Source organism: Callospermophilus lateralis, unplaced genomic scaffold (genome assembly GCF_048772815.1).
Source record: "Callospermophilus lateralis isolate mCalLat2 unplaced genomic scaffold, mCalLat2.hap1 Scaffold_63, whole genome shotgun sequence".
NCBI lineage: Eukaryota > Metazoa > Chordata > Mammalia > Rodentia > Sciuridae > Callospermophilus > Callospermophilus lateralis.
Window position 1 is genome coordinate 14,435,433 of NW_027514713.1, and position 72,089 is coordinate 14,507,521.

At 36.4% G+C, this 72,089-nt stretch overlaps 3 pseudogenes; 1 reads left to right on the plus strand and 2 right to left on the minus strand.

Annotated features, from left to right (window-relative positions):
- Nucleotides 1-6,552: 6,552 nt before the first annotated feature.
- On the minus strand, nucleotides 6,553-32,181 carry LOC143389666 (coiled-coil domain-containing protein 34-like; annotated as a pseudogene).
- A 5,080-nt stretch (nucleotides 32,182-37,261) lies between these two features.
- LOC143389665 (leucine-rich repeat-containing G-protein coupled receptor 4-like) lies at nucleotides 37,262-42,604 on the minus strand (annotated as a pseudogene).
- A 29,357-nt stretch (nucleotides 42,605-71,961) lies between these two features.
- The window catches only part of LOC143640801 (melanoma inhibitory activity protein 2-like), a 2,108-nt pseudogene continuing 1,980 nt past the window's right edge, over nucleotides 71,962-72,089 (plus strand).

Here is a 72,089-nt window from a genome sequence, read left to right on the forward strand (position 1 = left end):
GCAGTAAATAGCAGAAGTTCTCACTCATTCTCCCTGAACCTTAGCTTTACTTGATGCTACAGAACACCTTCTGCTCACCCTTTCTGAAAGTATCCACTCTCACTATAGGAGAACTCTCTTCATGTTCTCCTCCCATCACTTTTGGTGCTCTTCAATGGCTTCTTTCCCTCTGCCTTACCTCTAGCTCCTTCCTCACGTTCCATCCTAATTCGTCATCTTTTTGCCAACACACAGTGGACACTTGATAGTTATGTTGAGTGAATAAATGAAATAATTTCATGCTTCAGACTCCTTGGGATATGCTTCAATAATGATATTAATCTGATTAGGTCTAAATATCTATCACTAAGTGAAATTTCTCAACTCTGGCAACAAACCTCTATCTCCACAAGCATATCTATAGCAATATGTTCAAAATGAAACTTAAGAAGTCCAATTAAAAATAGAAGATTAATCACACACACAGATTAATCTGTCCCATTCCTTAGGAAGATAGCTAAGAAATTTCCTGAAGGAAATATATACAAATTTACAAGGACAAAGAGTACAGAAGAGAATACAGTGGTTAACTAAAAATTTCAACAAACTTTTGTAAGAAAGCAGATAGAGGTGAAATGTCTGAATTAGAAGTAAGTATGAATGCAGTATTTTTTTCTAGTCTTTAAGGACATTACAATAGTTGATTTTTTTTTCTTGATTTTAATTAGTTTTTTCCACAGGGTGCCTTTTTCCTTGCTTTTTGCATTAACCATCTAAAGTTTTCTAAGCATTGATTACTAAAGGAAAGAAGAAAGGAAGATGAGTAAGAGGTGGAGAAGGAGTAGAACAACAACTAACTTGGCCTATAGAACCAAGGAGAGCACAGTTTATGCTCTGGCAAGACAGAAACCCAGATAAACTGACAGTACATAACGTAAAATGAACTCTGAGACACAGAACCACAGTTCATTATATGTTATGGACTGTCAGTTTATCTGGAACCTGGAAGCAGGCCCTGGAACAAGGCCTATGTCCCCCTAGAAAATTAGAAGCTGCTTCTCTAAGAAACTTGACAGCCCCAGGGGAAATGACTTCTCACACTTTGGAGGCACCACAAACAACAAAAATATCCACCACTGACAAGCCCTACCTATGCCCACACTGCTTCTATTCAGCTCTTTAATGACCTGTTGCTAAATACCAACATATAGGGATTTGTATTATGAATATAAAGTCAGACAGAGATTAATAAACAATTGAGGGAAACTTCTGAATATGATAAAATGAAAGGGGAAATAGGTATACAGAGCAAACAGAGCCAATGAAAATAGAAGAAAATTGTAATTAATGTCTTTAGAAATGAGAAGATGTTATATCTATAAATAACTATAGGATGCTATGAAAATGGAATAAGCAAAAGAACGCTTGGAATTTAAAAATAAGGTACCATAAAAAGTTATCTAAGAATTTGAGAGATAATATTAAAGAAATCTCTCAGAAAATAGTCTCCTCACTAGGTAGAGAGTCATGGTGGTAGGAGTAAGATAGAAGAAAAGCAACATTTAAAATACAGAATTAAATCAGAAAGACCGACAACTGCCAAACAGGATTCTAAGGGGGAAATGAACAAAAAATATTATAGAAGACAATTACCACAGAAAAAAAATAATATCCTCCTGAGAGAAGCACTAAGAGATAGTGAGAAGTGAAACAAAATACTGTTTTCCTAACAAAAATAATTTAGTACTATTTGACTTAAAAAGAAAAGCTGGGCACGGTGGTGCACACCTGTAATCCCAGCAGCTGAGGAGTCCCAGACAGGAGAATCAAGAGTTCAAAGCCAGCTTCAACAACACAAAGGCTCTAAGCAACACAGTGAGACCCTGTCTCTAAATAAAATACAAAATAAGGCTGGGGTTGTGCCTCATTGGCCAAGCGCTCCTGAGAGTTCTGTTCCTAGTACCCTCCCAAAAAAAGACCTTTAGTTTTCTCCCCTGAAATCTGTCCTTCATTTCTGTGTTCTCTTTCTCTGCCAATATTATTACCAATTATCTTACCATTTTTTTCTAAAACAGTCCTGCAAGTTATGCTTCTGATGGATCTTTCAAACATCTCTCTCCAACCCTATTGGCCTTGTCTGATCCTCAGTCACCTCTCCCTGAAATAGTCCCACAGTCTTATTACTGGTGGCTCTACCTTTGGTCTCTACTCATCCAAACCATCCTACTACAGGCATGCTTTTGAAAGTTGTTCATGCCTGTAGTAACCTCCTGAAAATACTTTTTCCTCTGAAACTTTGAGGCTTGATACTGGTAGATAGGTGTTTTCCCACCTACCTTGTTTCCAATATTATTTCCAAACAACTTCATCCCCCCTTCTTCCTTTAAAACTGCCAGATATTCTGAAGATTATTTCATCTGACCACACTAGCCCATACTGTTCCTCTTGACTGTCATTTGGCTAAGACATGACCTTGCTTCACTGAAATTCTAGTACCTGGCTTACTGTCTTCCTCTTTTCCACTACTTGTGACACATTCTCAGCAATTTTAGTACCCATCTTTAAAAATAATAATCCTCTTCCTCATACTGTGGCCTCCCAAATTCTTAATTTCCTCAACATACACACACACACACTCTCTCTCTCATATATATATATATATATATATATATATATATATATATATATATAATATATATATATTTATTTATTTATTTTTTTCTATCTGGACCACCCACTGCCATGGTTATACTCTGGATACAGTCACTGGTATTCTCTACCATAAGCTCCTGCCTCTCCAGTCTCCTTCCAGTTCACCCAGCCTTTGTGACATCTTAACAAACACCTTTCTATTAAAGATCTCCTCTTCTTTTTCACCCCTCTTTACCCATCCTTTGTGAAACATCATGTTCCAGAACTATAATCACTCCCTGAAAACTCTTTAACTGCTTTGTTCCTCTTTCTCTCCATCCAACTGTCTACTTGTATAATCCTGAATAAACCTTACTCTGGGCCTAAATCCACATAGCTAAACTCTTCTCCAGAAATGGAGAAAAACATAATAGAACAATGCTAATTGGTTTTACCCCATAACCAAAAATATCAAATGGAAAGCACCATTGCCAATTGGCTCTTCTGATTTCTCTAAAAATTCTGTTTTTCTCTCTCTAAAATGCTTATTTCTCTATTACCTTTTCCTACAACTTATAATAACCTATTCAATTTTTTTGCAGATGATCTTGCCTTTCCTTCATACCTTATATAGAAGCAAGAAACCACATGACAAGAATTACCTACATCAATTTCCTATAATACTCTCAATCCAGCTACATTTGAATCTATGAACAATGTGCTCTATATTAAAATAGAAGAAATTTCCTTACTTCTATATAGGCCACCATTTTTGCTATTTAAGAACTGCATTTCTCAAATCATCCCTAATCTCTCCTAAATCTTCAAGTCATCTTTCAACTATAGCATTACCATCAGCAGAAACACATTTAATATCACTCATCTAATACAAAACAAAGTGACCTTGACCTTATATTTCCTTCCAGCTCATATCCCATTTAGCTTTTCCTTTCACTATAAAACTTTTGCAAAACGTTACCTCCGATTCTCTATGAAGTCTATTTCATTATAGTTTCATTCCAGTTTTTCTTCATATTTATTATATAGAAAAGGAAACAAATCTGATTGTTAAGCTTGAACCTTAACCTCTTGGGCTCTGATTCAATATTGCATTTATTGATAGTAAATCAAATCTAACTTCTCAGTATCTTGGTTTCCTCAAGTATAAAATGAAAATAATCAAAGTAACTATCTCATAAGATTATTGTGAAGATTAAATAGCACACATGAAAGCATAAGAATACCAGGACTGTAGAAACAATTCAATACATGTTCACTATTATGTTCAACAAGAACCTTCTTTCATCTTACCAAATCCAATAATGAAGGCTCTTCCTTGTCTTAGTTCTCAAGAGGCAGTAGACAGAGTTCACAGCTCACTTCTATTCATGTATCCTGTGACATCACACTCTATTGGGTTTCTTATACTCTACTGGATGCTGATTCAGGATTTGATGACTGTTTAATGTCTAAAAATTAGAATATTCAGCCCACCCTTCTTACTATCTAAACTCTTCCTAGGTATTCTGATCAAGTTTCATGTTTTTAAATACCATCTATGTGCTGATGTTGCTCAAATTCATATCTCCAATCCTTGCTTTCTTCTGAGCATCAGACACATATAATTAACTATCATCTCCACTAGGATATTAAGTTGGTACTGAAAAACCTAACAAATCCAGAACTGAATTCTTAAAGACCTCTCTCTTTCTTCATCTTAGCCCATAAATCTGCTTTATTAATCTTTCTATTTCTGTAATAATTATCATTATGTACATAGTTATCAGGCCAAATAACTAGAAGTCATATCCGATTCTTCCTTCTTCTCAAACTGATATCCAGATAATAGCAGGCCTGTTTGCTTCATCTCAAAAATAAAACTCAAATACATCTCTACTTCTTATTACTGCTGCCATCTTAATCCAAGTTATCATGATGTCTTTGCTAGATGATAAAAAAATCTTCTAAACATTTCCCTCCTCCCATTCTCCCCTCCTTCCAATTAAGTAATTTTCTTCAGAGCAGCCAATGTAATCTCAAAGAATAAACCAGACCTTATCAATTCCATGTTTAAAATCGTCAGAGGCAATTACAATTAAATCCAGGCACAGTGGTGCACAGCTATAATTCCAGCATCAAGGGAGGCTGAGGCAGGAGATCACAAGTTTGAGGCTAGCCTCTGCAATTTAATGAGGCCCTAAGCAACTTAGTGAGACAATGTCTCAAAATAAAAAAAATAAAAAGGGCTATGGATGTGTCTTACTAGTAAAGCACCTATAGGTTCAATCCACAGTACTAAAAAAAGAGAACGAATTAAATTAAAACTACTGATATCTATTGAACTCAAGATATACACTAAAATGATTAATGACTGAATGAAAAGTCTTGCTACAATAGTTATAATTAACAGTTAATCTCAGCTGTGAAATAGAATGTTTATTAGATATAACAACTACATGTGAAACCCTCAGAAATTCAGATACTTCAAATACACATCTCTCTCTCTCTCTCTCTCTCTCTCTCTTTCACACACACACACACACACACACACACACACACACACACACACACACACAGAGAGAGTTATATAAAGCCAAAATTGCTTTTATAGGGGAAATGCACATATATTTTTTAACAGAAAAATATTGCTACCCTGAAAAATTCTACATTTTCTCTATAAAGGCAAATTTACTCAAATGGAATGATTATCTGGAAGTATCACTATTTTAGGAGTTCTAAGAAATATGGTCAAGGATCACAAGGGCCAGAAACATAGCTCAGCATAGGTCAGTGAGTGTGAGGCTCTAGGTTCAATCTTTTGTACTGCATAAAAACAAACAAACTAACTTAACCTAAATCTCACCAACATTTTGACTAAACAAACCCTACTGATTGCTAACAAATTGTTCTATGCTTAGAAATGCATTTTTCTAAAGTTGTGATTACATGAATATGCTTAAAAAATTTTGTTGTCCTTGCATTGTTCAACATACTCCCTGATCACCAGAAACTTGGCCGGTGACTAATCTGGCAAATATGGAATATATTCTAAATAGAAATCACTTTCAAATGAATAAATTTTCATTTCTTTCTCAGGCCCTAAAAAAGATAACAGGCTTTTCCTAGAAAGCATATTTAATAAAATTTAATACAAATTGTGTGCTATTTTAGTAATCATTTCAACTTTTATCCTTAAAATGTGTTTATGAATAAGATCTGTGATTTCAACCTCAGCAACATAAGCTTGACAATTAACCTTTCAATATTAAAAAATATTGCAATGGCAATCCCAATTTCAAAGCTAACAAAGAAGTACAATTAATGTATAAGTATTTTTACAAAATAAAGCACAATATTACTAAGGTCTCAAGATTATGACACATCAATCTAAGATGCAGAGCATAAAACAATGTGTTTAGATTTTCCTTTGGAAGTCCCAACTCTTATATCTGTAACAAAATAAACTTTTACTCAGTTATTTTTAAAATACAAAAAATGGAAAAAGTATACTAAAAGATATCAACAAAGACTGTTTTGATTGTTCTTGGTTTCTAACCCATTTAGAAAAGCATGCAGTTTAGAAATACATATTTAGACAAATTAATCTTAATGTTATGTTCTTGAACATAAACATCAGCAAACAATATAGAGTATGAAACAATACAGGAAAAAATTTTGGTTTTATGGGTATTACAGTGTGGTTTTAATACAAGCTAAACATAAGGAAAATTGTTAGATTTATCATGCAAAACAATATGCCAAGATCAATCTTAAAAGAAAAACCAAAATGTAAAAAATACCTTTCTCAATTAATCATTTAGACTCCATATAAAATACAAAAATAATCACATCAAGTACTAACTTGCTGATTGGGAGATAAAAATTCTTTTTGATTTCAAAATTAAGTAGCTTTAGGTAAAAGCATAGTATTTTCCACATATACTATCTTTCCATTTTGCACAGTGTTCCAAGGCAGAGATTGCTTCTGGCTTTATGAATTACCAGAGATGACCTGTGTGGCTAACCTATCACAGGTCTTTTATTCTTCTTTCCTGATAGATCCTTAGCTTCTTTGGGAGGTGGCATATGAATTGGTTTCCATGGAATTGAATTACAAAAGGCTGGTTCTGGATAGGAAGTTCCACTGTAAAAACCTACAATCATTGAAAAATCAGAACAAAACAAAACAACTAAACTTCTTGAGAACAACTACATATTTTAAAATTCCTAGAAAATGTTAAACTGTCAAAAAGGCTAACTATCACTGACACGCCAATCTAATCTGAATACTTTTAAAAACCTAACACTTTCTAATATAGCAATGTAGTAAAAGATAATTCTGAGAAGCCAACAAATATTTAAAACATATACAAAAATTAATGCTGAGAACCCAAATAATATTGTTAAAATCTATGCAAATAATAATACCTGCAAAGTTTTTAATATGGAATTAATTTCAGAACCATAAAATTGAATAAAACCTTCATTTTCTTAAACCTGTCTAGGAAATGACTTATTTGTGAACTAGTTTCCCCTTGTCAGAGACTAAAATTTACAGAAAAAAATTATTTTGCTTATACAGTTAAAGTGAATCAAGATTTTTTTAGAACAAAAGAATTTTGATTTATTGTTATTCAAGTTAATAAGATTTCACAGAATCAGTACAATTTTAGTACTAATTAGAGAGCATCTTTTGATGAACATACTGTTTAAAAATTGTGATGCCTGACAATAATAACTATGTCAAGGAAGAACATTCTGTAAATTATGTTTAAATCCTTTGGTCATTATAGACACACAAATTCCTTTATTTCATAATTGATAAAAATGATAGGATAAAGAATAAAGACTTAAGGGAAGTACAGCATGCAGACAAATATGATGCTTATTAGAATGAAGGGAAGGGATGGGCATAGGAAAAGAATAGAGTGAAATGAATTTAAAATAATGCTCATATGATGTATATAATTGAACCATCGTGTACATCCATAAGAATGGTATGTCCCATATTTGTTTAGTTATATCAAAATGAATTCTACAGTCATGTATAACTAAAGAGAACCAATAAAACAAAAAAGAATTAAACTCATTTAAAAAGCAAAGTAATTTAATAAAATAGTCCATTGTTTTAGCAATTAATTTCTAGTCAATATGTATATTCCCACCTAAAGTCTTAGCTTTACTATCTAATCATTAGGTTAAAATCACTGCTTATTGCCCTTTTTTTAAGCAAGAAAGAAAGATAGAAAGGGAGGGTGGCAGGGAGGAAGGTGGGGGTAAGAGGAGGAGGAGAAGGAGAATGAAGAAGCCATCCTCAGTAGCTAAAATGGATTAATGGGTATAATGGATGACCTCTATGACATATAAGAGAGGCCTAATCCTGACAGCAGGAATGTGTCTTTCAGACCCTGGCAGCCAACTTTGACTGCATAATATGTCAACACACACTTCACCAAGATGGTCAAAACAAAGTCTGGAATATGTTCCATTGTGTGAACAAAACAGAATGGGAGTATTTTTAATAATAAATCATTTAAACAAGTGAAGGCAGCTGTCATCAAGGTATGAACTTTCAACATAAAGCACAACGAAAAATATGCAATGCCATTTATCATCAGACCAAGCCTAAAGGCCAATTGGTTCTGTTTGATCATGTGCTATCTATATCCTACCCTGTAAAAATAATGTGCCAAAGACACTGGAAGCTCTACCTTAGAGAAGGTTAGAAAAAGGGTAGGCAAGATGAACCATTAAAAACATCCTCAGTAAGGCTTTTTCATCCAAGAATGTAAGAGCACTACCAGGGATGTTAGTAATTGAACCCAGGGCTGTATGCATGCTAAGGACCTGCTCTGTGACTGAACTACAATTCCATTCCTGAGAATTTAACTTATTTCCAAATGTTAGAAATCATTGATTAAAAGTGTAAGTTTGCAGTTCTACAACCATTACTTTTATATATCATTTATGCAGAATGAATAAATTCCTACCAACATAGTATAATTTTCTAAAAGATAGTAATTTGAAAGAAAAATAAATTTTATAAGTTTCTATTTCTGTGAAAAAGAAACAAAATGTATAAAATTTGCTTTTGCAAACCATACTTATGTAAGCCACATAACATTAAAACTAACCTGTAAGTTTTCCATTGGCATACCCATAGCTCTTTACAGCTGGACAACGTTTACCTTTTGCATTTTCCAACCATTCCTTAAACTTTTATCTGCTATTTCCTTTTTCTCTTGTAATTTAGCTTGCTGTTGTTTTTCTTTTTCCTTAAAATGACAGGACCAAAGCATTCCCAAGGATATTCTATAACTAAACTTTCCATTCAAATTTTACTGAGTCTTTTCTCCCAGTTCTTTCCTCTCTCGATGGCTTACTGGCCACAATATTGAATTATATTTCTATAATTTGAGAGTAAAATTGAACATAATCAGGGATGTGATATTAATGCATCTTCCTCTAAACAATAAGATATCAAACCCAAGAAAAAGAAAGGAATCCACTTTCTTTTTAAAGTAATTTATTATACAGTAATATGACTAGATAAAAGTACATTGAAAAAATATTTAAAACAACTAACAACAATTTTGAATATGACTGAAAAATGTATAGGCTTATTGAAATTACTCAATGTAAGGAAACCAAAAATACATATTCATTTTGAAGCTTAAAGACAGCATAATATAAGTAAGGATAGTTTCATATCTTTATGCTATGATACGGTCAATTTTCTAATCATATACTTTTTTCTAAAATATAGTTGGCACCTATGAACACCAAAAACATATATTCTAACTGGCTACTTTAATAAAAATACCTTTTCTTTCTTCTTCTTTTCACATTCTTCAGCAATTTTTTTTCTTTAACCATTCTTGATATTTTTCTTTTGCTTTTTCTTGCAAATGTTCTTTCTCTAGTTCTTTTGCTGCTTTCTCCTCCATTTCTTTATTCATTTTTTGTTCTCTTTCTTTCCTTTTCTTAAATAAAAATAGAAATTTTAATTGAAATACCTGTAATTATTCTCACATAAGGAAGGATTGTTATATGCAATAATTTTCTAAACTTCTATTATTCTTAAAATAAGTGGTGTAACAGTGGTTGGCACAATGTGGTTTATGAGAATATATAACATACTGCAATTACCTGTTCAATGTCAATAACAGGTAGTTACTGCTTGGCTGTAAGTTCCATTAGGACACTGACAAAGATCTTGCTCACCAACATATACCTGCAACTGGGATAGTACTTAGTAAATAACAGGTGCTCAATAAAGATTCTTTAAATAAATTAGTGAATAAATATCACTATCTGTTAGACTGCTGAATCCTAGTATTTTTAATGGATGTTTATCCTCATGTATATAAACATTTCCTAGATAGACAATTTGTCAATACAAATACATGGATAAGTATTCACCAAAAGTGTGTTATAGAATTCAAATGAATAATGCCTGCTGAAGATTGCATATAAGGACATAATTGGGCAAATATTTAGGTATACTGTTTTATATAGATCAGAGGTTTGCAAACAAGGCGGAATGTCAAATTCGGCCCACAGGCTATCTGTATTTATAAACAACATTTTATATAAGTATGGCCAACTAATTTTGCTTATACATTTGCATATGGTTTCTTTTATTCTACAATAGCAAAGTTGAATAGTTGCCATAGAGACTGCATGGGCAGAAAACCTGAGATGTTTAAGATCTGGCACTTTTCAGAAAAAAATAATAATAATTTTTGACATAGAATATAACTCAATGATTTTCTTCTCCTTACTCAAATGATAACCTACCAACTGTAGTTAACTTTTAAATAAATAATGACATGGAGAGTTCTCTTTATCAAAGTTTTAGAAATTAACCTGAAAGGTATGAAAGGAATATGGAATACAAATATATATATACATATCAGTTTTCATGGAGCAAAGAAAGATGATCCCAAAAGAGAAATTCCTTCCCTGAAAGTATCTTGTAAAATACTGTAATATAAATTAACACCCAATTAATAAACATCAGTTACATACAATATATGTCCTGTTCAGTGCTGAACAGCACAAGCAAGTCTTGAAAATCAGGGCTTGCACCATTCCTCAAGTTGATATATTTCTTTCTAGCTGTGAAAAGGAATCTTTTCATAACAAAACCTCAATAGCCAATGGAACAATAATGGGTTTTAATTACTCCTCACTGACAGAAAATCTACAAACTGAAAATGGTCTTGGAATATATCTCTCTTAATTTGTGTGATTTATGACTCTCCTGCCTAACCTCACCAGCAAGAAATCATCCAGTCCCTACAATGTTTTCAATGACAGAAACTAACACTTCATTGGTATCTATACCTCACACTATTCTATGTACTTTATTATACATATGGACCATCAGTTAATTCTGACACTCCCAGTATGAGTTAGGTACTATTATTATCCTATTTACAAAGGAGGAAAGGAAGGCACAAGAAGGTAAGTAATTTGTCTAAGATCACACAGTAAGTAGTAGATCACAATAGACGACAAAGACTTCAAAATGGAGGAATGCTAAAAATAATGTTATGCCAAAAAATTTAAACCAAAGTGAAATGTCAAAACTTCTTAAAACATACTACTTCTCAAAATTAATTCAAGAAGAAATAGTATCTGGATATCCATTTATTATAAAAAATTCAAAATTTAAAAATTTACCACAAAGTACTCTAGCTTCTGATAGCTTCATTGGTAGTTTGCAATGTACACTTAAGAAAGAAATAATACAAATGACTACACAAATTAATTTTATGTTACAAGATAATATCAGAAACAAGGCAAGATAACTGCTCTATAGCCCAAAATGTGAAATAATTAGAAATACATATAACAAATGATGCATAATACCATCATTAAAAACTAAGTAAAACTGATGAGAAATAAGACAAATAAATGGAAAGAAAAACATATTCATACATTTTAAATTTGATATTACTAAGAGCCATTTTCTCCAAAATGATCTACACATTTAACAAAATCCCAATAGTGCCAGGCAATATTCAAGCAGGAATAATTAGCAAATCTGATAATCAGATGCTGAATTACATATAGAAAGGTGCAAAGGAACTAAAATAAGTTTGGAAAAGAAGATAAAAGTTGATTTATATATCTATTTTTAAAAAACTATAAGTTCAATAATTATAGAGCTGTAGTAACAATTTATTACTGCTGACACAGGATATAAATCAATAGAAGAGAATAGAATTCAGAAATAGATCTATGTGTGTGTGTGTGTGTGTGTGTGTGTGTGTGTGTGTGTGTTCTATTGATTTTAAACAAAGTGCCAAGGTAATTTGAGAGGGAAAGGATTATCTATTCAATTAACAGTGGAACAATTGAATATATGTATGCAAATGAATGAACCCCAACTTTTAACTCAACCAGATATTAAAATGAACTAAAAATAAACATACAGGTAAAGCTGAAGTTATAACTTCTAGAAGAAAACAATAAATATTTTACACTCTTGAATCACACAATGTTTCTTAAATAAAGACATACAAAACATAACCATAAAAGAAAAAACTGAAATATGGAATATTGTCAAAATTTAAAACTTGTGTTCTTTAAGTTGGTCACAGAGGTGCCCTATAATCCCAGTGAATAGGGAGGCTGAAGCAGGAGGATCGCAAGTTCAAGGCCAGCCTCAGCAACTTAGGGAGGCCCTACACAATTTAGCAAGATTGTGTCTCAAAAAAAAAGGATGGGGATATATCTAAGTGGTAAAGTCTACATGGGTTAAATCCCCAGGGAAGAAAGGAAGGAAGGAAGGAAGGAAGGAAGGAAGGAAGGAAGGAAGGAAGGAAGGAAGGAAGGAAGATCATTCTGCTCTTTAAAATATAGTATTTAGAAAAATTAAATGTGCCATGAGTCGTGGCACACACCTGTAATTACAATGACTCAGCAGACTGAGGCAGGAGGATTTCAATTTCAAAGTCAGCCTCAGCAACTTAGCAAGGCCCTCCTACGCAACTTAGTAAGAAACTGTCTCAAAACAAAAAAAAAATTAAAAAAAAAACTGGCTGGAGATGTGACTCAGTAGTTAAACATCCCTGGATTTAGTCCTTGGCAAAAAAAAAGAAAGAAAAAAAATTAAATGGGAGAAAATATTTGCAATGCATTTATCTGACATTGGACTTGTGGTCTGAATATATAAAGAATCCAAAGATTGGGGATTAGCTCATTGATAGGTGCTAGAGTAGCCTGAGTGAGGCCCTGAGTTCAATCCCCAGCACCACATTAAAAAAAGAAAAGACAAAGTGAAGAGAAATGTACAAAATTCACCCAGTGTCACATGTACCTATATTCCCAGCTACTTGGGAGACACAGACAAGAGGATCACCTGACAAACCCAGGAATTTGAGGTCAACCGGGGTAAAAAAGTGATATCACCAAGATCCCCATCTCAAAAAAAAAAAAAAAGAAAAGAAAAAGAAAGAAAGAAAGAAAAGAAAGAATAATTCCTACATGTCTTTTGACGGAGAAAGGAGACTTGTTGAGGACTGAACCCAGAGCCTGCTAAGAATGCTCTCAGCCACTAAGTTTTACTCAACCGTGAATTCTTACAAATTCTTATATCTTAATAAGAAGTCATATAACCCCTTCAAAAAATGGGCAAAAGACTTAAACTGACACAAAACAAATCAAAAAGAAGCTAACAACAAATGTAGCTCAGTTGTATAATGCTACCTACCATGGTCAACAAGTATAATAAACTAAATTATGTCCCTTCACCTCCTATGTTGAAGGACTATCTCCCAGTGTGAGGAGATAAAACCTTCCAAGGGTAAATCAAACTTAAATGAGGTCTTAATCCAATAAGACTGAAGTCCTTTAAAGAGGAAAATACACCAAAGATATGTGTGCACAGAGAAAAAGCCAGAAGACAAGCCATCTGCAGGCCAGAGGCCTAAATAGAATCCAAACCTGCAGACACTGGGATATGAGAAAATTTCTGTTGTTTAAACCACCAAAGTCTGTGGTATTTGGTTATGGCATCCCTGAAAGACTAATACAATGAGCTTATAAAAAGATGTGAAACAGCATTAGATCTCATGGAAATGAAAATTAAAACAATGGCATATACTATACACACACTGGAAGAATGAAAATGAAAGACTGACATTATAAGGTTTGCCAAAGATGTAAAATATTTGGAACTTTCATAAATAGTCATGGGAATATAAATTGGTAAAGCACCTGAGAAAATACTTTGGTAATTTCTCATAAACACATTCTTACCATATAGCCCAGCAATTCAGCTCCTAAACATTTACCCAAAACAAATGAAAACAAATGTCCACAAAAGACTTGTATATAAATGGTCATAGAATTTTATTCATAATATCTCCTAATGGAAAACAATCCACTGACCATCAACTAGTGAATGGATAAACAATTTGTGCTATTCCATGGGAGACTACTCATCAATAAAAATGAATCAACAATATATGAACTATCAGGATATTTTTAAAAACAAAAGAAGTCCAACACATTCTTTCATTCTGCTTTTAAGAAAGTATAGAATGTACAATCTTATATACAGAATAGAAAGATTACTAAGATATTTGGAGCTGTGGCTGGCTCTGGGAAGGGGAATGGGGGTTGGATGTGAAGGGAACTTTCCGGAGTGATGAAAATGTTGTATTATCTTGACTGTGGTGCTTATTAATTATACAGGTATGTATATCTGTCAAACTCATAAACTTAAAATAGGTGTATTTTATTGCACAGCAGGCAGTCAGAATAGTCACTGCTAATGAGAAAGCAGTCAGCCATTAAGTGGCTTCAGATTTTCTAGCACACTGGTTCTATATCACAGAGGACAATAATTAATCTTCCTTTTCTAAAATGGTGCCCTGAAAGAGCCTTTGTTTCTTACAAGTAAAAGAAATGAACAACTGGCTACTTAAAGTTTTGACTTTCTATTTTAATTCTTCTAATAGGGCCTACTTGGCACATAGAAAAAGCTAAGTAAACACTTGTTGAAGCATGAATGATAAACTGATACCAGTGTTATCAATCATACACCTTGTTGATTTGAATTACGTCTTTCAAATAAAATATCAGTGTGTTTTGAGAATTAAAAACAATTTTATTTTTAAATAACTTTTTAAACATTGAAAGTAGAGGTCTTTTTCAAAATTTGTATTAATGTGTAAAAAACATTAATCTGGAAAATAATTTAGCATAGCAACACAAATACTAAGTGTACTCAATGAGATAAGATATTTGTTTTAAAAGAATTTCACAATTTACAGTCATATTAGAAGAAAGCAAACTTACTAATGTATACATGAATTCTTTTGTCTGATTTTTTTATAAAACACAGTGAAAATGACTCAGAGAAAATAGCAGCCCAAGATACAACTAAAATGAAGCTGGAGGCAGCAGAAGACCACACACCATAAAATGTAAACAGAAAGCTAGATGCCAGACAGGAAGAGAAGAATCAGGAGAACAGTCTTTACAAATACAGGTAAATGTAACTAAGGCTGAATAAGAAATCTGATAGTTTTTAAGAAAAAAAAAAGGAGGGATCAATTATTCTTTAACTTGCACAAGAATGCTGCAGAATAGGTAAATTAATTTTTCAGGGTTCATCTCTGAATCATTTCCTACCTTATGGAATCTTGCTTTCAATAATTAGTGATTTATATCATGGCAAGCCACTTACTCCAAAAGAATTTTTTTCCTCAAAAATAATTGGATTAGATTTACTACCACTAACTAAAACAGTGAATATATATCATATATCCCTCAGCAGCATCTTACATTCTTAGAAAAAACAACAATTATGTTTGATTGGCATGGTAAAATTAGCTTAATGAAGTTAGAAGATAAGAGAAGGTTCTTGAGGAGAGAGCACACCATACATGGATAACTATTTTTATATAAACTTCAAAAAGGTGTCAACCAAAATTTTGTAATGGTCATATAGCCTTATTTTGATTGTGACATTTATTCAAAGTACTCTTTTGGGTATGAAGTAAACAAACACAATCCATAGTAATTGATTTCTAAACAAACACAATCCAAGTAAGAATCAAATACTTTTATGGTTATAATACACACACACGTACACACAGACACCTCTCTAACCAAATTTCCTTCTTCTAATGCCTGAATGATGAAGATTATGTTATCTTCAACTTACTGAAATTATTTGATGCTCATTATAATATCACTTGGCATCAGATTCAACAATAGGTAAGGACAAAAACTATAATTAAAAATTTAAAACTTTGTCCTATAATTTGAGCATTTATCTAAATTCATAGTTATATTTTAATAATAAAATCAATTCAAAACATACAAAATCACAATATAAAACAAAGTGATATCAAAGTATTTTTTTAAATGGGGGTTGGGGGGCAGTATTAGGGATTCCACTCAAGCCCTTGTGCATGCTAGATAAGCAGTCTATCACAGAGCTACACCCTACCCTAGACCTTTTTTCTTTTTTTTTTTATTGGTTATTCAAAACATTACAAAGATTTCAGAATCACATCGGTTACACATCCACATTTTTACATAATACCATAATAGTAACTGTTGTATTCTGCCACCTTTCCTATCCTCTACTATTCCCCCTCCCCTCCCCTCCCATCTTCTCTCTCTACCCCATCTACTGTAATTCATTTCTCTCCTTATTTTTTTCCCATTCCCCTCACAAACTCTTATATGTAATTTTGTATAACAATGAGGGTCTCCTTCCATTTCCAAGCAATTTCCCTTTTCTCTCCCTTTCCCTCCCACTTCATGACTCTGCTTAATGTTAATCTTTTCCTCCTGCTCTTCCTCCCTGCTCTGTTCTTGGTTGCTCTCATTATATCAAAGAAGACATTTGGCATTTGTTTTTTAGGGATTGGCTAGCTTCACTTAGCATAATCTGCTCTAGTGCCATCCATTTCCCTGCAGACAAAAGAAATTAAAGGCATAAAAATAGGAAAAGAAGAACTTAAATTATCACTATTTGCGGATGATATGATCCTATACCTAGAAGACACAAAAGGGTCTACAAAGAAACTACTAGAGCTAATAAATGAATTCAGCAAAGTGGCTGGATATAAAATCAACACGCATAAATCAAAGGCATTCCTGTATATCAGCGACAAATCTTCTGAACTGGAAATGAGGACATCTACCCCATTCACAATATCCTCAAAAAAAATAAAATACTTGGGAATCAATCTAACAAAAGAGGTGAAAGATTTATACAATGAAAACTACAGAACCCTAAAGAGAGAAATAGAAGAAGATCTCAGAAGATGGAAAAATATACCCTGTTCATGGATAGGCAGAACTAACATCATCAAAATGGCAATATTACCAAAAGTTCTCTATAGGTTCAATACAATGCCAATCAAAATCCCAACGGCATTTCTTGTAGAAAAGATAAAGCAATCATGAAATTCATATGGAATAATAAAAGACCCAGAATAGCAAAAGCAATTCTAAGCAGGAAGTGTGAATCAGGAGGTGTAGCGATACCAGATTTCAAACTGTACTACAAAGCAATAGTAACAAAAACAGCATGGTACTGGTACCAAAACAGGCGGGTGGACCAATGGTATAGAATAGAGGACACAGAAACCAATCCACAAAATTACAACTATCTTATATTCGATAAAGGGGCTAAAAGCATGCAATGGAGGAAAGATAGCATCTTCAACAAATGGTGCTGGGAAAACTGGAAATCCATATGCAATAAAATGAAACTGAATCCCCTCCTCTCGCCATGCACAAAAGTTAACTCAAAATGGATCAAGGACCTTGATATCAAATCAGAGACTATGCGTCTGATAGATGAAAAGGTTGGCTCCGATCTACATATTGTGGGGTCAGGCTCCAAATTCCTTAATAGGACACCCATAGCACAAGAGTTAAAAACAAGAATCAACAAATGGGACTTACTTAGACCTTTTTTCATTTCATTTTGAGTCAGGGTCTCAGAAAATTCACCAGACTGGCCTCAACTTTGTGATTCTCCCATCTCAGCTTCTAAAGTAGTTGGAGTCAACAGGCATGTGCCACTATGCCCAGTTATTTTAAAATTTCTAATGTATCAGGATGGGGCAGTGGCTCAGTGGCGGAGCACTTGCCTTGTACATGTAAGGCACTGGGTTCGATCCTCAGCACCATATAGAAATAAATAAACAAAATAAAGACCTTTTTTAAAAAAAATTTCTAATGTGTGATCCAACATAAGAATGTATTAAAATTGAAAGTAGGGATATGAAGGATAGCTAAATGGCTGCATGCTAGCCTAACATGCTTAAGGCAATGGGTTCAATTAGCACCATAAATTAAAAAGTAATAGTAATAATAATAATAATAACAACAAAAATTGAAAGTGAGAATAGGAATATACCTCAGTGGTAAAACCCAGCATGAGTGAAACCCTAGGTTTGATCCCCAGCACTGCAAAAAAGAAAAAGAAAAAAGAAAATTCATTCACTCATTCAATTAACAAATGCTTACTATATACAAAGAATTATAAACTTTGTAATGGATAAAAAATAATATAAAAAAGAATTTTCTTGTTCTTAAGGATCTTAAAATTACAAGGAAAGCAAAGGGATGTACATACTACAAAAACAACCATTTTTTTTCTTTTTTATAAAACGTACAGAAAATACAAAGCACCATATGATAAGTGGTATAAAGTTAATATAAATTGAACAAAGATTCACAGGAAAGAATCTCTAACATGTGAACAGCCAATCTGCATGTAGGAAGTAATCTGAGTTAGATGAAAAATGGAAAAGTAGAACAGAGGATATGATGAGATTCCATCCTGATAAAATATCATATGTAAAAATTAGGAAATGAAAAATAGTAAGAAGATAAGAATTCTCAAAATTTCTCAAGAATACATATTCTTGAGGCCTGGGCAGTACAGTCAAAAGCTCAAGATTTCTAGGAAATTTATTTGTATCTTAAAAATAATGTAAAATAATTTAGTGTTCTCTTAGTATATGCAAGGCCCTGGGTTTAATCATGAACACTTTGAAAAATAAAATAAAAATAAAACTTACAGTCTACTTCTTTATATTCCTATGTTTGCTTTACTATAAAAATATAACATTTTCCTCTCAAAAAATTTCCAGTAAAACTAATACTCCAAGAAGATTGGGGGCGGCTGTGATTATCTTGTGTGAGCTCCCTAAATAATCCCAGTAAAAAGAATCAGCACCCACTTGAATCAAATGTATGAAAGATGATATGTCATGAGCTTTGTAATGTTTTGAACAACCAATAAAAAAAAAGAATCAGCATAGAATAAAGAGAAAACAGATGGTAGACATGGCTGAAATGCTATTTTGGCTCAGGGAATAGAGTGGAGACTCTTTAACCAGTCAGTCTAGAGTTGTTAAAATCTCAGTCAGAAGACAGTACAGGTGTGGAACATAAAAAAAAATAGACAAGGAATGACAGTCAGATCTATTCAGCAAAGTTTAATCTGGCAGAGACATACAGGAAGGGTTTATTCATTTAACAAATATTCCCAGGTACCTCTAATGTGTGGTAATGGATAAGCTGTTGGAGAACTGAAGAAAAGAAGCAAAATTCCTGATCTTATAAGAACTTATATCCTAGTGTGGAGAAGCAAACAATAAAGTTGAAGGAAGTAATGAGACCATTCAGAAAATAAAATAGAAGCAGCAATTATATATAGTAAAGGAAGGGATGTTTTGGAGCAACAGAATTATTATTATTATTAAATGGCTGAAGACACAGTAGAAGTAATAGAAATAAAGGAATAATAGGAAAAAGTCTATGAAGAAGAATGGGGCAAAGGTATTTTTTTAGGTGTACACATTTGGAGTTGCCTGCTGATCTAATGGATAGAAATCCAAGACTCAAAAAATTCAAGTCTAAAGATTCAGACTTGGTGGGGCTGGCATTATAGCTCAGTGGTAGAGCACTTGCCTAGCACATGTGAGGTGCTGGGTTCCATCTTCAGCACCGCATAAAAATAAATAAATACATTAAAGATATTGTGTCCATATACAACTAAAAATATTTTTAAAATATTTAGAATTGCTGAATGTAGGCAGACACTAGTAGAGTTCACAGGGACAGAAAAGAACAAAATTAGAGGGCATCCAGGCTCTGTAGTGCATGCCTTTAATCCCAGTGACTCAAGGGGACTAAGGCAGGAGGATGGCAAGATAGAGACAGTCTCAGCAACTTAGTGAGACCCTGTTTCAAAACAAAATAAAAATGGCAGAGATGTAGTTCAGTGGTAAAGCATGCCTGGGATCAATCCTTAGTACCAAAAACAAAAGAAGAGTAAAGGGCAAAGGGCAGAAGACAAGAGACTTGATAAATATTCATGAGGGTAGGGGTAAAAAACAAAAGCAAAACCTCAAAGAAGAAAGAACCTAAGAGAAATACAAGAAAAACCTAGCTAAGGACTAATTGGAAGAAAGACTTTGAAAAGAGATGTTAGGATATGTGTATGCATTTTATTCCTTTTTACCTATTCATTCTTTTTCTGAACCCATTCCTTGTGCTTTTCTTCAGCAATTATCTTTCTTTTTTTACGTTATTCCATTTTTTCTTTTTTCTAGTTGTTGATTTAATTCCTGTGGATTTCATTTAAACAAAAGGCAATGTTTAAGGGAAGTTCCCAAACCACATATTTTTAAAAAGGCTGAGCTTAACCAAATTAAACAAGAATATAGTTTCCATTATACAATATATACCACTACTGATAATAACTTACTTAAGTAACTAGTCTACAATGAAAGAAAGCATTGGTAAAAAGTATAAGTCATTTTTTAGAAATGCAAATAATTGCTTGGCAGCAAAACACTAGTTTCTTAGACTAAATTTCAGCTAATTTATCCTCATTGAAATCAACTTTCCCACAATTAAATTTTGGCACCACTGTAAGCTATTGGCAGTAGCTCAAGAGAATTGCAACTTTCTTTTACAATTATAAAAAGTTTCAAGTTTCTTGCTGAAGATAAAAATAGGAATTAAGTAATTCCTAAATTAAAATTTTAATTCAGAGTTACACCAAAGAAGAAATGTAAAGAAGGTATTCAGTTTTCCATAGAGAAAAAAAGAATCAGAATTTTCTTCACAGATTTTATAGCTACTGGGGTATAAAACAAAACCAAATTCATACCTCAGATTATTTAACTGCCTTGCTGTCACCAGAATCTACACGTCTGGGCATTTCCTCAGAAGAAAAAATGTGAAAGGTATGGCCAAACAAAACTACAAGTTGAATGCCACCACTCTGTCACTCATCGGCCAAATTATGGCATTAATTGAGAAAGCTGTTCAAACTAGACTTCTCTAGGACTCTACAATCATAATTACTGGTTAGTTTTCTTCCTTCCTTAGATACTAATAATCAGATACATTTATGAATCTTCCATTGGTCCCCCTTTCTCCTTCCCATCTTTCCTTTCTCCCCAAACACCTCCATGGGCAATTTTCCAACTCTCAGGTTAATTCCAGGGTTTTAAATGAAGATAAAACTTTACACCAAGAACATATTTTTTTTGCATTTTAGAATAACTAAATCCAAAGATACTTATTTACCATGACTTCTGATCTTAAAATTCCACTGCAAAGAAAATAGTTGCCCTATCTCACTTAGAAAATCTTCAAACTTTGAAATACCATATCCCACAAAACAAATATCCACCTTGATAGGATTCTTCACTACCTCATAGCTGTTATTCCTTCATTACTCACTCAATACACTCTGAGTGCCTGCTATTTATCTAACAAGAACTGTGCGTGTACACACACACACACACACAGAGAGAGAGAGAGAGAGAGAGAGAGAGAGAGAGAGAGAGAGAGAAAGATGAAATCTTAGAAGTCTCTCATCTAATCTTTTCTCTATATACCAAAGAATAAAGTGCTACACTGTGAGTTACTGGGTATAAAAAAAAGGAGTTTGGAGAAAAGAATGAAAAGGGAAGACAAAGAGAAATGGTTTGAACCAGGATAGTCAGAAATGAGCAGTTGCTTAAAATAGTGAGAGAAGATGACTTTAAAAGAAGTGAAAGATGTGGGTGGGGATGATGATTAATTTAAAGTGTGGTACTAATTTCCTCTTTAGATAGAAAGAGGTTTTTTGAAGACAGTAAATTGAACACTATGATGAAGAATAAAAGTCAAAAGTGATGATTTAGAGCTCTTATTAAGACTGAAGGCTGAGTTTTAAATGATCAATACTATTCTGAGGGAGATTGACTAGAAGGTTACGACAATATACCCTATAAGGGGAAGACAGTCTGGACTTGTGAAAACAAGTAAAAGGAGAAACACACAGAGTGTGTGTGGGTGTGCAGATACGCATGTGTGTATGTATGTGTATATACATGTGTATAAATTTACATATAGTAAAAGGCTAGATATAAATCTGACAACTATACATTCGAAATTTTCCAAACCAGTTCTAAATTTTCTTTTAAAGAAAAGTTTAAATGTATGATAAAGCATAATTGATTATATTTATATACTTTTTAAGAGTCTCCAGGTAACTCAAAAGGGGGAAAATTAAGATGTTGCATTACTATTTTATGAATACCAAATTTTAGTTAATATTGATATAGGTGATAATAAAGAAAAGATCCAAAATTACCTAGAAAATGCTACCACTGACCTGAATAGTACTGTATTCTTATAATGTCTATTTAAGTATTTGCCTACCCAGAATATACATCACATTCTCATACACTACTCTCTCTTCCAAGGCTAGCTCCTCTTAGAATTTCCCATGCTGAATGGCTCCATCTTCACCACTGAGGCAGGCCTCCTCCAGGATACAGCAGGAGTCTTCTTTCCAAAAGCCCTTGCGTGGTCTTCTGGTACATCACTGAATATCAACAGGATTATAGCTATTTTCCCATAGAATAAACATTTGGTTATGGAAAACCAAACTCCAAAGTGGGTCCTAAACATGCATCATTATTTCAATACATTTTGCCTATTTTCAAATGATTTTTTACTATTGAAGGTAACAAAAACAAAAACAAAACTGACAATTTTGAGTTTCACCAACTCTATATCCTACCCTATTCCTTCCTTAAGGGCTGATAAATTAAATAGCTGAAGATTAAGTGGTGACCAGGTTAAAATATACAGGAAAAAAAGTACCTGGACTAGTCACAAAATAAATAATTTTTATAATTTTGAACAGATTACATTAAAATGTTAAGTCAAATGTTAAAAATTAGAATTAGCAAAAGACCACAGAGAACTTAGAAATAAAGAATTATTTTAAATAATAAAAATGTAAATATATTTAATAACCTACAAAACCAATATGCTAGCTTGCATAATGTCAATGTTAATTTTTAGTGTTTACCATGTTTATCATTTCAACATTATTACAAATGAATAACATTTTTAATAGGGTAACTATAAAGGGTTAAAACAATTTTTTAACTCAATCTCACAGAGATGTCTAAAACAAATTTAAATGTCTGTTACTGAAATCAAATTCATGAATGAAATGAGCTTTTTAATGATTCAACTGTCCTTTAAGTTTTTCTTTAAGTGGGGCATTGTGGCACTTGCCAGTAATTCCAGCAGCTTGAGAGGCTGAGGCAGGAGGATTACTAGTTCAAAGCAATCAGCAACTTAGTGAGGCCCCCAGTAATTTAGTGAGACCCTGTTTATTAATAAACTACAAAAAAGGACTGGAGATGTGATTCAGTGGTTAAGTACCTCTGTGTGGTACTGAAAAAAAATTTCCTTTAAATGTTAAAGGAAGAAAATAAGAAAGCAAGAATAAGTTCAAAAAGCAAATACTAAGTCTGATCTATTTATTTCTAAAATATTTCTTAATAAAAAGCACTTAAATTGGAAATCTAAAGAACTTAATACCAGTTCCAGCTCTGCCACTAACCGAAACCTTGGCAAAGTTACTTCTCTTGCCTTCATGCTTCTTAGCTTTTATAAGGATCTGAAATAAACCATTCCTTATGGTCAAAAATCTGTGCTTTTAATGACATGGTTTGTAAGAAAATTAGGGAATAGAGTAAATAAGGACAGAAAAATAAGGGAAAGCATGACTTAGGAAATAAAGAGAAAGGCATGAAAATCCAAATAGATTTTGGCTAAAGTTTATGATGATAAGCCATCTTCTAATTCTGCATTGTTTTCTACCAATATCATCAGTCCCCCAACACCAAATGCCCTCATATATCCTGCAAAGCAAACCGATCCTACTTCCAATGGAAGTACCTCCAATTTACACTTTCTGGATGACAGAAGTTAAATATTATTTCTGCAGAAAGCTATAATAGTTTTCAGCAGTATTCTTTAAAAGAAAAAAAATTAAATAAAGTTTTCACTCAAAAGAAATAAAATATAAAGACCATAATAGCTCAAAATAAGCTAACAAAACATTGAGTAGATGATCCATATGTTATGATTGATAGGTACGATTCCTTGGCATGACTAACAGGCAAGATTCATTCAAAAATATTTTAAATTTCTTCAAAGTTAATTAATGAAGTAGCCATAAGAAATGTCAAATTACTCAAAACATGAAAAGGCTTTAATACATACAAATAATTATACCCTGCTATATGCTTAATGGTTGTGGTAAGAGCTTTATATTTATTATTTTATACTGTTATTATTTTATACTGTTCTTGAAACAAATATTCAGAGTAGTTATTACATGCATATGTAATAACTAACTCGTATTGTATTCTTTCTATATAGTAGGCCATATCCTGATATTCATTTAGACCTCAAAATAACAATAAGAGATAAATATTATTCTCCCCCTTTCACTGATAGTGATGCTTCTTACAAGTGACTTCTATAGTAGCTAGAAAAATGCAAATGAACTGTGCTTTTCCACTAACTTACTCTACCAGTGTTTTCCAAGTTGTGAGTCTAAAATCAATTGAACAGATTAAAATTGACTTTCATAAAAAAGAATACCATGTTTTGAATAAATTAAGATACTTTTTAAAAATATATTTGTATATACATCTATGTATAGGTTTATATTTATGTTCAACATGAAAAAATTAGGTTTCTCACCGTGAACAAATATTTTTCAAAAATACTACACAAGAACTGATGAACAGTGATAGAACCCTTGCCTAGCATGTGCAGGTCTCTGGGTTTGATCCCTAGCAGTCCAAGAAAAAAAAGAAGCAGGAAAAATAAAAGCCACACTAAACATTGGAACTAGTAATGTTAAAAGAACTAGTAATGTTAAAATCTAACATTGAGGTAAAGGGAAGAGACTGGGGTCTCAAAAATAAACATTAATTCTGAAAACAAATTTAAAAAAATCTTCTCCAAAGGCTATCACTAGCAATGATAGAAATGCCAATACCAATAAAAAACAAAATCAGCCATCTTTATAGTTTGTTTCATTTAATCCTCACAAAAATCCTATGACAGGTACTATTTTTTCCACCTATCCAGATGGGGAAACTGAAGTATAAAATCTAAATAAATTGACTAAGATCACCCAGCAAGTAAAAAGACTAGAACTAGAGCTTTTATTAAGCCTGGCTGAAACCAAACCACAAAGTCTTTTTCAAGCCCTGTGCCTGCTAAGAGGAAATAAATACTACTCTCACAGTGTACATTTCCAGGAATAAATTTATATTCTAGAATACAAAGTATCATGTAAAAGGGAAATGCCAGAATATACTAATTTACACAATCATTTGAATCATTCCAAGTCTCCTAAACAGATGATTGCCTACCTGGTATAAACTTATCACAAAAATAACAACTAGTTTCGAAACCAATATGAAAAATTTCAAGGAAGATCATAAAGGGCAAAGAAAGTGCAAAGCTTTAGTTCCCATGATTTTTTATAATAACATGGTTACTAACAGACTAGAATAAACTAAAATATCCAACCATAGTGTACCAGTTTACTATATTTTAATATACATTAATACATTTTAAATATACTTTAATAATAAGCAATCTTTTTCTTTTGTTTTCTTTTCTTTTTTTGTGGTGCTAGGGATTGAATCCAGAGCATTGTGCATGAGAGACAAGCACTATACCAAATGAGCTATATCCCCAGCCAATAATAAGCAATCATTTTAAAGTGATGTTGAAAAATATTTAATGAGGGCTGGGTTATAGCTCAGTGGTAACATGTTTTCCTAGCAAGAACAAAGCCTTGGGTTAGATCCCCAATGCAGCTCCAAAAAATACAAAAAAAAAAAAAAATGACATGGACATATATTAATAATATAACAGGCAAAAAAACAGATTGAAAAAGATTGAAACTATTTCATTGAAAATAAGAAGTATCTTTCACCATTTCTGTGATGAAAAGAAATCAGATAGTGAGTCTGGATAGGGAGCTTAGGTGATGGCAAATTATACAAATCTATTTACTTGCCAGGGCGCATGCTCTTTGGTAGGTAGAATAGATTCCTGTCTCTATTTCAATTTTTCTCTTCTTTCTTAGAACTTTTCCTGAGTATATAGTTGAATTTACCTAAGAGCAAAATTCTATTGTATGTCTCTCTAGATATACATTTGTACATATAATCAGCCCTCTGTATCCATGGGTTCTGCAACCATCAATTTAATCAAGCATAGATCGAAAATATGCCAAAAAAATTGTGCCTATACTGAGCAGGGACACATTGTTTTCTTGTCATTATGCTGTGAGCAATTCAGTATAATAACTACTTAGGTAGTGTTCACATTGTATTAGGCGATATAAGTAATTAGAAAAGATTAAAAGTAGATGGGGAGATATATACATTAAATGCCTTTATATAGAAAGACTTGAGCATTGAGTATTTTGGAACCCAAGAAAGTCCTGGAACCAAACCTCTTGGATACTTAAGAGGACTGTGATTATTTTTTAAAAACTTACATAGAAGAAAGTCTAGAAGGCTATATTCCATATTTTTAACAAAGATTATTATTAGGTGGTGAAATTAAAAGAGCTTTTCATTTTTTAAATTATATTTAGCTATATTTTCTAAATGTTCTTCTAATGATTATACTGCTTCTATAATTAGATTTATTAAAATTGATATAGTAAACAAAGACAAACAAATGCACACACATTGTTTTCAGAAACAATAAGATTAACATTTTAATTTACAACAGCAACTCTACTCTTTGAGCTCATTGTCATATAGAAAGAATACTGTCTAGTTGTACCTCTAGAGCTTTCTGTTTCAGATGGTCATGTTCTTCTTTTTCTTTGCCAACAAACCACACCTCCCATGGTGTCAGGCTGCTTTCTCCTAAGTGGACCTGTTTCTGTTCTTCTTGGTTATCTTCTGATTCAACTTTACTGCTATGAAAGAAAGGATACTGTAGAACTTGTACACGAAATACTTCTCTTTCTAGTCAAAAATCATTTAACTATACAATGAAAACAAAATCTAACAACATATTTTCAATACTGTTATTTTAAAAACATATGAATCAATTATATAAAGCAAAAATATGAAAAATCAGGAAAAGGAAATCTAATTTTGAATTACTTTACTCATTTAGTTATGCCACACCCTTCAAAAACCAAATTATTTAAAAACCCAATGGAATAACTTGAGCCCAACCTATGTGCCTCAAGGTCACTTGAGGAAATGATTTATTTCTAAAATTTTATTTTTTTATTCCTAAAAATTCTATCTATACAAGTAATCACTAATTACTGCTAGTACACATAATCTTTTGTAGGTGTGTGTGTTTTACCAGGCATTGAACCCAGGGCCTTGGACATGCCCCTGAACTATATCTATGGCTCCACTACCACATACACACATATACACATAACGTTAATCAGATCCTGGGGCAGACCTTTCCCTTTCCCTCCATTATATAGCACAGAAAAAAGTAATGTGTACATATATACTGAGAGAATGATTAAAAGCAAATAATTTAATAATTAGGAATTCTGGGTAAAGGATGAACAAAAGTTTTTTATATTCTTTTTCTTTAAATTTGAAATTATTTTGAAATAGAAAGCTATAGGAAAAAAATATACTCTTCTCTTTTTCAGTGCTGGGAATCGAAGCCAGAGCCTCATTCATGTTAAGTATACTCTGTACCAACTGAGCTACACCCACTACTGCTGTGGCCCTTCTCTCCTTCAACATTTAATATTTTGTTTGATGACCTTTTGCCAGTTCTTAGAGTATACAAGACTCTTCAATATGGTTATTTCTTATCATTGTCTTCATCTCCACTTTGTACCTTCTGTCAGTCTGACTCTTCTGGGTATAAAGAAAATTAACTATATGAGTAAATAAAGAACAGAAGGATTTGGCTGGATACATAAGCCTCACAAAACTTATGGAAAACTTAACAATCAGTACTCATGGATAGGAAGGTTGTTCAGTACCCAACATAGCTCCAGGGGCAAGTTTATTATATAGACTCAGGTATGTGTATCTTCAACATTGTTCCTTCTAACAAACAATTGCCTCACAACTGCTTTGTACCACTTTTTCTACCTCATAGATTCAGTTTCCCTAATTTTTTTCGGGGGGTTATGTTATTTAATCATCCATTCATGTCTTTTCAGAACTTGTATTCTAAGTGGAAAAGAGACATTGTTAATATATTATTTCTTAGGCACATCTTTCCTCTTCAGTGTTGCATTATGACCTCATCTGTTCTCAGCTTCAACTATCACTATATGCTGGTGATATCTGGATCAGCTATTCTGGGCCAGATCTCTATCTTAAGTTCCAGACTTATTTCCAACAATTTTATAGACAGCTCCATGATATTGAACTCAGTCAATTGAAAAAAAAAATCTAAGCATTTTCCATCATCCACCCCCCTCTTTCTTCCCCACTAAGAAAAATTTTACTCCTCTTATAACCCTAAGTGAATGTTACCACCATCCAGCCAGTTACCTAATCCAGAAATCCAGATCTGACTCCACCCACTACCCCTCCATGTCTGATTCCCCCTACCCTCATGCCCATACAATCACTAGTCATATCAATTCTACATCCTTCAATTTTCTCAAGTGATTCTCTTCTCAAAACTTTCAAACACTCCAAACATAAACAGTATCTAGCCTTCCCTTTTAAATCATTCTCTAAACCTGTTGCCAGATTTGCCCCTACCAATGCATCCCTTTATCATATAACTTCTCATCTCAAAGTTCTTCAGGGCCCATTTGCGCACAGGATGAAATCCAAACTCCTTAGCCTGACATCCATAAATTGACTCCTTCCTTTCTTTTCATAAATGGGTGATACAGACTCTACATTTCAGTCATGTTGAACTTCTGTGGGTTGGTAAATGCACTATGGTATTGTGCTCTTCAGCTTTTGCCTAAAACCGAAATGCCTTTCCTCTACCTTCACATATGGCCAGATTAAGAGCTTACTTTCATGAGTAAAACAGCCTGGGGATAAAATCTCTATATGCTTCTTCCTAGCTTCTGCACATATTCAAATTTCTCTGAAAAAGAGATCCCATCTGTAAAATGGAGATGACAGTAGTAGCTGCATGAAGAAGCAAAGCACTTAGTATAGTTCTGGGCCCTCAGTAAATACATGCTATGCCATTTATTATAATTATTACTATAACTAACTCCTATTCTTCCTTCAAGATTTTATTCTGATACTATATTGTCTGGGAAACTTTCTAAAAACTTCTGGATTAACTGCCTTGGGCTTCCTGTCACTGGTCTCCCTCTGCCACAGGCCATGAGTTCCTTAAAGAAAAGTACATGAATGAATGAATGAATGAATAAATAAATAAATAAATAAATAAGAACATGGCTGGTTGTGATAGCATATACCTGTAATCCCAGCAATGTAGGAGGCTGTAGATTAGTAGGCTGTAGATTAAAGCACCTTGGATTTAATCCCCAGGACTGGAAAAAAAAAGGAAAGAAGAAAACCAAATATGTCTTGACTGAGGGTCTAGAATATGAAACACTGTTGAAAGAAGAAATAAGTCAAATCAGTTTTTTTAGATAACACTTTAAATACTGCCTGCCTTAACATTTTTAGCAAACGTGTTCAAAATGTATAGCATATAAACTACAGATATACTCATAATAAAGAAAGGCTTCATAATTAGCTATTTATGAGAAGAAACTTATTAAGGCATAACTTTCCTAACTATAGTTATATGAAATACAGAAAAGAACTAAATAGATAAGCAGTAGGCCCAAAGCATATTATAAAAGACTCCAGAAAAATACTTTTCATCATCTTGTCTTGAGGTCATCTTTTATTATCTTCTCAATCTCAGCCAATACACTTGAAGGTTAATCCATCTTTTAAGCATAAATCTACTTGTACTGAAAATTATCTTGAGGGACTGGGGTGTGACTGAGCGGCATAATGCTTGCCTGGCATGTATGAGGCCCAGCACACACACAAATCTGAGAACAAAGATATGTGCAGCCAATGCCTGAGTCTATCTCAAAGAAGCCTTACTCTACTAGTATGCCACAATCAGATGTAGCTAGTAAGGGACAGAGAGAGGCATAAAATCCCAGAGCTCTTGGTTTCTCTGTACTCTACAGAGGATGCTGATAGCCCAAAACAATGGCTGGGCTATGACTCAGGCTGCCTTCCTTCATCTCATCCCATACAAGCTATCCAGAACAACAACTAAAGGAACACAGTCATCTTCTAAAAGAAGTGCTAGTGTTACTGAACCATTTGAAAATAATCATGGTATCTAACTATTCTCCAGGAAGGAGAAACAGGAATTCATTCAACACACATTTATTGAGTACCTAATAAAAATTTAACACTTGCCTCACACAAGATCTAACAAATTCTGCAATCTTTCTAGACCCACATCCTCAGTATTCTTTTGACTCATGGGGAATGAAATGTGCTTAGGCAGCCTTAGCCCTATTAGCTCATTCAGGCTTTGAGTGAGACATAGATAGGTCTGGCTCCTCCCTTGACAGGTTCCATTTGATTAGCATTTTGGCTTGTGGAAGCTAATGCAGGGTCTTAGTAGTTGAGCTGCAGTTTTTCATGGTCATTTATTCCTCAGGCTGATAAACTATGTCCACCTTGTTTAGTCCTGTTAATTATGTTCAGAAGGTATTTCACACATCTTTAAAATTCATTTTAAAAATATCTAATACCCACTAAGTCCTAAAGAATCCCTATAAAACATAGATGAAAATGGTCTCCTAAAACCCTAACTCTTACCACTGAATCTATAGGGTTAATATGAGATGGCCTCTTTCTTGTTTTTTCAATCAGCCTGGACAGCATGCATGGTTACTCTTCCTAGTTTCCATTTCCACCAACATACCTCTCATCTTTAAAAGAGTAACTTTTGTAACCATGTATGGGTCATTTCAGATGGTTCCACATTCCATTCATTCATTCCTTATACAGAGAGGGGCCAACTTGTCACTTACACATAAAGTATGGGTTCTCTGGTCTGCATTTTTTATATTTCCTGTATTGTTCCTTATATAGTTTGATGATCAGAAACTTGTAAATTGGCTTCTGAAGATGACGTTTACCCCAAAATAGACCTACATTATTACAGTGATAGGCCTTTTGCTTCTATTTCTATACACCCTAAAATAGTCATCCTGTATAAGAGGGAACCTGATCGGTTTACCTCACTATTAGGCCCAGGTCTGCTAATAAATTGGTGTATGCCTTTGAGTCAGACTTTTTATTTGTGTTCTGTGATGCAGTTTTATCACATGTAAAATGAGTGGACCGAGCTGGGCTTTAATTTAATAAAATCTAGTATATTTTATTTATGGTCCCCAGTACCTAAACTAATATGTGGCAAAACATAGATGTTTGCTGACTGAATCACTGTAGAAATAAACATTAAGATGGTTTTTAATAATCCCTTTGCTTCAAATATTCTTTGATACAACAATAACTATTCCACTGAAAGTTCGTCCTCAGATCAGACACAACCCTGCCTCTGCATGCTGTCGTGGACTAATCTCTGTGCTTCAGCTCTTTACACTATTATAACCTACTACATAAAACACATTTTGGAAGTAAGATTATGGACAAGAGTTCTTCAGTTCACCATCTGGATTTCTGAGGATTTGTAAAACTCCTGAAATAGAAGCAGTTTTCTGTGTTCGAGACTATATACGGGTCATTTTTAAGGAAATTGAGATAGCAGCAGTTAAAGGGCTAAGAATCAGAAAACATGTCATCTTCAAGAAATGGCCCAGGACTCTCTGCAGAAAGGGCTGCATTTAAGGATGCAGGCGCCTGCTCAGCCTCTAAGGTGGAAGACAGGAGATTGTTTTGGTTTGCTGAAGGTACTTTGAAGGGTCCAAGGAACCTTGGGACCGGTGGTATCGGTCGGGCAGCCTCAGGTTTACCTGGCGCGCCCTGGTAACTCCGTTCCTCTCAGGCTCAACACCTCGGCCTCTACGTCATGGACATCTTCCTCCACATCTTCCTCATCCTCTCCATCACCATGTTCATCGTCAAACAAAAAGCTCTGGTGGCCGAGGGGAGACAACAGTGACATGGTGGAATTGCTGCAGCTCTGAGGCAGCGGCGACCAACAGATAGACGTCGCCACCGCCCCCAGCCTCTGCCTCCAGGGACCCGTCATGATGACGGAGAAGGAGGCCACGGAGGCCTCAGACTGGGAACTACAGTCCGCAGAGAACAGGATGCCGGGAGGGGAAGAAGCAACACTCCACGGCCACACAGCCCGCATCTGGTCCGCCAAGTTCAAACCGGCCAAGCTGTGGCGGGGACATGCTCTCCCAGCAGGCCCCGCGCGCTGGGCCCGGCCAATCCGGGCCCGCCCGATGCTGTGTTGCCATGGCAACGCAAGGAGGACGCGAGGGCTGTGTCTGGGCCTATAGAGCATGGCTTCCTCTCTGTCTGCCCTTCTTCCTGTGTCTGGAAGGTGCCTGTTGCTTATGAACTTATTCAATTCTGCTCTCTTCCAGCAGACACCTTCGGGAGGGCCTGGGCTTTTTTTGAGGTGTTGTTGCAGACCATTTGGTATTTGAAATAACGTTATTACTGAATAAAGCAACTCCTCTTAAAGGGAAAGAGGCAGAATTAAGGACTAACATCCACCCCTCGACCCCACCCCCCACCCCAACACACATATAAAATCAGGATTATATGCACCAGTCTTAATTTCCTTGAACAGTTCATGCTTTTTTGAGGGTGAGGTAATTTAACTTTACAAGTGTATCCAAGAAAGCAGGTTTAGGTGGCCTGGGGATGTAGCTCAGTGGTAAAGTGCTTGCCTAGCATGCATGGGGCCCTGGGTTCCATCCCTGCTACCAAAAAATAATGCAGGTTTAGGACAATCTTTTAGTGTTTTGTTACATCTTGTTTGCCTGGCGTCTTAAGGCAACTAGTCTGTCTACACCTGCGAATTGTTTTTACTTTTTTAAGCCTCTATTATGTGCTAAGCCTCTAACCTTTGCTAAGCACTGAGGTAAAAGCTGCTGTTACTCTAAATTCCTTATCTTTTGGTGGCGACAAACGTAATTAAAATATGCTGTGATGTGTATTTTATGAGGAAAGCATATTTTGTGGGAACTCAGGAATTGGAGATGGGGATAAAGAAAGATGACAGACATTATAAAGCTGCATGCTTTATTTATACAGTTGTAAATTTAGCTCTGTCTAGTTCATAATTTGAATAACTGGTAGAAGTATAATGTGAAAACGGACAGTGGCTAAAAATAGCACATAAAGTTGATACTGATCAAAGAGTAATACACCATCCTTGATGAAGTTTAGATCTACAAAATTTGACACAGGACAATGAAATATGATAAAAATATTAACAATCAAAGACAATTCTGGAAGCAGAAGCTATAATAAAATATGATATGCCAGCTAGAGGCATAGAGCATGGGAGACCCTGAGTTTGATTCCCCTACCACAAAAAAAAATAAATATGCATGCTTAAAACTTCTTAAATGGAATATTTTTAAATTTTAGTAACAACAGTGAAATGAAGAAAATCAGAGCAAACCAAATGAGTAATAAATTGATCAAAGAACAAAACTTATTTAGTAGAGTTTTTTCATTCTCTACCCTAATAATTCAATATTGGCATGTCTGGCTAAAACCTTTCATTAGAATATTTTGAGAATCAGTAATATCAAAAGACCCTAAACTGTTTTAGAACTTCACAAGGAAGAAAGCTTTAGGAGAAATTTCCCAACAAACATAACCTAATGCAAGCATAGTGGAAAACTCACAGGTTTTATCTATGAAAGAAAAAGAATTTTAATCAATGGTTTTTCTCTTAATAAATTTCCATAAATCAGCTGTTGAACTTTCTGATCCTAATTTACTTCTCTATAATATTAAGGAAATAATCTACATCACAGTCATATTATCTAATTAATCCTCAAAATTTTTAGTTCAGGATCTGACAGATTTAAGAGTAAATTGTATCACTTGAATGCCAAAGCTTTTGCACTATAACTTTTCGGTATGGGAATCTAAGATGTCATATACTTCCCTTCCTCCTTTAGATGTTTTATTTTTTAAAAAAAATGCTTTATAAAAAAAAGTACTTTCCTTCATACTTCAGGGTCATCATTATGACAATTACATTATATGTTAACAATACTGGAGACCCAAAGACTAGGGGCAATTCCATGCTGTGGGTACACATACTTGAATGTAGTCAAGTCTTGTGGTCTCTTATACTGCCTTTACATTATTGGGGCCAAGAAGTCATAAAGAAGGGTATAAAAAGCATTAAAAGATTTTTCCCATAAGTTTTACTTACTAATGTCTTTTCTTACTACTCATTTATTTTCACTTTCATGATATATTTGAGATTTTGTTTTACTGGTTCTGTAACCTGTAAGTGAAGAATGACTTTTCCTTACAAATTCCTGTATGACATTGTTTCAAAAATCATGCCATTTTCAGTTAGTTTTAAAAATAATTATTCCTAGACATTTACAGATGAAACAATATGTCTTGGATTGCTTCAAATAGTCTAAGAGGCAGAAGGATTGAGGGGCTAGTGAATAAGGTGAAGATGAAACAGGGTTTATTGTGTGTTGTGGTTTTGGTGGTGGGTATGGTAAGGGGAGAGGGAGAGGGGTACCTAAACCATTCCTTTTATTGTGAAAATTTCAAACACATATGAATTTTAAAACAGGAAGAGGCATACACATTTACTGACACCTAGAAAATGTGTCCAAAATTAAGAGGAACTAAGTTTTGATTGGGATCTAATTTGCTGTGGTTCAGGGATTCACCTAAATTTCATTAAACCCTTTGTTTTCTCATTTGTCCAAAGAGAGCTTGGAGATTGTAATACTACATTTCTAGGCAACTGACTACAATTAATATCATGTAGATATTTTTAATCATTTGCTTTTAAATAAAGATTAAATTGGTGGTATTCACTTATATTTCAAAATATGTTTTCCACAATACAGTTCAGACTTAAGACAGGATAAAAGTTTTAAGTTTAAGTGTTCTTAAATATTGACAGATAACTATCAAACAATATTTTCTAATGTTTATTTCCAACATTTTTTCTAATACTGTCTTTTCTATTTAAAACTTTTTAAATTTGTCTCTATAATAGTTAGTAAATGCATTAGCATACTTAGTTACAAATTAAGGCAAAATATATTGCTTTCTAGAAACTTTAATAATTCAAAACATAGAGTACAGTATTATATTTCATACAATATATAGCACAGTTTACCACAGATTTTATATATTTGCTTTCTATTTTTTAAATGAAAGAAAAGTTTTCAATAACTTGAATTTTGAGAAAACAAGTTTAATTAAGATTACTACCAAGTTATGATTTAATATTTATCAGATGTTTAAATATATAAACCGTGATAGCAAATTTTAAAACTTGTAAATAGGTGGCCTTACAAAATTACAACACTCTGTAAATAAATCCCTTCCACATTTTATACAAACTACATGATTTTGATATACAAAGATTCTGTTTTTACACTGACAATGTACAACCAAGATTATTCACAATGAAAAAAAGTATATAAACCACAATTTAACATTCTGCTACTGGCAGCCACTATAGGAGGTAGCTTTAATTAAATGAACTGAACAGAAGCCATGTTTCCCAACTTGTGTTGTAAAAATAATTTACATAAGATAAAAATTCTTTATATGCACAGTATGCACAGTTTAATTATTAAACTGTAATCTAGCTTAATTTTTTAGTATATCCAGGAAAATAATATGGTAGTAGGTTTGCTATTTAGTACATTGTTCAAAAAACATATTGAGCAAATATAACTTTAAGACTCCAAAAAAAAAAAAAAAAAAAACATGGCAGAAGACCCTAGATGAGAATCAGGTAAAATTTTTAATTTTCAAAACATAGGACTAAACCTTATCCTTTCTCCCCCACCTCTTAATGATATGTCTGTCTAGTCTAACAAGAACTCAGCATATAAACTATTGAATAGGTTTTTTTGTAAGTCATGGTATGGGAAAATTTTATAGAAGCTTCCAAGTAATAACATAAGTTTAGAAGAATCCAGTTCACTAAGAAATAAATTTAAGTGCTTTGTGTCATATTTATTTTCAGCTTCCTCCAATTAAAAAAATGACCCCAGTTTACTTTCTGTATAATCCATACTTTAAATAGATGACATAAGAACAAAACTGGAAAATATCAGTAGAACCGATGATATTAAGAAGCATTCATTAATGGGAACATTACATGGAGCCATCGAATCCCTTAGGTACTATTAAAATCTCATTAGTAAGTAGTGTAGCCAAAACTACTTAAACTCACACATCAATTAGCCATTTATTTTGTACTAGTAATATAATTGCAAAACACTGAAAATCATGGTGAGCATAACAAAGCAATATAAAATGAACCCAAACAAATGTACTGATTTTTTTATTCTAACAGCTGTTAATATGGTTTTTAAAACATCTTCAGGTTTATATAGACTTATAAAGCAATTGAACAAAATTTGTGATTCTCCTGTAAAAGTGGAAATAGAAAACAATGATACCTATGCGTACTCTCACAGTTCTATTTGGGAAACAATTCCTTTTTTGGCCCTGTAGTAACTTGTCCTGAGATTAATGATCACATATTAGGTAAAATTAGCAAGACTTTTCTGTCAGTTATATAAAGTCACATTTTGAACTACCTTTTTTAAAAATATTAACAGCTGTCCTTTATCTTGTGCTTAATTCAGAAATAGGTATAAATTTGCTCCTTATGGATCTGAAAAACCTACAAGTTATATTACTATACCACACCCAAAATTCTTTTCAAATTCTGTTTTAAATAGACCACCATTCGTTGGACATTGCATTTTTCACCAATTAATAATTTAGGTACCTGTTCTTTGAAAAATATCAGATTTGAGAAATAAACTGCCACCTTCTCTTCTATGTGACACCAGGCAGTGATTACAGGAGTGCTTCCCAGATGAAAGAACAGAATAGGGTTCACTCTATAAATACTGTGAATTTGGTTGATGGGAGAAACAGTTACGAACACAGTAGTTCAGTCTTTACCTCTTGGTAGATTCGTTTTTTTTTAGTTTCATTTTTTAAATTTTTTTTTTTTGCCATTTCACCAAGATTTTATTAAGTTCACTTATATAAGTTTTTTTTGATTGGTATTTTCTTTATTTTTATTTTTTATTAGTTGTTCAAAACATTACAAAGCTCTTGACATATCATATTTCATACATTAGATTCAAGTGGATTATGCCTCTTGGTAGATTGTAAGCATAGCACACCAAAGGGAATCCTCGTCTCTGATAGAAGCAGGCTTGTCCACACACCTGCACTTGGTCAGAACTGTCTGAGACAAAGGAGTCTTCTTCATCTGCATAGTCAGAGTGGGCTGACTGTGTGCCACAATCAGACCAATATCCCTCTGGTCTTTGGCAAGAAGTCACTGCCAATGCAGGACAGCTGTGTGATTTTATTAAGTGTTTGCATGATACTGGCTTTGTCAAAAGAAAAGATTCACAGCAGTCACATACAGTCAGGTTACCCTGCAAGTGTGAGTACATGCCACAGTCATAGTAGAAATCCTATTCCACACAACCACCTTGGCTACTGATGGAAACTGAAACTGATCCACTTTTCTTGGTAACGCATCACTTCAGTAACTTCCAGTCTTCTTTAAATTTTGGATTGAAGAAAACATACAGGACCAGATTTAGGCAAGCAGGCAATGGTAAAAATATCAGAGTAACAGACTTCATTATTTCAGGACTGATAGAGATTGCAGTGGTCAATGGTGCAAATGAGAAAAATGCAACAGGGCAAAAAAAGATGCAGTTGGTGAAAATTAGCCAAGCAACATGCTTAATCATGCTAGATCGTGAGTTTTCTGAGAGGTCTTCTTTTTCCAAGTTGCAGTAAAGTTTAGTGTAGATGACGGCCATTAATAAAAATGCTAGTGAGTTTAACAGCACTAAAGTCACAGTAAATCCTAATGATGGCGTCTCTCCTGTGGGAAATGGCAAGCACAAGGGTGATGCAGAATATTCCCCTCTATGGAAAAGGGGGAAACAGCCTGATACTGCAGCACCCAGAAAAGCAAAAAGGGCCACAATCGGGAACTGCTTGAGATGATTGCTTTTCCCATTTTTCATGATATTTTTTGCAGATAAGCTTCTTTTAACAGCTGCTAACATTAATAAAAATACGGCACTTTCTGAAGAAAAAACTGTAAGGAACCCAGCTGCTTTGCAGCCACTGCCAGTCTCCCACCAAATGCCAAATTCAGCAAATCTGCCCCAGGATACGGCATCAAGAAAAGTTAACATGCCAGAATAGATTCCCATGAATAAGTTAGACACAGAAATCAAGTCTATGAACAACTTGGAGGAAGGCAGTGATGTACAAGATGTGAAGGTTGTTAAAAAGACTAGCAGGTTGAAAAACAATGCAACTAAAAAAATGAACCACATGGTGGGATGTATCATCCAGCCTCCCAGTAAATATTCACAGGGCTTAAAAGCACCTAACATGAAAAAGAAACAGAAACATGAAAGACAATTTAGAAAATACCATATTTCATTTAATATTCTTGATAGAATGACTAATGATGTTTGAATCTAGAATAAATCAGCTACCTAATTGAATTGAACCAAACTGGAAAAAAAAAATATTGCTTTTAAGATATTTCAGTCACAGACTAGGCTATTTTAAAAATTAAGCAGCTTAATATCTTGGGGTAGCTGGCACACACCTATAATCCCAGGGACTGAAGAGGTTTAAGCAGTAGGGGATGGCAAGTTCAAGGCCAGCCTCATCAAATAAGCAAGATCCTGTCTCAAACTAAAAACATAAAAAGGGCTCCAGGGAGGGTACATAGTAGTAAAGCTCCCCAGGGTTCAATCACTAGTACTGAAACAAAACATAACCAGGATTAGTTTCTTTTATTATTTGGTAAGGCCATATAGAGATATTTCCAAGAAATTTTCTACTTTTTCTTTTTCTTTATTATTTTTTTAAATATTTTTTTTTAGTTGTAGATGGGCACAATATCTTTATTTTTTATGTGGTGCTGAGGATTGAACCCAGTGCCTCACACATGCCAGGCAAGCACTCCGCCACTGAGCTATAACCGCAGCCCTCTACTTTTTCTTATACTAAATATACAAAGCACAGTATCTAGCAAATAAAGGTACTTAAAATATTGAGGGTCTGGAATCAGATGGTTCATAACTTGCTGCTCTTACCTTAAAAAAGCCACTTAAGCCTAATAAGTTGCATTTTCTGATATGTGGATAATAATGCCTCTTAATACAGTTGACTGCTTAAGTAAATTTGCATACATAAATACTTAAGCAGGCTGCTGGGCACATAATAGAACTTTAGTAAATATTAGCTTTTTTTTTCCTTCCTTATCCCTATGTATTTTATTTTTTAAAAAATATTCGTATTAGTTGTTGATGAACATTTGTTTGTTTGTTTGTTTGTTTTTATGTGGTGCTGAGAATCAAACCCAGTGCCTCCAACATTTCAAAAGCTTTACCATTTACCACTGAGCCATAACCCCAGCTCTCTATATATTTTATAACTGTATGTGTAGGTATATACACAGATTTGTAACATTTTAAACCCAGTTTCTTATGGCATTTAACAGCAACCTGCTGAAGTTGGTTATGGTAGATAATCAATGTTAAATATTTATACAAAGCTTGGCACAAAACAAAACCCCTATATAATAGTAAAACATATATATATATATATATATATATATATATATATATATATATATATATATATATATATATCTCGCAAGAATGCACTTAGTAGCTGAATTGCTGGTTCTAATAACTGATTTTGACATGCTAGTAATGTCACAAATGAAAAATAATTCATTTATAATTAAGGAGTGAAAATGTTTGACTATAAAGAACAAGAAAACTATGTATTATGATTGCCTAAAAGATGTTTTAACTTTCTGAATTGTCATGAAATTTGACATATACAATAGAACTACAGTTCTGCATCATTTATCTGATTTTCAATGAACACAAAATTTTTAGTCAAATTTCTTTTCACTCTGAACCATCAGGAAGTGCTAGAATGGAAGTTCTTTCCCACATTTTATTTGTGGGGAGGGTAGTATAGGGACTCAACCCAGGGGTGTTCTACCACTAAAGTATATACCCAGCCTTTTTCACTTTTTATTTGGAGACAGGATCTCTCTAAATTGGCGAGGGTCTCATTAAGTTGTTGACACTGGCCCTGCACTTGCAGTCCTCCTGCCTCAGCCTCCAGAATGAACCCAATTATAGGTGTGTCCAGTACTACAAAGAATGCTGTTTCCTGCCAGGCGAAATGGCACACACTTATAATCCCAGAGGCTCTGGAGGCTGAGGCAGGAGGATCATGGATTTAAAGCCAGCCTCAGCAACTTAGCAAGGCCTTAAGCAACTCAGTGGGACCCTGCCTCTATAAATAATATATAAAAAAGGGCTGAGACTGTGGCTCAATGGTTAAGCACCCCTGGATTCAATCCCCAGTACCACCATCCCCTTCAAAATGTATGTTGTTTCCTTCTCACTGATCATCAGTTCTGTGTACAATCTCCAACACTTGAATCATTCATGGGCAAAAGAGTAAACTGCACTCCTAACTATCAAAAATTAATATCTGCACAATAAAATAAATTACATAAATGATTCATGCTAGTTGCACTTACTCATCTGTTAAAATTAAGTTTGTTCTCCTTCTCCACACAAGGAAATGGGTTAAATATTCAAAGCATACATACATAGACCCTTAAGAAGCTCACAATTCAGCATCAGTTATTAGTGAATTCACAGCACTGATGATTCTAAGTTATAAAATTAATGGCCAACCCAGGCATGGTGTCACACACCTGTAATCCGAGTGGCTCAGGAAGCTGACACCAGAGGATTGTGAGTTCAAAGCCAGCCTCAGCAACACTGAGTTGCTAAGCAACTCAGTGAGACCCTGTCTCTAAATAAAATATTAAATAGGGCTAGGGATGTGGCTCAGTGGCTGAGTGCCCCTGAGTTGAATCCCTGTTACCCCGTCACCCTCCCTACCCCCAAAATTAATGGCCAGTTCATCCTGTGACATCATACTAATAGGAATCTATTTGGTAGCACCTGATTTAACAAAAAATTTTTAAAACCTTGTCTTTATAGTAAAAGTATAAATCCAAGTTCTCTGGTACGCAAGGCAGAATATGACATTACAATCAAGTAAATATTGGCATCATTTAATAACTTTCCTAAAACTACAACTTCAATGAATTAAATAAAAAAGAATAGACAAGATTGCATTTTAAAAAATTATAGGTGTATGCTTATCATCCCAGTGGCACAGGATGCTAAGGCAGGAGGATCACAAGTTCAAAACTAGCTTCAGCAACTTAGTGAGCCCCAAAGCAACTTAATGAGACCCTGCCTTAAAATGAAAAAGTAAAACAGGTTGGTGATGTGGCTCAGTGGTTAAGCAACCCTGGATTCAATCAATACCCAAAAATAAAATGAAATAAAATAATAATAATAATAATAATAATAATAATAATAATAAGAAGAAGAAGAAGAAGAAGAAGAAGAAGAAGAAGACTGGGGACAAAGCTCAGTAATAAAGCACAAGCTTTGCATTTTGGAGGCCCTGGGTTCAATCCCTGGCACTACAATAAATAAAGACTAATATAAAAACAAAAAAAAATTATGGACCAGTGACTTACATCAGAACTAGTTCTAGACCTAAAGGACCATCAAGAAATTTTCTCTCCAACTTGATGTACATGACCCTCCCCTGCAAGAGCTTGTTAATATGCAGATTCTTATTCAGTGGTATGAGCCTGAGATTCTGCAAGAGATGCTGGTACACTGGCCACACTATGAATCAGAAGGCCTTACAGGATCATCTAGTCCCACCTTTATAAAATAGAAATAACATCCATCTCCAGGAAGATTAAATATATTTGCCCAATGTTTACTTAAAGTAAAATATTACAGCCAAATGGGTTGATCATTACTTGTTGGGGGTGTACAATGGATAATTATTTGACTATGCTCTTCATTTTTAGCAGTGCTGGTGACATTTGCTGCATCAGTGGTACATGAATATACAACAAAGTATGTTGAATTAAAAGTGGGCAGTTCAAAAGAACCAATGTTCCCGCAATTTTCTCTCCCCTGCATGATTTTAAAGTTCAGTGTATACAAATGTGGCTTGATAACACATTAAATATGCCAGTAACACAGGAAAGGCCATTTTTCTCACAGATTTCATATTGATCCTTCCCAAACTGATTACAACACATACATTTTGATTAATGCCTTAGGGAGTGTTCTGTTTCTAAAGGTTCTTGTACTTGCCTTTCTCCTTTGTCACACTATGGTATCTTGAAGGCTGTTATCTTCTATATTTAAATTTGCATAAGAGTCACAGCCCCAAAATGCACAGCACTGATAAGAATATGGTACTGATAAAGACCTTGGGGAAAAATTGTAAAATACACTCTGAGTAGCAAGTTCATAGACATAATTTTGTTCTGTAAAAAGCATTTTAATCTTTGAAAACCCCAACCTACTATGGGTCAGAAAAGTCTAAGTATCATATAATTTAGTCTTGACAATTTATCCTCTAGGAACCTTATCTATGTTAAACACTCTGGTAAAGCTCATAAAAAATGATCATAAAGATACACCACAAAGTTTCTCCCTTTCAATGAGGTGTCTCTTAAGAAAGGTGGATGCAGATCAAGTATATATAAAGTTTCATAATAATACTGCAATTTAAAGTACAACTGTTGCCAGGTGCAATTACACAGGCCTATAATCCAAACTGTCATATCTAAAACAGTTTTTTTGGTCAATGATTTCTCCAGCCCTAACAATGATTCTATGGGGTGCCTGACATCCTCTCATGAAATACCCTTTCTACTTAAAGCAGTTAGTATTTCTACCCCAAAACACTGGCCTCTCATAAGCCAAAGCCCATTAGAGCCCAGGATATTTTGGGGAAACTTGCTAGAGACAGTGGTACAAGAAATTTATCTGCTTTAAGAGAGAGCCCTGGGCAGATGAGGTGGCACATGCCTGTATTCCCAGCTACTTGGAAGGCAAGGCTAGGAGGATGGTAAGTTTAAAGTTAGCCTATACAACTTAGTGAGACCATATCTCAATATGAATCCTTTTCAAAAGGGCTGGAGATGTAGCTTAGTGGTAGATTGCACATGCAAGATCCTTGTTCAATCCCCATACTGCATATATATATATATATATATATATATATATATATATATATAGAGAGAGAGAGAGAGAGAGAGAGAGAGAATCTGTAGGAAGCCTGTACATCCCCTTTCCTTAGCTAATTCATGTGGTTAAAACAACTCCAGTTGGCTTCTCTGATTCTTCAGCCCAAACATTCACACTGGGTCAAGCAGGGAGGCAGCAATTTATGGGGGATAAACATGCATCCTCCCTGCCATCTGGAGCCACCCCAATTCCTGTGAAACCTCCTAAAGTAGCCCTCTCCCCATCAGTCCTACTCAGGTAAGTGCTGTCTGGTTCTAAGCACTGGATTTGAGAAAGAACCTCCTTCATTAGCCTCTCACATCCTTTGATTATCTCTTTGATGGGTATAAATGGTCTTTAACTTGTCCAGCTCACACATCTGGTAAGTGGCAGAGATGAAGGTTTGGACATTCAGGCTTTTAACCACCAAGTTTAATGCCATATACCATCTAGCCTCATTAAACTAAAAAAAAAAGCAAAACAAAAAATTAGGGCCCTGTGCCAAACCAAAAAAATTGAAATCCCACTCCATATTTTATACTTGGCCTTGAACACACCTTGTAAGTATTGCTGAGAAATAAAGTTGATGGTGCCAATTTTGTAGAGTCTGGTAGTCATTTGCACTGCTCACCAATGACTTCTGGCTCTTCACCTTCTGGGAACCTCCAGTATTGCACTTCCAGGTCACGTGACTAGTCCTGACCAAAGAGTGTGCATGGAAGGAGTTTGTGCCATTCCTGGATGGAGCATTTAATGCTAGTGAGAGATGAGCCTGAGATATGTCTCTCTGATAGGACAAACAATAATGCCCGTTAAGATGTTTTCTCCATTGAGCAGAGCCCTCAATCAAACTATCATGGTTGCATAATGTGAGCAAAACACAGATCTTTTTGATTTTAAGCCATTGAAATTTGGGGGTTAATATCTATCATACCCTGCTGTAGTCTATCCTGACTGATTTAGCTAGCCACCTATATCCATAGTTCAGCCAGTTGAGGATCAAAAACTTTCTTTAAAAAATTGCTTTGAGGGCTGGGGCTATAGCTCAGTGGCAGAGTGCTTGCCTAGCATGTGTGAGGCACAGGGTTTGATCCTTACACTGCATAAAAATAAAAAAAAAATAAAGGCATGCTGTTTATTGACAACTACAAAAATAAAAGTAAAAATATTTTTTTAAAAAAACTGCATTTATGGGGTAGGGTGTGGCTCAGTGGTAGAGCACTTGCCTAGCATATGTGAGGCATTGGGTTTGATCCTCAGTCTCACATTTAAAAAAATAGATAAAACAAATAAAATAAAGGTATTGTGTCCATATGCAACTAAAAATATTTTAAAAATTGCATTTTTACTGGACATGTATAGACATTTCTTCTTGTCATTATTTCCTAAACAATACATTATAATGAGTATTTTCATAGAATTTACATTGTACTATTTTTATAAGTAATTTAGAGGTAATTCAAAATGTACCAAAAATAAGTATAGGTTATACAAATATTATGCCACTTTGTATAAATTGTTGAACATTCATGGATTTTGGAGTCAAGGAGAAGTTCTGAAACCAGACTCTCAAAAATACTGAGGGACAACTGTACATACAGTATGATTGTTTACTCATTGATTCAAACATTTTTCTGCCCAAGAGTGAAAGCTCAAGCCAAAGTCCTGAAGGTCCTAGTTTAATACATCTGGGATGTGGAACAGACCTGTGCAGCTTTCTGGTACACCCAAGTGATTCTAATGGTCTAGTAAGGCTGAGATTCCTGCATGGCTACATCTTGTGATGATAGATTAAAATATGGTGTCTACACTTGAGGGCTACCTAAACTGAGAGGACAAGCCCAGAGCCAGAAAAATCACACTACTAACAGGGTAAATGACCTGAAACATTCAAAAGTAAGTAAGAATATATAAGCAATTGATGAACAATAAAGCTTTACATGTAATAGAAAGTAGATATGCTTCTTGGAAAATCCATTCATCCCATGTAGTAGAAAGTAGAAATGCTTCATGACAAATCCATTAATCACATGTAGTAGAAAGTAGAAATGCTTCTTGACAAATCCATTCATCAACTCTGTGACTCCAGACCAGGTACCCAAGCTGTCAGTTTAACATGTAGACTATTATCTGTCACTATGCTTCCAGTTATGTAAAACAAAGCTTAAAAAACTTCTAAAGATGTGGCCCAGGGTCAAAATAGTTCGTACATGGCTGAATTGGACTCCAGATCCAGGCTTTTATCTATCTAGGTCCCAAGGCCTTGACTGATTCAATTAAGGCCCCTGCTTCTCTTCCAGTTTTCTCTCTTTTCTCCCTTTATCTTGAACCATGTATTCTGGCTGCATTAAACTGCCTGTCACTGCAGGCCCACGCCATGCTACTTACTGCACACTACAGAGCTTTGGCTCCTGCTGTTGTGTCTGTCTGGCATGCCTTACTTCAATTCTCATCACCTTGTTTCTGAACCCCAGCCAGGTCATTGAATACGTGATTGGGTGACCTAATCCTTGGTGCTATGACTGCCCCCATCAGCACATTCCTTTACTGGCTCACTGAGCACCTCTATCATTAGATTGCAGTCGGGTCTCAGTTTCTTTTCTCTGAGTCATGTAACTAGCACTGGGTACACTGTGCTAAAGCACCATCCATAGCCCCATGCATGCTTATTACCTCGGCTAAATCAAATCCCTGCAACCCACAAGACAGATCCTTCCAACAAGACCACACAGTAAAATATTTATGAAAGGCCTTTGTTTTCTTGTAGTTTTGTGATCACTGTACAATACTCCACCTTTGTGAATCTCAGTTGTCAGATGTAAAATGGACTAATGGGAGTACCTGCCTCACAGTTGTGAGAATTTATTAAGATGAAAACTTAAGTGCCTTGCCTGTTCATAAGGAAGACATGAACTAAACCTCAACCACCTTGGTTGTTATGAGTATCTTCTTATTAAACCACTGCTATTATCCCTACTCAGCATGCCCCCAAAGACATCATCATTAATATTATCACTCATACATCCCACCAAGTCTAAGTGACTGTGCTAAACATTCCTTCCTAGAATGTATAGTATTCTCAGAATCCTCAAAATGAGTTCTTCACATTCTTGTGATGGTTCAGTGTCCCAATCATGAATTATCTCCCTGTTACCTCCAGGAAGCTGCCCAGTGCATTCTCAGGAAGTCTGTGACTGCTAAACAGTTTCATTCAGGCTTTTTGAATATGGCTAAGAAAACATAGGTTCTCCTTAGGCTCCCACTTTCACTGACATTCTCCCCACTATGGGTGTTTCCAATTCATTTATGGTCAGCCCAGGCCACTGTGTAGATGACCCCCCACCTCTCTCTGCAAGAGGGTCAGGGTGGCAGTCAAACAGTTATGTGGACTTCTGGAATCACTGATAACTCTAAAAGGAATAATACCTGCACCAAGCTTATTTTCTTTTGTACTAGAAGGAACTCAAAGAATGGGGATTTCAGTTGGGAATAATAATACTCCATAGGCCCTCAGAGTGATCTAATCTTGTTTCCCTTCCTTCATCATTTTTCACATAGCTGAAGCACAGTAGGCAAAATTTGTAGGAAGAAAAGGAAGCAGCACTTATGTTGGGATTGTTGGAATGAGAAGAGACCAGAAATCAATGAAGAGATAAAGAGTATCCCAAGAGGCAGGTTGCCTCCAGGGAGGGCAGTGGCCAAAGTGAGAGGACCTCAGAGTGGAAATTTTCCCCAGAGGACTGGAGCAAGAAATAACTTTTTTTTTCAGAACCATGTTGACAAACAACTGCTTAAATAAAATTTCAATCCCATATCATCTGTCTCATTTAGCTGGAACAATAAGCTTACATTCCACAGCCTGGGCTGACCCTTCTGCACCTCACTGCCAATAAAGCATAAAAAGTGTGATTAGTTCTTTTTGCATGAAGAAGGACCATTAAATCAGTTGGCTTCTATTTTATGTAGCTTCTTACAACATTATCTAGCAACCAATCTTGTGTTCTTGTGTCAGGCACACTCGAGGAACATTTTTCTCAATTTAGCAATATGTAAGCAACAGCCTTTTAATTTAAAAAAAGAAAAGGAAAAATGAATTCCACAGTCACAAGTAAGGAAAGAGGACATTTGGTGGGTGCAGTAGTACAGACCTGTGATTCCAACTACTCAGGAAGCTGAGGCAGCAGGATGGAAAGTCTGAGGCCAGTTTCAGCAACTTACTTAGACTCTGATGCAAAATAAAATAAAAAGGGTTGGGGTTGTAGCCCAGTGGTAGAGTACCCCTGAGTTCAATCCCCAGTACAAAAAAATAAAAAGGAAAAGAAAAAAGATGGTGTTAGGATGAACACTGTGGTGTTGAATTGAAATTAGTAGTAAAAACATGAACTAAAGATTTTTGAAGAAAGGAAAAAGAAAACAAAGAAAAAGAGATGTATGTGTATGCATGCATTTATGGATTTGACATAGTTCCAAATTCTGAACACTAAGAGAACTTAAAACTTTTTTTCATAGCAATGAGCAGGACAGATCTCCACCCAGATCTGGCTTCTAAATACCATTCTCCAATAATAGAGACCAGGTCTCTTTATGAAATGGTTGATCCCAGAACTGGAGCAGGGAAAATATAAAATAATCCTGGAACTCCTTGTGGTGGCAGAAAATAGACATGCTCAATAAGGAATAGGGGATTGATTTTTTTTTAAAATTGGTACATTGCAATTACATTTATCAGGAGGATTTATTGTGACATATTTGTAATGCATGCAGCATAACTTGGTCAATATGATAGGGACTTATTGAAAGGATACAGGAAACAATCTGAAAGAGTTCCCAACAGCCAAGTTAGAAGAGTTTGGGCAAATAAATAATGATAATATTTGATTATAAATCATAGAATTAAATATATAACCATAGCCTATATGAATAGAAAAATAGGAAATAAAAGAATAGAGAAAGAGCAAGTTGTTTCCTTAAAGAGAATTACAGTTCATAAATAAAAAAGAATGAGGGAAATAAAAACAAAATAACATTTAGGAGACCATAATAATAATTGTTATGGGTAAGATCTGTGAATGGATGCCAAAATTTAAGTGAGCAAAAGCAAAGTTGTTTTTTTTTTTTCCTCTACTACTGGGAATTTAACCCAGGGCGTCACCCATGACAGGCCAGTTTTCTACCACTGAGCCACATCCCCTAAGTGAGTGAAAATTGACAGAAAAATAAGATATTCTCAAGGTATCTCCCAAAATATATTTATTAATGACAAAGAGAGAAATAGTAAGTTCATAGTAAGAAATCCAAAAAGCATAACATTAATTAAATAATTGAAATTAATATCAGTCCTAACCAGTCATGCTGATGTGTCCCCCTTCCCACCAAATAATTCCATAAGGACCTTTCACCTCTATGACATTTCACTATAAAACCCATAACTCTGCCCAGTCATAAGTAAACACCAAACCCAAGAGGAGAGACCCTGTACAAAACATATTACCAGCATCTTTCTAAAGGGTCACAGTCATAAAAGACTAGGAGAGACCGAGGCATTGCCACAAATTTGAAGAGAGTAAGGAGTCATTATGACTAAGTGCAACACAAGATCCCAGACAGAAACAGGATCTTAAAGGAAAATTGGTGAAATTCAAATAAAGTCTATAGGTTAGTTGATAGTTTTGTACCCAGTTTGATGTCTTTGTTTTGATCATTATACTATAGTTCTTTAATTATGTATTTGTATCGGGGATAGAAACCAGGGGTGCTTGGACACTGAGAGACATCCCAAGCCTTTTTTAGTTATTATTTTTTTATTTTGAGACAAGATCTTGCTAAGTTGCTTAGGGCCTTGCTTACTTGCTGAGGCTGGCCTCAAGCTTTCAATTCTCCTGCCTCGGCTTCCTGAGTTGCTGGGATTACAGATATGAACCATTGTGCCCAGCCTATTTAATCTTTTTAAGAGTCAATATTAGAGGAAACTGGGTGAAGGGACTGTGGGAAAATTCTGTGGATTTGTAGAGGGGAGAAGGAAACTTCCAACAGCACCAAGACAAAACCCTTGATTAATAATGATAGTGACCAAGTGGTGAGCTCCATGCCAGCATTTTAGGTTAGGTTTGTGTGAGGGCATGTGACATACTTCACATCAGTGGGCAAATAAATCTCTGCTGCTCTTTTTCCCTTGCAAAACCTGATGTGAGTGCAGGAGACCAAATTATAGTGTGTTTCTCAACAGAACTAGATCATTAGAAGAGAGAAGTGCAAAGAGAAGTCCAGAGCAGACTTTGAAATTAGGGAGTTGAAAAGATATAAATTGTTCTGATAAGGAAAAAGGTGGAGGAGAATATTGATGAGGGGCAGGGAATATAAAAGGTGAAAAGGGACAAGATGTTCAGGGAGAATTGAAAGAAGATTCCTAACATTCATGTATGAGTTGTTTGCATTAAAATCTCCTTTCATATCCCCAGACCCTTGTAAATTCTGCTGCACATACAAGTCTGGTGTGTGTGTCCATGGATCTCTGAGTATCTATCAATTTTTATGTGTGTGTTTATGTATAAGTATGTAAGAGTCTATAAGTATGTATGTCTATATTTCTATGTGTCTGTGTGTCTGTGAGGCAGTCCCAGTCTGTGTGTGTGCATTTGTGTGTCTTTATTTATATCTGTTTGGGTCCATCCATAAGAGTGTATCTGTGTGTGTATATATTTGTCTGAGCCTGTATGTCTTCTGTGTGTGTGTGTGTGTGTGTGTGTGTGTGTGTGTGTGTGTGTTGGAAATTCCAGCAAAGGACTGATTTCTTGTGACACTGAATTAATATAAAAAGACACAGGACTCAAAGGACCAACAAGATATCAGACAAGACAGGACCAAATTGAGCCCTAGGTGTCATAAGAATGTAAGATCCTAGAAATTTGATGATGCCATCTTTGCACTGGCATTGGAATTTTCCCAGGAAATTGGAATGCTGGTGGGAGTAAAGTTTCAAGTCAGTAGTAGCTAAAGACTTCAGAGGGCAGGATGATCCTATCCCCAAGATACTGCCTTCCTCCAGGTCTCCCAGGTCTCTGGGCTTCAGCCTCTTCACTTTTCCAATGGGAACAATGGTCACCTCCCAGTGTTAACAGGATGGATGAGGAGCAGAGCCATGAAGTAGATTTGCAAAGGTCACATGCTAGACAGGTACCCTCCATGATCATCTTCCCTTCCATCCTGCTGGCTTCCCATGGACACTGTCACAGTCATGCCAGTAGCCAGCTGGGACCAGGGTGGGGATTCAGTGACTAGAAAGAGATTGACAAGTGTCATTTTAAGGCTCAAGTTGTGTCATGTCACCAGAAAGTTTTTATGGATACTTAGTTGATTTATTGAATGAATGAATGAATGTTTAACTCAGGGACCATGAGAGTCATAAACATCAATGATGTCAAGAAAGGCTCTGATGTCAAGAAAGGCTTTTGGTGGGATTGCCTATGTAGAAAAGGCAGTCATTTTTTAGACTTAGTTTGAATATCACCTTCTGAGAGAGTACTCCCCTGATACCCTCATCAGGTTTAAGTGTCCACTCTGTGTTCTTCTCTACCCACCCCCCATATACTAGATGGTTCATTGTGGTTTTCATTTGACCTTGAGTTCTTAGAGACAAGGTTACGTCTTATTTAATCTTTCTGCATTCCTAGCAGGTCTGGACCAAGGAAACAACAAAAAAACATTTATTAAGTGTTTTCCAGGTACCAAGCATTGTGTTAAGTGCTTTAGATACCAATATGCTTGACTACATGAATATCAGGTACCAGGGGGACATTACCATGCCATTGTGCAGGTAAGAACACTGAAGCTCAGAGGAGGTAAGAAGCCTGATGCTTCTCCCTGCTTTCTGCATCTTTCTCTACCAGACAGCCTGGCCTAATTCTTGAGGTTTGGGAACAGTATGAAACTCCCAGTGTTCAAAAGGATTGGTTATAGGTGTCCAACCAGACTGGTGTTTGGTAAAGTGATGAGGCAGTCTGCCTATATTGCTGGGTGGGTGAATAGGAAGGGAGAACAATGAAGAGACAATACATGTTAGCAGCTGGCACCCATGCCATATGCCAGACATAATGCATTCTCCATCACAAACCACAGCATGGAGACCACCCCAGGAGAAGTGCCTCATGGATGGGCTCTGAATGGGGAGTTTTTACCTTGGGCACTACAGGAACCATCTGCTAGTTGATTCAGAACAAATTGGTACATGGATGCACTGTTAGGTACATAATATTTCTGGCAGGAAGACCAGGAAAAACAAAACCAAGACAATGTCTCGAAACAACAACACACATGGAAATTTGCAGAGGTGAGCTGACATGGAATAGAGACGGTAACACAACAATATTGACACCCACAACCAAGAGAAAAGAAAAATTCAAAACACCGTTTGCACATCCAGTTTCAAAAATAAAACAAAATAGGGCAACGATCTTCCAGATATTGAACCTAGAGAAGCTAAATCACTTAGCTACATCACAAGGCCTTTTTCTTTACTTTTTTTTTAGAGAGAGAGAGATAATTTTAATATTTATTTTTTAGTTTTTGGTGCACACAACATCTTTGTTTGTATGTGGTGCTGAGGATCAAACCCAGGCTGCACACATGCCAGGAGAGTGCACTACCACTTGAGCCACATCCCCAGCCCACACAAGGCCTTTTTCATTTTTTTTTTTTTAAATTTGGAGACAGGATATCGCTAATTCTTTAGGATCCTGCTAAGTTTATGAGGCTTGCTTTGAACTTTTCATCCTCCTGTCTCTGCCTCCCAAGCTGCCGGAATTATAGGCACATACCGTGGTATTTGAGTAGAAAATGATTTCTTTTCTAAATGATATTTCTTGAAACATTAATTGTAATAAAAAGTTAAAAATATAAACAAATAACAATCCCAAATTCTGTTTGTTAAGTAAATAGATTTCCAGAAGTTGGGGCTCCATAGAGCCATTAAAATTGTGATGGAGAAAAATATGCACTTGGTATTTAGAAATAATCACATTTCGGGGGAACCCAACATGGCGGCGGGCAGGGAGGTAGTGCTCTCAGTACCTCCTAAATAACAGGGTCAGAGAGTTGCATTAATACGTTCAGATTCTACCTGCTGAGAAACTTCTAGCAAAATTCTGCTGAAGTGAGACCTGCTGGTCAATTTGTAGGATTATTGGAGATGACAGTTTGCCCAAGATGAGTGAATCTCTGCCACACGGTGTGGAGGTCCAGACCCGCCACCTGCTGCTGCTGTGCAGTGACCAGCCTCCAGGCGGCTCAACAGGCGCGGCCCAGGGACCCTATGAAGAGGTCTCTAACCAAGCCTTCATGAAATAGCGATCCCAGGAACCGATACCAACCGAGCCTGGGTCAGACCAGAGACAGGCCAGACCCACTTCTCCCTTTGGACACTCCGGCAAGGAGCCTGGGGCCCACCATAGGAGAGAGGTGATGTCACCAGAATTTTCAGCCAATGGGATTCCTTCCCAGTGGAATTCACTTTTGTAGGTGTGTGTCTCTCACCCCCACCAGATACATACAGCCAGTAAAACTCGACCCAGAGCTCCATGGGCATGACTGTGGAGGCCTAGGGAAACAGAGGAGACTCTTGACTCCCAACTCCCACTACTGCCAACAGCGTGGGCATGACTGTAGGGGCCCAGGGATGCAGAGGAGACACCTGATCCCCAACTCCTCCTACCACCAGCGGTGTGGGCATGACTGTAGGGGCGGAGGGAAGCAGAGGAGACTCCCAGACCCCCAACTACCCTACTGCCAGTGGTGTGGACATGTCTGTAGGGGTTGAGGGAAGCAGAGGGGATTCTCAATCCCCAACTCCCCTTACCACCAGCAGCGACACCCAAGGTCTTAGCCGCCATTTCCCGGGTGCATGCCCACCAATGGGGTCCGGAAAAATTAAACTGTCGGTTCCCAGATCACGGCTCCACAGCACTGGGGCTTGGATGAATGACAGAGAGAGTGCTCAGTCGTTCAGGAAATAGGGCACGCAGTGGGGCTGCAAGTGTAACCAGATCCTTGGAGAGCACCTCCGGTGAGCGGGGCAGGGCTGGCTGGCAGGATGAAGTGGGGGAGGGGCCGGTGAAGAGAAACAGCTTTGTACTAACAGGATTGAGAGACTCCCAGTTGCCACCTTACAGGGATTGCTGCTGGCAAAGAGGGCTGAAGCTCGGCTCAGAGGGCAGAGCTCCGCCTACTGGAAGAGAAGAAAACGGATCTCTAAGACTATTTTATTAGTTTTTTCCTCCCCTTTTCCTTCCTTCTTTCTTTCCCTTTTCAAGTTTTATTGTTCTTTCCATTCTCCTCTATTCTATCTATCTCTCTCTCATTCTTTTTTTAAGAGCACCTTCCTTCCCCTTCTCCCCAACTTTCATCCTAATTACGTGTAACTATCTAAATGAAAATAGGTGATTGTTTTGAGGCTGTCAATAGGGCTCCTAAATACCTAGCTATTACCAAACACCCTGATCCAATCGCCTGTTAACATCCCCCTTCAGTAGAGCAATCTTCCAAAGTAGCCAAGACATACTAACCTTCACACCATCATAGCACCAAACATAAACATAAAGTCCTAAGACCAAAAAACAAATCACTATATGCATACAGAATCCGTAAGCCTTTTGTGAATTGAATGAATCAGCTGTAAAGCACAATAAAGCCCAACATTTCTAGGCATAGTCTCCCACCACAAAGGAGAGACCATAGAGATATACATTACCAAAACAAATTTATAGGAGAAAACAGAAAACACACCAGTTAAACAGAGTTGGGAAGTAACGTGAACACCATGAATAAACAAGGAAAAATAGGATTCCAAACAATGCAGGACAACTTAAATTTACAGGAGAACCTAGAGGCATCAGAAAAATGGACAGAGAAAGAACTCAAGGCATACCTGACTCAGATGGAATGGAATCTTAGAGAAGTCATTAGACAGCAAGTCGAAACAATGAAAGAATACTTTGAAAACGAATTGCAGAAGCAAATTCAAATTGCAAAGGATGAACTCTACCAGAAGACAGAGATTATAAAAAAATCAAACAGTAATCCTCAAAATGCAGGAAACCATATACCAAATTAAAAACTCAAATGAGAATATTACAAATAGACTAGATCAAATAGAAGTCAGAACATCAGATAATGAAGACAAAGTTTATCAACTCAAAAAGAATATAGTCAATGCAGAAAGAATGTTAAGAAATCATGAGCAATCCATACAAGAGATATGGGATGTCATAAAAAAACCAAACTTGAGAGTCATTGGAATAGAAGAAGGAATAGAGGTTCAAACCAAAGGAATGAACAATCTATTGAATGAAATAATATTAGAAAACTTCCCAGATATGAAAGATGGAATGGATTGCCAATCCCTGGATGCCTACAGGACCCCAAACATACAAAACCATAATAGACCAACTCCAAGACACATAATTATGAAGATAACCAACATACAGAACAAGGAGAGAATATTAAAAGCTATGAGAGAAAGGAGGCAAATTACATTCACGGGAAAACCAATTAGGTTAACTGCTGAATTTCATCACAGATGTTGAAAGTGAGAAGATTCTGGAACAACGTATTTCAAAGGCTGAAAAATAATGGATTCCAAAATGAGTACTGTATCCAGCAAAATTAAGCTTCAGATTTGACAATGATATTAAAATATTTCATGATAAACAAAAGTTAAAAGAATTCACAGCCAGAAAACCAGCACTGCAAGGCATTTTGAGCAAAACACTACAAGAAGAGGAATTGAAAAACAGCACTGAAAACTAACAGTGGGAGGTAACTCAATAAAGGGGGGGGGGGAAATAACCAAAGAGGAAAAACTAGCCAAATTAAAACAAATAAATAAATAAGTATGACTGGATATACAAACCATATATCAATAGTAACCCTAAAAGTTAATGGCTTAAATTCACCAATCAAGAGACATAGACTAGTAACCTGGATTAAAAAAACAGATCCAATAATATGCTGCCTTCAGGAGACTCATATGATAGGAAAAGACAAATACAGGCTGAAGGTGAAAGGTTGGGAAAAATCATACCACTCACATGGTCCTCGGAAGCAAGCAGGTGTGGCCACAGTCATATCAAATAAAATCAACTTCAAACCTAAGTTAATCAAAAGGGATAAAGAAGAACACTATATACTGTTAAAAGGAACCATTCAACAACAAGACATAACAATTATTAATATGTGGGCACCAAACAATGGTGCTCAAACTTCATAAAACAAACTCTCCTCAAATTCAAGAGTCAAATAGACCACAACACAATAATTATGGGTGACTTCAACACACCGCTCTCTCCATTGAACAGATCCTCCAGACAAAAGCTGAATAAAGAAACTATAGAACTCAATATCACAATCAATCACCTAGACTTAACCGACATATATAGAATATATCAACCATCATCAAGTGGATACACGTTCTTCTCAGCAGCACATGGATCCTTCTCAAAGATAGACCATATATTATGCCATAGGGCAACTCTTAGTAAATATAAAGGTGTGGAGATTATACCATGCATCTAATCTGATCATAATGGAATGAAACTGGAAATCAATGATAAAAGAAGGAAGGAAAAATCCTGCATCACCTGGAAAATGAACAATATGTTACTAAATGATCAATGGGTTACAGAAGACATAAAGGAGGAAATCAAAAAATTCCTAGAGATAAATGACAATACAGACACAACATATCGAGATCTATGGGACACAACAAAAGCAGTTCTAAGAGGGAAATTCATTGCCTGGAGTTCATTCCTCAAAAAAGAAAAAAACAACAAATAAATGAGCTCACTGTTCATCTCAAAACCCTAGAAAAGGAAGAGCAAAAGAACAGCAAATGTAGTAGAAGGCAAGAAATAATTAAAATCAGAGTGGAAATCAATGAAATTGAAACAAAAAACATTGAAAAAATTGATAAAACTAAAAGTTGGTTATTCAAAAAAAATAAATAAGATTGACAGACACTTAGCCATGCTAATGAAGAGAAGAAGGGAGAGAACTCAAATTACTAACATATGGGATAAAAAGGTAATATCACAACAGACACTACAGAAATACAGAAGATAATTAGAAATTATTTTGAAACCCTATATTCCAATAAAATAGAAGATAGTGAAGATATCGATAAATTTCTTAAGTCATATGTTTTGCCATGATTGAGTCAGGAAGATACACACGATTTAAACAGACCAATAACAAAGGAGGAAATAGAAGAAGTCATCAAAAGACTACCAACCAAGAAAAGCCCTGGACCGGATGGGTATACAGCGGAGTTTTACAAAACCTTTAAAGAAGAATTAATACCAATACTTTTCAAGTTATTTCAAGAAATAGAAAAAGAAGGAGCTCTTTCAAATTCATTCTATGAAGCCAACATCACCCTGATCCTGAATCCAGACAAAGACACTTCAAAGAAAGAAAACTAGAGACCAATATCTCTAATGAACTTAGATGCAAAAATCCTCAATAAAATCCTGGTGAATTGAGTACAAAAGCATATCAAAAAACTTGTGCACCATGATCAAGTAGGATTCATCCCTGGGATGGAAGGCTGGTTTAATATACGGAAATCAATAAATGTTATTCACCACATCAATAGACTTAAAGATAAGAACCACATGATCATCTCGATAGATGAAGAAAAAGCATTCGACAAAGTACAACATCCCTTTATGTTCAAATCACTAAAAAAACTAGGGATAACAAGAACTTACCTCAACATTGTAAAAGCTATATATGCTAAGCCTCACGCAAGCATCATGCTAAATGGAGAAAAACTGAAGGCATTCCCTCTAAAATCTGGAACAAGACAGGGATGCCCTCTCTCACCAATTCTATTCAATTTAGTTCTCAACATACTAGCCAGAGCAATAAGATAGACAAAAGAAATTAAAGGCATAAAAATAGGAAAAGAAGAACTTAAATTATCACTATTTTCCGGTGATATGTTACTATATCTAACAGACCCAAAAGGGTCTACAAAGAAACTACTAGAGTTAATAAATAAATTCAGCAAAGTGGCAGGATATAAAATCAACAGGCATAAATCAAAGGTATTCCTGTATATCAGCGATGACAAATGTTCTGAAATGGAAATGAGGACAACCACCCCATTCACAATATCCTCAAAAAAAATATTTGGGAATCAACCTAACAAAAGAGGTGAAAGATTTATACAATGAAAACTACATAACCCAAAAAGAGAAATAGAAGAAGATCTTAGAAGATGGAAAAATATACCCTGTTCATGGATAGGCAGAACTAACATCATCAAAATGGCGATATTACCCAAAGTTCTCTATAGGTTTAATGCAATGCCAATCAAAATCCCAAAGGCATTTCTTGTAGAAATAGATAAAGCAATCATTAAATTCATATGGAAAAACAAAAGACCCAGAATAGCAAAAGCAATTCTAAGCAGGAAGTGTGAATCAGGAGGTATAGGGATACCAGATTTCAAACTGTAATACAGAGCAATAGTAACAAAATCAGCATGGTACGGGTACCAAAACAGGTGGGTGGACCAATGGTACAGAATAGAGGACACAGAGACCAATCCACAAAATTACAACTTTCTTATATTTGATAAAGGGGCAAAACGCATGCAATGGAGGAATGATAGCATCTTCAACAAATGGTGCTGGGAAAACCGGAAATCCATATGCAACAAAATGAAACTGAATCCATTTCTCTCACCATGCACAAAAGTTAACTCAAAATGGATCAAAGAGCTTGATATTAAATCAGAGACTCTGCGTCTAATAGAAGAAAACGTTGGCTCTGATCTACATATTGTGGTGTCGGGCTCCAAATTTCTTAATAGGACACCCATAGCACAAGAGTTAATAACAAGAATCAACAAATGGGACTTACTTAAACTAAAAAGTTTTTTCTCAGCAAGAGAAACAATAAAAGAGGTAAATAGGGAGCCTAAATCCTGGGAACAAATTTTTACTCCTCACACTTCAGATAGAGCCCTAATATCCAGAGTATACAAAGAACTCAAAAAATTAAACAATAAGATAACAAATAACCCAATGAACAAATGGGCCAAGGACCTGAACAGACACTTCTCAGAGGAGGACATACAATCAATCAACAAGTACATGAAAAAATGCTCACCATCTCTAGCAGTCAGAGAAATGCAAATCAAAACCACCCTAAGATACCATCTCACTCCAGTAAGATTGGCAGCCATTATGAAGTCAAAAAACAACAAGTGCTGGCGAGGATGTGGGAAAAAGGGTACACTTGTACATTGCTGGTGGGACTGCAAATACGTGCGGCCAATTTGGAAAGCTGTATGGAGATTCCTGGGAATGCTGGTAATGGAACCACCATTTGACCCAGCTATTGCCCTTCTCGGACTATTCCCTTAAGACCTTAAAAGAACATACTATAGGGATACTGCCACATTGATGTTCATAGCAGCACAATTCACAGTAGCTAGACTGTGGAACCAACTTAGATGCCCTTCAATAGATGAATGGATAAAAAAATGTGGCATTTATACACAATGGAGTATTACCCTACATTAAAAAATGACAAAATCATGGAATTTGCAGGGAATTAGAGCAGATTATGCTAAGTGAAGCTAGCCAATCCCTAAAAAACAAATGCCAAATGTATTCTTTGATATAAGGATTGCAACTAAGAACAGAGCAGGGAGGAAGAGCGTGAGGAAAAAATTAACATTAAACAGAGACGAGAGGTGGGAGAAAAGGGAGAGAGAAGGGAAATTGCATGGAAATGGAAGGAGACCCTCATTGTTATACAAAATTACATAAAAGAGGTTGTGATGGGAAAGGGAAAAAAAAAACAAGGGATAGAATTGAATTACAGCAGATGGGGTAGAGACAGAAGATGGGAGGGTAGGGCATGGTGGATAGTAGGGGATAGGAAAGGTAGCAGAATACAACAGTCACTAATATGGCAGTATGTAAAAACATGGATGTGTAACTGATGTGATTCTGCAATCTGTATATGGGGTAAAAATGGGAGTTCATAACCCACTTGAATCAAATGTATGAAGGATGATATGTCAAGAGCTTTGTAATGTTTTGAACAGCCAATAAAAAAAATAAATACACATAGAGAATACAAAAATTGAATTTAAAAAAAGAAAGAATCACGTTTAATAATATGCTATCATATTTGTAAGAATTTTATAATTAATTCAAGTTTTCTCCCTTGCAAACTGCTATTAGATAAGTCAGCAGTAAAAAAAAAAATTCTCCTTTTTATTTCTACTGAAATAATAAAAAGGATTCCACCCCTTCTTTCAATATAGGATATAATACCTCAGATTGTGCAGTTGTTGTTTCAATTCTGTATTTTCTTGCGTAAACTCTGATACCCTCATGTTTAGCTCATGAATCTCATTTTCCAGTTGTGCATTTTTTTAACCTGTTTGTTGTGTTTTATTATTCTTTGAAGTGATAGAACTGCTTTCTGGGTCTTAGATAGGCTTACAGAATCTGTCAGAAAAAAAGAAAATAGAAATAAAATGTGACTAATTTATATATATGAAAGCTTTATATTTCACGTGTATTATGTATACACTAAACCAATGAGTGCATAAAACATGTGACACAATATGCTATACTCTGCAGACATAGCAGATGAGATGAGAAAGAAATTAGACCAAAACTAACTGAAACCCTAACACTAGCTCTAACCCTAGCCCTAAAACTAATCCTAACGCTAACATTAACACTAAAACTAATATGATTAGAAAGCCATTGATCCTAGGAGTCCCAAACTTGGGGAGCCTAATGGGATAAGCGAACAGATGTACCCTTTGCAGTATCAAAGTAATATGACTAAATAATAGGGAGAGGCATTTCAGTAACTGAGTATTTCCCTGTTTTCTCCTAGGGTGCTCTCAGATAATGTTATTATTGTGTTCTTCAGCTTAGTGCTACTTCAACAAAAAACAAACCACACAATGCACAATGAGGACTAATTGAGTGTGTGAAGTTTCAAGCAGCTAGCACACACCCTGTTTGATTTCCAGCTCAAATTCCATTCTCCGGTAAATGTCACAATGAAGTGAAACCTGAACATACAAACTGTTTCTGACAGCAAACTGTTGATACTAGAAGGCCCACTCTTGGCGAGCATACATAGGCCAGTTCAAAGATGAATCCTACCCAGCATCAATGAAATTACACCAAAACTAACGCTATACTTAACATTAGTTCTAACTCTTGTTCTAACCGTATCTGAACCCTAATCGCACACTAACCTGTTTGGAGAACCGTTAATCCTAGGAGTTCCAAACTTGAGGAGTCTAGTGGGGAAGTGAATAGATGAATCCTGTGAAATAGCAAAGCAATCTGACCAAAAAATTGGGGGAGGTATTTCAGTAACTGGTTATTTCCCTGTTGTCTCGTAGAGTGGGCTCTGATAAAGTTGTTTTTGCATCCTTCAGCTTAGAGCTACTTCAACAAGAAACAAAAGAGACAATTCACAGTGAGAACTGAATGAATACATGAAGTTTCAAGCATCTAGCACAAATCCTGTTTGATTTCCATTCAGCCATATAGGTCAAAATGCACTGAAACATGAAAATTCAAACTGTTTCTGACAACAAATCGTTGATCCTTGAAGGCCCAAACTTGGTAAGCATAGTTAGGCTAGATAAAAGATGAATCTTGCCCAGTATCAAAGAAATTAGACCAAAACTAATGTTAACCCTAACACTAGTTCTAACCCTTGTCCTAACAATATCTGAACCCTAAACATACACTAACCTGTTTAGAGAATAATTGATCCTAGGAGTTACAATCTTGGGGCACCTAGTGAGGCAAGTGAACAGATGAATCCTGTGTAGTATCAAAGCAATCTGACCAAATAATTGGGGGATGTATTTCAGTATGTTGTTATTTCCCTGTTGTCTCCTAGAGTGCTCTTGGATAAAGTTATTTTTGCATTCTTCAGCTTAGGACTATGTCAACAAGAAACAAAATAGACAATTGACACAGAGAACTGATTGAGTGTGTGAAGTTTCAAGCAGCTAGCACAAACCCTGTTTGATTTCCAGCTCGATTTCCATTCACCCATATAGGTCACAATGCAGTGAAACCTGAAAATACAAACTGTTTCTGACAGCAAACTGTTGATCCAAGAAGGCACAAACTTGGTGAGCATAGTTAGGCTAGGTAAAAGATGAATCCTGCCCAGTATCAAAAAAATTAACACTAACCCTAACACTAGGTATAACCATAGCCCTAAACTACAAGAACCCTAACACTTACCCTTACCTGTTTAAAGAATCATTGATTTTGGGAGTTACAAACATAAGGAACCTAGTGGGGCAAGCAAACAGATGAATCCTGTGCAGTATCAAAGAAATCTGACAACATTATTGGGGAAGGTATTTCAGTAACTGAATATTTCCCTGTTTTCTCCTAGAATGCTCTCAGATAAAGTTGTTTTTGCATGCTTCATCTTAGGGCTACTTCAACAAGAAACAAACAAGACTATGTGCACTGAGAACTGATTGAGTGTGTGAAGTTTCAAGCAACTAGCACAAACCCTGTTTGATTTCCAGCTCTATTTCCATTCACCCATATAGGTCAGAGTGCAGTGAAACCTGAAAATACAAACTGTCCCTGACAGTGCATGATTGAACCTAGAAGGCCCAAACGTGGCAAGCATAGTTAGGCTAGGTAAAATAAGTATCCTGCCCATTATGTAATACATTAGGCCAAAACTAAATCTAACTCTAGCACTAGCTCTAACCCTATCTCTATCCCTAACCCTAACCATAACCCAAACACTAATCCTAACCTTATTAGAGAACCATTAATCCTAGGAGTCTCAAACATGGGGAGCCTAGTGGGGCAGGCAAACAGTTGAATTTTGTTCAGTATCAACGAAATATGATCAAATATTTGGGGGAGGTATTTCAGTAAATGGGTATTTCCCTGTTGTATGTTAGAATGCTCTGGGATAAAGTTTTTTTTGGGGTGCTTCAGGTTAGGGCTACTTCAACAAGAATCAAACCAGACAATGCACATTGAGAACTGATTGAGTCTGTGAAGTTTCACGCAACTAGCACAAACTCTTTTTGATTTCCACCTTGATATCCATTCACCCATGTAGGTCACAATGCAGTGAAACCTGAAAATACAAATTGCTCCTGACAGCTAACCTTTGAACCCAAAAGGCCCAAACTTGGTGAGCATAATTAGGCTAGGTAAAATGTGAATTCTTCCTAGTATGAAAGAAATTAGACCAAAACTAACTCTAACCCTAACACTAACACTAACCCTAGTCTGAATAGAGAACCATAGATCCTAGGAGTCCCAAACTTGGGGAGACTAGTTGGGAACATGAACAGAAGAATCCTGCACAGTATCAAGGAAATCTGACCAAATACTTGGGGGGAGTATTTCAGTAAACGTGCATTTTTCTGTTTTCTCCTAGAGTGCTCTTGGATAAAGTTGTTTTTGTGTGCTTCAGCTTAGGGCTCCATCAAAAAGAAACAAACCACACTATGCACACTGAGAAGTGATTGAGAGTGTGAATCTTCAAGCAGCTAGCACAAACCACAAACCCTGTTTGATTTCCAGATTGAATTCCATTCACCCATATAGGTCAGAGTGCACTGAAACCTGAAAATACAAACTGTTTCTGACAGTGTACAGTTGAACCTAGAAGGCCCAAACTTGGCAAGCGTAGTTAGGCTAGATAAAATATGAATCCTGCTCAGTATCAAATAAATTAGACCAAAACTAACTCTATCTCTAGCACTAGCTCTAACCCTATCCCTAACCCTAAAAATAACCCTAACCTGATTAGAGAACTCTTGACCCTAGGAGTCCCAATGTTGGGGAGCCTAGTGGGAAATAAAAACAGATGAATCCTGTGCAGTATCAAAGAAATCTGACCAAATAATTGGGGGAGATATTTCAGTAAATGGGTATTTCCTTGTTGTCTCCTAGAGTGTGCTCAGATAAAGTTGTTTTTGCGTGCTTCAGCTTAGGGCTACTTCAACAAGGAAAAAAAAAACAGACAATGTGCACTGAGAACTGATTGAGTTTGTGAAGTTTCAAGTAGCTAGCACAAACCCTGTTTGATTTCCAGCTCTATCTCCATTCACCCATATAGGTCACAAAGCAGTGAAACCTGAAAATACAAACTCTTCCTGACAGTGAACCATTGAACCTAGAAGGCCCAAACATGGTGAGCATAGTTATGATAGGTAAAAGATGAATCCTGTCCAGTATCAAAGAAATTAGACAAAAAGTAACTCTAACCCTAACACTAGCTCTAACCCTAGCCCTCACCCTAACAGGAATATTAACACTAACCCTAACCAGTTTAGAGAACCACTGTTCCTAGGAGTCCCAAACTTGGGAAGCCTAGTGGTGCAAGAGAACAGATAAATCTGCGCAGTATCAAAGAAATCTGACCAAATAATTGGGGGAGTTTTTTCAGGAACTGGGTATTTTCCTGTTTTATCCTAGAGTTCTTGGAAAAAGTTATTTTTGTGTGCTTAAACGTAGGGCTATTTCAACAAGAAACAAACTAGACAATGAGAACTGAGACCTTATTTCACGTTATAAGGTGACATGGTATGTCTTCTTTTTCCATTATATTGAAGACTGGTTTATTCTGCCACATGTTGATCAAAGCCCTAATTGCTGATCTACTTTTTAAAAGTTTTTATTTGCTTTTAGGAGTTATACATGATAGTAGAATGCATTGATGGACTTTGATAGATCCTATATCATTTGGGTTTGTTTTTAAAAGGCCCCTGTGGCCACCGGTTAAGGAGCAGAGTGAGGAGGCCTAGTGAGGCCTGGGGAGTGCCAGGAGGAGGTTTCCTCACGATGCTGGAGGCAGGATGGAGCCAGACCTATATTGGGCTCAAGCTCTGCCCAGGAGCCGGGCCCCAGGGAAGGTCCAGTTTCTTCCTGACACCTCCTGACGACCTTGCAACCTTTGGCTTGCCCAAGGACTGCTTCTGCTCACCCGCAGAAATCCTTGGGAGCTCAGGACGACATGAAGACGACATGAAGTGATGGTCTTGCCAGAAGGTAGTCACAGGTCCAACCTGCCTCAGACTGACCCCGTCAGAGCTCAGACTCAGCCCAGGACTGATTCTGCCCACACGTCAGATGCCCTCCAAAGCTCATGCTTTGCCCCGCACTGATTTGGCCAACTGGAAGACACCTGCCAGAGTTCAGGCCCAGCCCAGGTTAGCCTTGCTGACAGGCCTGGGAGCCTGGCAAAAGGTAGATCAGGCTCCCTCCCACCACCAGGAGACCCTCACCAGAGCTCAGGCCAGATGCAGGACTGCCTCTGCCCATAGGCAAATACCTTCCAGAACTCCGGCTCCTGCCTGATCTGCCAAGGCCAACTGTGCAGGAGCCTGGGCAAGGGTAAGCACAGTTCCATTCCCCCACCAGTGCAACCGTGCGGAGGTCAGGCCCAAGCTGATCCTCCCGCTGAAATGCTCTGGAGTGTAGGAAGAGGGTACTCACAGGTTCATCCTGCCTCAGGCTGACCCCTGCAGGAGCTCAGACTTACCTCAGGAATGACTCACTGTCAGATGACCTCCATAGCTCAGGCTCTGCCCTGCACTGACTCCGTCTACTGGAAGACATCTGCCAGAGTTTAGCACCAGCCCAGGGCAGCCTGGATGACAAGTGTGGGAGCCTGGCCCAAGGTAGGCCTGGCTCCATCCCACCATGGGCTGACCTCTGCCAGAGCTGGTGCTCTGCCCTGATCAGCCTTTTCCACCTGCCCGGAGATCCTTACCTAGGGTAGGCCTTGGTCCATACCCCATCCAGCTGACCCCCGCCGGAGCTCAGAATCTGCCCAGATTCAGCCTGCCTGAAGTGCAATGGAGCCCAGGCACAGGGTAGGCATGAGTTCATCCTGCCCCTGCCACATTGCCACTGTAGCTTAGGGTCGGCTCAGGAGGTCCACAGGAAAGGGTCGAGGAGAATGTGGCTTCAGAGTCACTAATCAAGACCTCCAGAGACCAAACAGAAAACAGGTCTGATTTTATTGCAGAGTTACCATGTATTTATGCTAGGCAGTAGCTAAGCAGATTACAGGCAGCCACCAATGCAATGTCTGCTAACTTTTCTTGCAGCAAGCAATCAATAAGTAGGCCATGGAGCAAGCACACGAACTGCAGTGTATGGCCTGGGGCTGTGCCTCTCACAAGCCAAGCCTAGCATGAGGGGAGTGGCCTGCCACTCAGAGGCTGTTAACATATGCCATGTATGCAGTAATCCATGCACTTTTTCCCACAACTCCCCACTCTGACTCTGCTGCAAAGATTTCATCCAGCATTGCTGTTTTTCATTGGGTGGTCTTCACATGTTTACATAACCATCTCACAACAAAAGAAAATATTATCACTATTATGAACAGTAGGGCCAGGGTAATAGCTTTATAAGGATTATTTAATTCAGCTATCAGGTTTTTCCAATGTTCTGCGAATTCGTGGAAGCAAAAAAAGGTTTTCAAGATAGACACTTTTGTCTCATTGATTTTGACAATTGCCTTGGTAAGGTTATGCATAGTCATAGAATATTTAGCATCCCAAGCACCCTTAATATACTAAGAAAAATTGGAGAAGTGAAAGGTTACATTTGCATATTGGGTGACACAAATATTCTAAAATTTAGGGTCACAAGTGAGCCTTTGCAACATAAACAGAATATCTAGTTTTTCCTGATAGAGGTCTAGTTCTTGCTGAATGACTAAGATAGCAGCTTGGGACAGTATATTTAGTCATTTAGAATGACCTAGTCTTTTGCAATGGTAGTAGACAAATTGTTTACAGTCTGAGCAGTCTAGATGCTCTGAGTGAGTAAAGCAGCAGCAGTGGTTGTGGCATCAATGGTGGCTACCAGAGCAATAATCCCAGTGATGAGAAGGCTAATTGCCTACCTTGTCCAGTGTAGTATCTCATTCAGAAGATTCTTCATCTCCACGTCCCATGGACTCCTCCACTGGAAGGTTCACTGGAAGCCAGACCCCTGGGGACAGTTTATTCTGAGAATAAATATACATTTAGCTTTCATAGCATGGGTTAGACAATTTGTTATCCAGCAGGATATATTGACTGCATAAGGGATCTCTGTCTTAGTGATATTTATGTCATCAGTATCATTGATTATTAGCATGGCAAAGGGTGGTGGAGCACAAGCTTTTGCATAGTGGGTATAAGCATAATTTGGCACAAAGACAAATCCATGTACATATAATATATATAGTATATTAAGGGTGCTTGGGATGCTAACTATTTTATGACTATACATAACTTTACCAAGGCAATTGTCAAAATCCATTGTCAGTGTATGGACTCAATAGAGCTGGCTGCTGCCCATTTTATGAGTCTAGCAGCTAGCAATATTGGTGTGATATCCACCATGCCATACTGATTTCCTGCATACCCATTGGTAATGGCTTGTTCTGTATAGCAGTTACTGCAGTAGCTCATGTGGGTTTTGGGCACATTAGTTACATTCCAGGGGGCTGCACCTGCCCAGGCACATAGATGTTGTTTTTCCCCAGAGAAAGAATGGCAGTAACACATTAATTCCATGGGATGTTATCATTATCAGAGGGGGACGTTCCAAAAAGCATTGTTGGGTACATTGGTAGCAAGGGTTTTTGCATTTCCCATAACTTTAATGTCAGTGAGAGATAACCCAGCATATGACTTATTATAGTTATCTACAAGAGTTTCATTTCCAAGAGCAAAACAGAGAAGACTGCCTGGAATGTTGTAGGAACAGATGAAGATAGGCCCTGAAGATATTAGGAAGCAGATTTACTTGGCTGCAGCCAAGTTCAGAGAGCACAGCTTTTCTGTAATCAATCAATTCCCTGAACGCTGAGTTCAGGTAGTTTCAAAGTTTTATACCCAGCATGTAACGGGAGAGGCTTACAAATTTACAGTCTACAGAAGTTCACATAAAAGCAGCATTTTCTCTCAGTGTTTTGGGCAAGTTATCCCTTCAAGTACAACACCTGAAAAGTGGAGAGATTCTTTATCTCCCCTTTCTTTCCTCCCCCTGCCAGCTGAAACTATAGAGCCCAATTGGTAATTTCTCTTATCTTAAAAATGTAGAAATATCTGTGAAGCCCAGTTCAAGGACAGAGGCTTTGTTTACACATTTTTACAAACTACTATATTGGATATGTTTGTGAAAAACTAGTAAGGGGGTGTCCAGCAATTTAAGTGCTGGTATCTTCTTGGCCAGTGGCCAAGTAAACAGGGTGATACAAAAATAGAAAGTTTATCTACATTGAACTCTTTTGCTGGCAGTCCTAAAAATAGCCATGGTAAAGATTTCTGGAGAAGACCAGTTAAGGCTTTTCTGTGGAGAAAGGGGGTGCAACTTCATAATCAAGGTCATAAACTTTTGGTTGTGGGGATGCAACACCTTGTTGGCAATGTGGCTTCTTTGTTTGGCCTTTATATTAAACAGAAATATGGAAATGCCCCTGGGGGCTTGTTAGGGGCTATTGCCACCTCTGAATAAAGGATGACCAATATTCCCAGTGCCTTGCATCTTCTTTCAACTGATGGATTCCTAAATTTTGCTTCTTGGGCCTGACCCCTGCCCTCAGTCTGACACTGCAGAAAGGCCCAGTGCTGACTATGCATGAGGCACCTTGGAACATTCAAAGATTAGACTTAGCTCTTATACTCAGTCCTTAAAGGGAAAGTCTGTAAAAAAAGGCATCCTTCTGTTAAATGGTGCAGGTAACAGTGATATTGGAATTGGACTGCTTAAACCTAGTAGATACTAAGCCTTCTGTTTACCAACTGAACAACAAAGGATGGCAAGTGCAACCTGTGATGTTGGAAAGAAGGGTGTACCTGGGATTTGCTCATTCTTTACTCTCATTCATTTCTTCTTAGTGTTCTTTGTGTGGCACCACTTCACCTTTTTTTGGGTGTAGGCACTCTTGTCAAGTCTGTCTTTGAGTTTCATAATTTCCTCTCTTTCTTTAGAGACAAGAGGTTGTTCTGGCCTTACCTGTAGCATCTGTGCTAATTGCAGGTGCCCTCACCTGGATCAGCTCATGTCTCCTCTTGCCTACAGATTACATCAAGGTGGAAATCATGGACCCATGAGATCCCAACCACAGCTCATTTCCTGTAGATTCCCCATCTCCTCTAGTGCTCAAGCTTCCAGAAATGCCAAGTAGGAGTTCCCCAAAACTGAAGAATGGAAGCAATGTAAGTATCCATTGATGAGGTATGGATAAACATGTTGTACATCCACACAATGGAACATAATTCATCCCACATTATGTTAAGTGTAGTCACACAATCACAAGAGGACACTTACTATGTAGTTCTGCTTAGATGATGTATATAGAGACATCAAATTCACAGAAACAGAAAGCAGGGGACTGGATGATGGGCAATGGGTTGGCAATATTTCACGAGTGCAGAGTTTCTGTTATGAAGATGAAGTCTAGCAATAGATGGTGGTGATAGTGAATGAACTGAACACTTCTGAATTCTATGTGCACTTAAAAATGGTAAATATGGGCTGGGATCATGGTTTAGTAATGCAGCCAATGTTTATAGCAGCTCAATTTACAATGGCTAAGCTGTGGAAGCATCGTATATGCCCTTCAATAGATGAATTGATAATGAAACTTTGGTATATATACACAATGGAATATTACTCAGCCTTAAAAGAGAATAAAATTATGGCATTTGTAGGTAAATGGATGGATCTGGAGAATATCATGCTAAGTGAAGTAAGCCAATTCAAACAACAACAACAACAACAACAACAACAAAGGCTGAGTGTTCTCTCTGATAACAGAATGCTGATCAATAATAGGGGGGTGGAAAAAATGGAGGAACTTTAATGGGGAAAAGGGAAGGAAGGGATGAAAGGAAGCTTGTGGAGAGAAAAGATGGTGGAAAGAGATGGACATCATTAACCTAGGTACATATATGAATTCACATATAGTGCATTGTTACATCAGGTACAACCAGAGAAATGAAAATTTGTGCTGAAATTGTATAGAAGAAACCAATATGCTTTCTCCTCTCTAGTCCAGAACTATAGACTTCTGGGTATGTCTCTAGCCATAAATAACTGCTGCTTTAAAGGAGACCTGACTGCATCCATCACAACCCCACTGTCAAGGTGTTCTAGAAGAAAACATGCAGGTGATTCCTATCACTACAGCCTCTCAGAACAAAGATGTCTCTTTACAGAATGCAGAGTGGCTTCACCCACTCCTACAGAACTAGCCTTTAAAGCCTCCTGGGTCTTCTGGGCCTTGGGCAATGGGCTGTGTGAGAGAAAGCTGATTCTGATACCAGTGGGCAAAGGAGGTGAGAAAAGTGAGTGTCTGGCACCTAGATAGCCTTCATCCTCCATCAAAGAGTAAGTACTATCTCAGGGAGGGAGATCCTGGGAACAAGGGAGAAATGCCTTTCTGGCAACAATTGCTAACACTCAACCCCATAAGTAATAGCCCAAATGTGGTCTACTGGGTAGCCCTAAGGGGACTGCCTTATGTAGGTTCAAGGTCAAGACAGCCTGCTAGGATGGCTGAATTTCCTGCCTGGAGAAACTCCTTCCCAATTTCAGGTACTGCAATCAAAGCCCTCAGTGTACTGGAGGCAATAGAGGTGGAAGGAAGTGAAATCCTCCAAAACCCGGGCATTGAGGTGTTTCAGAAATCAACCAAGGAATGTGGAGTGAGGTGAGGGTCAGGATCAGGTCTCAAAGATCCAGATTTGGAGGCCTTCAACTTCTCTGCATCTTAGATACTGGAGATACTGACAGAAAGTTGATTAGAATAGCCAAAGAAGAAGGGAATCACCCAAGAATTCATGTTTTCTCCCCCTTCAGACTTTTCTCCCCACTAGGAAATAGCCTACAAAGTGTTCACCTGCCAGGCAGGAACTTAGGAACACTTGTGATTGCAGGCAGAGAGTTGCTCACGGCTAACTTCACTTGAAGTTGTTTCTTTGTTTCAGAAACTGCTCTTTAGAAAAGGCCTTAAACCAGTCAAAGATACAGAGCTGCTCTTCTAAGTGTCCTAGGGCAAACTTTGCTCACTATAACTCAATATAATGCTAAATTCTCTGCCCTAAATGAAGTGCATCTGCGATTTATTTGGTTTGCTTTGGTTTGGTACTGGGAATAGAAGCCAGGGATTCTTTACCACTGAGCTACATTTTATGGTAGAGATATCTCAGAAGAAAAAGAACACGATGCCATCTGTATCATTGTGAGCCCTCCAGAAATCAATCTTGAACATTCTTGCTACTTTGTAGTATAGAAATAGAATGTCCATCAGGAATGTGTATTACCTCATGTGAAGAAAAAGACTAGTATGTAAAAGGAAACTAACTAGAATATATAAGAGATCACTTTCTACACTAAATGTTCAGCCTTCAGATAAGAATGCACTGAGGCTAGATGCACACAAATAAACACTGCTTCCTGTTGAATACCCTGGTGTCCCCTGTCTGTGTGAGAATCCCATGCAACATTTAATTTTGTTTTGTTTGAGGCAGGATCTCACTTATCTTATCCTTCTCTTTGCTATATATTTATAATTACCAGCTTGCTTAGAAGTGTTTATATCCTATGAAAAGTGAAAAGAACATCTGCAAAAAGATTTCAAAGAACTCTTAAATAAATAGTTGTCTACAAAAACTGACATGAAAACCAACTCCACTTCTTTTTAGAAACACTACATATCGTATGCTATTTAAAAATAACTTATCAAAACTGATTTATGCCCATGTTTGCAACTCTTCTCAAATTATTTTTCAAATGTCTAACACAAGAGTTTTTCTATGGAATAATTCAGATGACTTCTGTAGAAATTGTCAACAAGGCTGAAGGTGTAGCTCAGTGGTAGAGAGCTTGCCCAGCATGTACACGGCCCTAAAGTTTAACCCCCAACACTGAAAGAAAAGGAAAGGGAGAAAGAAGAAAGGAAGGAAGGATAAAGAGAGGGGACAGGAGAGGAGGGAAAGGAATGAGTAATTAAAACAAAAAGGAAAGTGGTATAAATATAAATATATGATGTACTAACTCTTTAGAAAATTTACAGAGCTGTAGAATTTTAGTTACATCAAACTGTGTGATATTATGACTATATAGATTGGCACATAATAAATTCTGCCTTAGCCTGGCCTAAACCAAATCAATGGGTGGGTGACCTGGAGAGGACTTCTCTCTGTCTTGATTTGGACTGTCTTGAACCTTCACTGGTTCAGAATTTATAGCATAGTGGAGTGATGAAGACTTCCCTGACAGACAATGTAAGTGTGCTAGGCCCCTGAGATCCCATGACCAGGGATGCCCATGCCCATGCCCACAGCCCCACTGGTACAAAATGGTCTGCTCCATTGCTTGGTGCAGGTTTTCTCCTGACCAAAGGTCTGAGTGTTCACAGCCTATTTTGGCATGGCTGGGGATTGTATGGTTGTGGAGGGAATAGCCAAAGTAGCCTTAGCACGATGGAGAGGCAATAGCTGTCTCTCAGCCATACTTGGGGGGTGGTCCTGGAAGATGTAAGTAGGGTTGTGGTCTACCTTGACTGAATACATGGAAACACACCCTAGTCCTTATGGCTGTCCATGGGAGTTGGTGATATGTACAGCTATTGGATTTATTGTTGTTCTTTTGCTTTTGTGGAGAAGTTATCAGTCTATGAGAAGCAGGCATTACATGAG